Here is a 72,089-nt window from a genome sequence, read left to right as displayed (position 1 = left end):
ATTATGAGAGTTAGTGTGCACTTGCTGCCGAATTTGCTAGGGTCCAACGAAAAATAAGAGTCAGTAGATTGAAAGTAGATGGATGGTGGAGAACGTTTGGTTCCAGCAAACTAGTGCTTTTTATATTGCTATAGACTTAAATATGTCGAGGCGAAAGGAGCAAATCATGAAGTCATATCAGTGTCATAGGAAATCATATGTTTGCACTTCACGCACGCCGAAAATTTTACCTTTACCTGTAGGAAATTCTAGTTTAATGTTGTTAAGCGCTGCATGAGTTTGCCTTGCTACATAAAACTTTATAGATATCTAATATTTTGTATTGTTTCAGAAGGATATTCTGGCTAGGGGATCTCAATTATAGGATCAACTTATCATACGAAAAAACACATGAATTTATCTCCAACCACGACTGGAATGGGTTGTTTGAGAAAGACCAGGTAAACTTTGGTACTCCCTCCGACCCATATTAATTGTCGCAGCTCTAGTACAACTTTGTCCAGCTCACTTTTTTTTCCTGTATGATAGCTAAGAGTAGAACTGAGGAAAGGACGTTTATTTGATGGGTGGAGCGAAGGAGTTATCAGCTTTCCTCCAACATACAAGTACCGGTTTAACTCGAAGAAGTACACAAGTGATGAGCCAAAATCTGGAAGAAGGACGCCTTCATGGTATGCAATCTGATCACCACACATGAACTACTGCCACTAGAACATATTAACTTCACCTGCATAAGTTGGTTGTGAAAACAACCGCAAAAAAATTAAAAAAATAAGTTGGCTGTGAAAGAACAGTTCTTGTTTCTTTTACATGATTCACTACACTCTCCATGAAGATGTCAGAGATAATAAACCTCAAAGCTTTTATGACGTGTGCTTACAGAAATTTTTCTCCACTACCTCTGTAGGTGCGACCGAATTCTTTCGTATGGCAAGGCAATGAGGCTATTGTCGTACGAGACGGTTGATACGAGGCTATCCGATCACCGCCCCGTTAAAGCCGTGTACACGGTTGATATAGAGGTTTTCAGCCCCAAAAAGTTGCAGAGAGCTCTCACCTTCACCGACGCGGAGGTCGAGGACCGGCTGTCCTCTGAGGACGAGCACATCGGAATCTACAGCCTTGGGCTGTCGTAAGTCCAGGGTTAATATTTGGGCCATTTTCTGTAGTGAGGTTGAGCCAAGTCACACCGACAGTGCCGCTTAACCCTGTCCAGCCATGTCCTCTTGGCTATCTGCTGAGACCAGCAGCAGATCAGCTGTGGTTGCTTGGTCACGTAGTACGTCGCTTCCATGCTCTGACCATATTTTGAAACCAGGGCATGCTATGTATGCATCTCGTTGTTTGTTTCCCGCCGTTTGCCTGTTGTGTGCAGCTTCCTGAAATGATAATGCCATCTGTAATGATCTGATCTACTCCAGTTGTAATTATTAAGAGTTGAACACTGTAAATTTTGAGGCAGGCCGGTTGTGCAGTTCAAGTTCCAAGTTCTCCTATATGCCCGGTTTTATCTCAACCAGAAATTGTACCCACTCCGTCCCATAATATCAGACGTTATTACATCCAATATACGGAGGGAATATTTCAGTTCCAGGAAGCGTATAGAGGCAAGGCAAGTGTCGTTCGAGATAGACCGTCTAAATCAGGGGGTAGATGGTCTAATACGAGCGAGCGAGCGAGCCCGAGTGGAAGGAACCCCAATGGCACTAGGCTATCTACTCCAGGAAAAGAGGCAAGACCCCCACGCCAAAGCCCAAAGGCGAGATCGCATGCCGACGGCCGATCGCACTCGCACGGCTGGCCAAGGTGGAGGTCAGTGAGGGTTTCAGCGCACAACGCACTTGCCCGATCGCACTTGCACCGTCGCACGGGAGTTTTTAGGTGGCATCTGCCGCCGGATGGTGGGTTTGTTCTCCTGAAAAAGGAAGGTCACGCTGTAGGCGGATGGTCCATATGATCGCCAATCGGTGTCGTCGGAAAAAGGTGTATCTACAGTCTCCAGTAGAATGGGTGGAATTTAGGATCACGCGTAGCCGACAGAGTATATTACTCCTACAAAATACGGAGTACTACTCTCTCCGATCCAAATTAAGTGTCACAGCTTAAACTTAGTTCAAAACGGTGACACTTATTTTGGATCCGAGGGAGTAGTATAAAATGCAATTTGGGGCTCCCGATGATCCCTCGACGAGTCCCGAACCGTGAGGTTTCGGCAGCCAAAAATAACATCCTTAGATCACCCTTCTCAGAAGAGGAGGTGGGAACTGATGTGTTTCAAATGCAGCACAACAAAACACTCTGTCCAAATGACTTCTCCGTGGAATTCTACAAAATTTCTAGGAGATCATCAAATTAGATCTCATAACGGTGTTTAAATTTCTACATGCCGGCCAGTTTGACCTATCCAGCCTAAACTACAGCGAAATTGTTTTCTTGGCCAAAATTATGGAGGTTGAACGAATCCAGCAGTATAGGCGATCTGCCTCTTTGATGTTAGCTTCGAAATTTTCACTACAATAGCTACTAATAGACTCAATGTGGTAGCCGGTCCAGCCCTCTCAAATGACCTTCATGAAAGGAAGAAACAACCTCTATAGAATATTTATCCTTCATGTGACGTTCACGAAATGCACCGAAAAAACCTACAAGTTATGGTTGTCCTACAATGAATCTAAATCTTGAATTCACCAAAAGCCTATAAAGGTCATTCTAAGAGTGATGAGGAGATCCCTACTACTGTTACACCCATAGTCCGTGTGACTACACCGGCTCAAGTTCCAAGTATTTTCGTTTCAAGGAACGTTTCCAAGTGCTTATGAGAAGATGTTGCCTAAGTCATATATATTTTTATTATCCAGGAATGAAGGACCTAATATGGACAAGTGAGACACACATTGGAGTATGATCAAACATGGAGATGGTAGCGGGCATACAAGGAGCAAAGACGGAGCATCAAGTGGTGATTTCGGGACTTTGAAGCCACCATAATGACACGCGAGGGACATTGACAAAATATAGAAGATAACACTTTATAATTTCGTCCGCACTCATCTATAAGTGCCTCACCACCTCGGTTTTGGCAGGCCCATGTATTTTCGGAGTAAAAATTTACGTGCAGCTTTGAGAGAGGGGGCTGACTTAAGGTTTGATTCGACCCCCTCCTTAAGCCCAACATCATTTTTGAAGCAGTTGCATCACACAACCTCTGGATTTGACACTCTTTCTTTGGCATGTCACGGTCTCACAGTGACATCAACGTGCCACAACGATCTTCATTGTTTGTAAGGTTGTGCGAGGGCGATGTACCGGCTTGCAACTACATGATCAATGGCATGACTACTGTTGGAAATATGCCCTAGAGGCAATAATAAATTGGTTATTATTATATTTCCTCGTTCATGATAATCGTTTATTATCCATGCTAGAATTGTATTGATAGGAAACTCAGATGCATGTGTGGATACATAGACAACACCATGTCCCTAGTAAGCCTCTAGTTGACTAGCTCGTTGATCAATAGATGGTTACGGTTTCCTGACCATGGACATTGGATGTCGTTGATAACGGGATCACATCATTAGGAGAATGATGTGATGGACAAGACCCAATCCTAAGCCTAGCACAAGATCGTATAGTTCGTTTGCTCAGAGCTTTTCTAATGTCAAGTATCATTTCCTTAGACCATGAGTGTAACGCCCGGATAATTAGGCTACAGTGATCCCACGCTAATGATGCCACATCACCTCGGTTACTGTTACTAATCTCTCGTTAGTTCGAAACCGGTTCGAATTCAAATTCAAAATCAAGCAAACAATAAAAGTTTTCAAATATTAAAACTAAAATGTTCGGGGGATTCAAATAAATCATGGATAATTATGATGGAGAAAACCACACTTATATAAAATCTTTAAATACTCTAAAATGAATAAAACAGTAGTCAAAACAATTATTGAAATGCCTTTTATAATTAATAAAATGTTAAACTATTCTAGTTAGGTGTTAAACTTTTTATCGCAGTGGGTTTAGTGGTAGTACTAATTTAGGGATCATTTTGTACTTTACAAAACTAAAATAAAATGAGGAACAAAATAAAACAGAAAAGAAATAAGATATAAAAAAAAGGAAACTAAAATCCAAAAAAAAGACAAAAGGCCCCCCTGGCCAACTGGGCCAACGGCCCAGCCGGCCAGCCCACTGGCCCAACCGGCCCCTCACCCCTGCTTAACCCCCGACCCCAAACCCTAACCTATCCCCATCTCCCCCAGATCCCCCACGACCCCCACTCTCTCCCTCCCCACTCGCTTGGATCGGGGAGGAGCCCGATCCCGTGCCTCCGCCGCAGGCGCCCCTCCCCGGCCCGGCCCCAGCCGCGCCGCCCGAAGCCACCGCCCGCCTCTCCGACTCCTCCCGCACGCCCTGTCCCCCCCCCCCCCCCGCGCGCGACTTGACGCCGTCGCCCATCGCCCCTGACGCCGCCTGGAGGACCACATCGCCGGGGCCCCACCCGCTCGTCGTCGCCGTGCACCACCACCGCCGCCGTCCTCTCCGTCACCGAACCGCCGCCGTACTCGTCGCGCTCGACGCCTCGTCCGCCGTCGCCCGAAGGCGTCCCCATCGACGGACGACCCCGCCGCCGCTGCTCGTCAACGCTACCTCGACGCCGCCGCCCGGTGCCGCCTCGGGTCGCCTGCCCCTACGCCGACGCGACCTCGCCACGACGTCGCCGACCGCCTCCCCGGCCCCACCCGAGCCCACTGCCGCTCCCCTACGCTCCGCTGTGAGCGCCGCCCGTTTCCCCCTTCTCCCTTCTCCCCGTCGTCGTCCGGCGCGCCCTGGCCGCGCCCGGCTCGCCCCTCTGTCGTCCGCGTCTCGCGTCGCCGTTGCTCGCACCGCGAGCACGCCTCGCCGCCGGCGTCAGCCTCCGCATGGCCTTGCCCCCCCTCCTACGGCTGCCCCCACGACGCTTGGCCCTACAGCCGTTCCTGCCGGCTGCCGGCGCCCCGACGCACCTCGCCTCGCCTCGCACCGGGGCGGGTTCGGCCTCCGCCCGGGGCAGCGCCCGTTAGCCGTGCCCGCTCCAGTGGCCTTTGTGCCACTGGCAGCTGGGGCCCCTCCCCTAAAAAAAAGGAAATGTAAAAATATATATTAATAAGAATAATTAATTAATTAGTTAAACACTTAATTAACTTAAGTAATCTTGTTTAATTAAATTAATTAATTAGATAGCCTAGCTAATTAGCTAATTAACCTAATGTGACAATGACATGTGGGTCCACTTTAACCCTATTGACCAGTCAACAGTTGACTGGTCAACTGTTGACTGGACCTCCCCTGGCCCACTTGTCATCCTCTGTGTACACTTCTGTGTACACAGAACTGGGTGCCCATAGCAATTTAATATTTATTTTCGAATTATAATAAATCCAGAAGATTGTTTAAATCTTTGAAAAATCATAGTAAATTAACCGTAATTCGGATCAAAAAACCTTGTACATGAAAGTTGCTCAGAACGACGAGACGAATCCGGATACGCAGTCCGTTCGTCCACCACACCTCCCTAACCTATTGAACTCGCAACTTTCCCCCTCCGGTCCATCTGTCCGAAAACGCAAAACATCGGGAATACTTTCCCGGATGTTCCCCCCCTTCGCCGGTACCACCTACTGTCGCGTTAGGACACACCTCGCACTGCTCATTGTCATCTCACGCATCGTCATGTTTATGTTTGCATTGTATTTACTGTTTCTTCCCCCTCTTCTCTCCGGTAGACTACGAGACCGACACTGCTGCTGCCCAGTTCGACTACGGAGTTGACGACCCCTCCTACTTGCCAGAGCAACCAGGCAAGCCCCCCCCTTGATCACCAGATATCGCCTATTCTTCTCTATACTGTTTGCATTAGAGTAGTGTAGCATGTTACTGCTTTCCGATATCCTATCCTGATGTATAGCCTATCCTTGCTACTACTGTTGTTACCTTTACCTGCAATCCTACATGCTTAGTATAGGATGCTAGTTTTCCATCAGTGGCCCTACATTCTTGTCCGTCTGCTATGCTATACTATCGGGCCGTGATCACTTCGGGAGGTGATCACGGGTATATACTTATATACTATATACATGACACATGTGGTGACTAAAGTCGGGTCGGCTCGAGGAGTACCCGCAAGTGATTCTGATGAGGGGGCTGAAAGGACAGGTGGCTCCATCCCGGTAGAGGTGGGCCTGGGTTCCTGACGGCCCCCGACTGTTACTTTATGTCGGAGCGACAGGGCAGGTTGAGACCACCTAGGAGAGAGGTGGGCCTGGCCCTGGTCGGCGTTCGCGGATACTTAACACGCTTAACAAGATCTTGGTATTTGATCTGAGTCTGGCCATTTGGTCTATACGCACTAACCATCTACGCGGGAGTAGTTATGGGTATCCCGACGTCGTGGTATCAGCCGAAGCTCTTTTGACGTCAGCGACTGAGTGGCGCGCGCCGCATTGGACCGTAAGCTCGCGCTTGTATTAAGGGGGCTAGGTCTGCTTCCGGCCGCGTACGCAACGTGCAGGTGTGCATAGGGCGATGGGCCCAGACCCCTGCGCGCATAGGTTTAGACCGGCGTGCTGACCTCTCTGTTGAGCCTAGGTGGGGCTGCGACGTGTTGATCTTACGAGGCCGGGCATGACCCAGAAAAGTGTGTCCGGCCAAATGGGATCGAGCGTGTTGGGTTATGTGGTGCACCCCTGCAGGGAAGTTTATCTATTCGAATAGCCGTGTCCCTCGGTAAAAGGACGACCCGGAGTTGTACCTTGACCTTATGACAACTAGAACCGGATACTGAATAAAATACACCCTTCCAAGTGCCAGATACAACCCGGGTGATCGCTCTCTAACAGGGCGACGAGGAGGGGATCGCCGGGTAGGATTATGCTATGCGATGCTGCTTGGAGGACTTCAATCTACTCTCTTCTACATGCTGCAAGATGGAGATGTCCAGAAGCGTAGTCTTCGACAGGACTAGCTATCCCCCTTTTATTCTGGCATTCTGCAGTTCAGTCCACTGATATGGCCCTTTACACATATACCCATGCATATGTAGTGTAGCTCCTTGCTTGCGAGTACTTTGGATGAGTACTCACGGTTGCTTTTCTCCCTCTTTTCCCTTTTCTATACCGGATTGTCGCAACCAGATGCTGGAGTCCAGGAGCTAGAGATCCCGAGGATGATTCTACATGGAGTTCGGCTTCGAGGAGTAGTTAGGAGGTCCCAGGTAGGAGGCCTTGCCTTTTCGATCGTTGCTACTTTTGTGCTAGCCTTCTTAAGGCAAACTTGTTTAACTTATGTCTGTACTCAGATATTGTTGCTTCCGCTGACTCGTCTATGATCGAGCAGTTGTATTCGAGCCCTCGAGGCCCCTGGCTTGTATTATGATGCTTGTATGACTTATTTATGTTGTAGAGTTGTGTTGTGATATCTTCCCGTGAATCCCTGATCTTGATCGTACACATTTGCGTGCATGATTAGTGTACGGTCAAATCGGGGGCGTCACAAGTTGGTATCAGAGCCGACTGCCTGTAGGAATCCCCCTTTCCAACTCCTTGGCCGAAGTCGAGTCTAGTCATTGAAAAACTTTTACTAACATGGTTGTGTGGCTTACGGGCCCACGTTGCCATTGGGTGGTATTAGGATCTTTTACTCCTTGTCTATACTCTGGGACTCTGATCTCTTTTCTACTCGGGTTAAATGAATTTTGCTAAATCTAACATTAGGATCTCGTTATCACTTTCACCCGGAGAGCCCCTTATTACTGATCATCGTCTGCTGCCCGAGAAGACCCTGAAGATACTCTCCGCTGATAACCCGAGAACTTGTGTTTATCGCTTTTGCAATTCCCTTTCATCGATAAACTCCTATGGATAACCACGTATACTCGCCACTCATACAATGTTTCCCAGTTGATCTTGTTATTACAAGATACCCCGAAATTCTCTTTGCTGCTCCGAGAATCTTTTGAGCTTACTGCCTTGCTGTTCTTTGCCACATGAATATCACTACGGATAATTTCTAGCACTTATCGAGTATCCGGTCATCCCCAGTTGATTCAAGTATTTCACAAAAGTGTTCAAGATATCATTCGATCTTCCGAAAATCTTCAGGAGCCTTTTTGCTCTTGAAATTCTTGCTTACTTGCATTATGATTAATCTTAATTCTCGTAATCTTATTGGCATCTCTTGTCATTATCTTTTTGAGTCCATTGATTCAATAGGTTGCGAATGCTCGCAATCCTCAATCAGATCCTAGAATTCATCCTTCCGGCTCAGACATCTTTAACATGAGCTGGATCTCGACCAATCAAATAGTCATCGATTGTACCCCTAAGGCTATTCAACTTATCCATCCCTAATCAGAGCATTGCTTCTGATCCCTTATCTTGGAATTCATAATTCCTTTGCATTTGAGCTTGTGAGTTAGTCAGTTGTTTCTATAGTCTGATCTCCTTGCATTCTTCTTCCTCTGGTTGAATACTGATGCTCACATCATATCCCTTTGGACCACCAGACCCTTTTGTCGGATTTTATCCGTCAATGTCCTCCATATTAAATAAGCTGGTGAGCTTTTCCTCGGCTACATAATGCCTTTGGTAAATTGTATCCTCTGCTTTGTCAACCATGCTCTACTTTTGAGCTTGTGTTATTTACTCCTGAAGTTTGTAGTATATCTTTCTACGTTGCCCCGATGGGTTGAACCTAGGCCTTCCTTAATCTGTGTGAACCCGAAAGATTTCGCGGGACATACTTATCTGGTATTGCACCAGGTAAAACTTTCGACAACTAATGTCATTATCGAAATACGAGAGGCGAATGGAAGGTTATGCATTGAAGAAGTGGGAGTCGACCTTGAATCTTTGTGTTCATGCCCATGGACACGATGTAGATCCTATCATGGAAGCTTCTCTTATAATAATTACCCCCTTGTAATAAGTTCATCTGGTATCCGTGGACGTGGTTCCGACCATATTTCTCCTTGATTCCGTTTCTCGTGCAAGTTTGAGCACTTGTCTTCTGCAGAGCAATACCCTAGTCCAACCTCTACCTTGATCTGTCGTCGAGTATTACCCCCTGGTATCTCGAGATTATCATGGAACTGCATAACTTCTTATGAGTTCTTCATCAAGTGCTACATTATCACTGATTCCAATTTTCCATGGGCTCTGAGTTATTAGTCACTCGAGAACACCGACAAGTGAATCGATTCCGCACTCCGATTCAATAACTCTAAGTAATTATTGTTGCTTACGAGTTTAATAATCCTTCAAGTCATTCCTAGCCTGCTCGGCCATGTCATTATCGTGCCGAATTTAACTATGCTACCTGGACCTTCCCAGCACACAAATTTCGACAGTGAGCTAATCTTGCGTCGATCTTCCTCGTCATATCACTTCTCCTTGAACTGCAAACTTGATTTCGAGTTTGTGTCCTAACCGTGGTTCCAATAACCTTTCGCTTTCATCATTCCTTTGACTTGATGTCATCGTTGATCAATTACATCTTCTTGAAAACCTCTCGACAAATTTGTCGTGATCATTGTCAACAATTTGATTTCTTCCAAGTTGTGTGTCGAAATACAGGATGAGAAATACCATCCTTGCCCTCGATGATTTGTTTTATCATCGACCATTTTATTGCCTTCCATTCAACACAAACTTGTGCGTGTTTTGTGTTGTACCTTGATTTCCCTGCTATCTAGCTTATGATATGTTCTACCCTGGAGTATTACCAAATTTTACGTCAAGTATGTGGTAAGAATTTCACCACCTCGTATGACATCTTGGTACAGTGATACTTCTCCCCATCACCATTCTTTCTTGGTCCCCGTGTTGTTTCTAAAAGGAATACCGACCAATGGTCTGTGATGTGTAAATTCTAAACTTCTAGCAGCCCTATTGCTTTGGAGTTATTGGTCTATAGCTTCATTCTACGTCTATGGCTTAATGAATCATCATTCGAACATTGATTGTGCTACCTAGCCCATATTTCGGGTGCACATTTCAACCAATGTTTAACTGTGTATGTTTTCCTCGAGCATACATCATTAAGTCGTTCGATCTAGTTAATGTTATCTCCTTGTTCACATAGCGGTGGAAATCCACATTTTGGAAATATCAATGGATTGTCGCTGAGACAATCAGCCACCTCCTCATCCTCTCGTTGGTATACTGATGGACTCTTGTTTCGGAACTCGCTTCCATAGTTCGTTTCCCGAGAATCTTACAATGTCATCTCGTCAATTGGTGTTGCACCTTTCTTCTCAGGCATCCTGAGTCTGAGTTATCCTGACACCAATCAAATCTGAATCTCGGTCAGATATGATGGTTGGAACATATTTCCAAGAGTTATAACATTGGCCTATTTATGACCCGGTAAGGTGATGACATGCCGAACACACCTGGCCGGAGGACCTATTGTTATAAGCTTTCCTTTCAGCAAGGTTATCTATTCTTCCATGAGGAAATTGTAAGACTTATTCTATAAGTTGTTCCTGATGGATCCTTTTTGTTTCCAAATTCTGATCTTCACCTGTTGACCATGTCAATGCTATCTCAAAGCATGTCTATGGTACTCCGATTTTCAACAAGAATATTTGAAGCCCAATACTCAATGTTTCTTGCTCAATTATCCAAACACCGCTGTATGGGTTATGTCATGAAATTCCTCTCCCCTTACCTAAATGGTTTTCTACTTTCTATCCTGTCATGGATATGATACGCTGCTTGCCCTTGGGAAGGATATACCCTTGAAATATGTGTTTAAACACATTTTCCTTTCCATTCTTCTGTTTAATCTGATAATCATATTTTCCTTTCCATTGTTTGGTTTAACCTTTCTGGTGATCTATATGATCTAAGCAGTAATATTCTCCTGCTTATGTAAACACCTCGGTGTACAACTCTGTCAGTAAGACCCTGTTACTATTGTTGAGGACATTTCGGTAGCCACCGATGGATGAGAACTTGCCTATTGGTCCGCCTCGTTTCAACGAGCAGGAAAATAGTTCTCTTCGTCCCTCGCCCTTGGTACCAACGTGTTGCCGACATAACTGACAGGGTACTCTCTGACATGCCTTGCTATCATGACCGTGCAAGATGTCACTGCTCCTACAAAAAAAACCACATGGTGGGCCCATAACCCACAGTTCCATAGGATCGAAACCTGACTCTCTTGTACACCCCCTGTTCCCAAGGTTATTTCTCACGTTTGGCTTCGTATGTAATTCACGTGCCACCTTTCGTGAGATCATCAATTTTGGTATCAGACACAATACTTATTCCCGTTGCTTTGAACCCTACAGGCATCGAGCGATTGCCTGCCCGCTCGAAACTTCCCCACGATACCTCCTTACTTTGCTCTCGATATTGTCTTAAATTTCCATTCAAGAGTTACTTTCTGCCACCTTCCCCGATGTTATCAACCAGATAGTCAACCATTCAGAGGTCTGTTATTCCGAAGTTACCCCTTGTCCTTCGTAAGCACGATGGAGTTCCCGAAGAAAGGATGCCAGCTTCATCATGATTACCTTAAGCATCAAAAATGAAGACATCAACGTAACGGATCAACTTCTTCGAGAAGAGCAACCAAGACCGAGAAGATTCGTTAGAATTCCGTAACCAGAACCTTTCCCCCTACTCTACCTCTTAAATCTCGGGACGAGATTTCTTGTAGTGGAGGAGAATTGTAACGCCCGGATAATTAGGCTACAGTGATCCCACGCTAATGATGCCACATCACCTCGGTTACTGTTACTAATCTCTCGTTAGTTCGAAACCGGTTCGAATTCAAATTCAAAATCAAGCAAACAATAAAAGTTTTCAAATATTAAAACTAAAATGTTCGGGGGGATTCAAATAAATCATGGATAATTATGATGGATAAAACCACACTTATATAAAATCTTTAAATACTCTAAAATGAATAAAACAGTAGTCAAAACAATTATTGAAATGCCTTTTATAATTAATAAAATGTTAAACTATTCTAGTTAGGTGTTAAACTTTTTATCGCAGTGGGTTTAGTGGTAGTACTAATTTAGGGATCATTTTGTACTTTACAAAACTAAAATAAAATGAGGAACAAAATAAAACAGAAAAGAAATAAGATACAAAAAAACAAAAGGAAACTAAAATCCAAAAAAAAAGACAAAAGGCCCCCCTGGCCAACTGGGCCAACGGCCCAGCCGGCCAGCCCACTGGCCCAACCGGCCCCTCACCCCTGCTTAACCCCCGACCACAAACCCTAACCTATCCCCATCTCCCCCAGATCCCCCACGACCCCCACTCTCTCCCTCCCCACTCGCTTGGATCGGGGAGGAGCCCGATCCCGTGCCTCCGCCGCAGGCGCCCCTCCCCAGCCCGGCCCCAGCCGCGCCGCCCGAAGCCACCGCCCGCCTCTCCGACTCCTCCCGCACGCCCCGTCCCCCCCCCCGCGACTTGACGCCGTCGCCCATCGCCCCTGACGCCGCCTGGAGGACCACATCGCCGGGACCCCACCCGCTCGTTGTCGTCGTGCACCACCACCGCCGCCGTCCTCTCCGTCACCGAACCGCCGCCGTACTCGTCGCGCTCGACGCCTCGTCCGCCGTCGCCCGAAGGCCTCCCCATCGACGAACGACCCCGCCGCCGCTGCTCATCAACGCTGCCTCGACGCCGCCGCCCGGTGCCGCCTCGGGTCGCCTGCCCCTACGCCGACGCGACCTCGCCACGACGTCGCCGACCGCCTCCCCGGCCCCACCCGAGCCCACTACCGCTCCCCTACGCTCCGCTGTGAGCGCCGCCCGTTTCCCCCTTCTCCCCGTCGTCGTCCGGCGCGCCCTGGCCGCGCCCGGCTCGCCCCTCTGTCGTCCGCGTCTCGCGTCGCTGTTGCTCGCACCGCGAGCACGCCTCGCCGCCGGCGTCAGCCTCCGCATGGCCTTGCCCCCCTCCTACGGCTGCCCCCACGACGCTTGGCCTTACAGCCGTTCCTGCCGGCTGCCGGCGCCCCGACGCGCCTCGCCTCGCCTCGCACCGGGGCGGGTTCGGCCTCCGCCCGGGGCAGCACCCGTTAGCCGTGCCCGCTCCAGTGGCCTTTGTGCCACTGGCAGCTGGGGGCCCTCCCCTAAAAAAAGGAAATGTAAAAATATATATTAATAAGAATAATTAATTAATTAGTTAAACACTTAATTAACTTAAGTAATCTTGTTTAATTAAATTAATTAATTAGATAGCCTAGCTAATTAGCTAATTAACCTAATGTGACAATGACATGTGGGTCCACTTTAACCCTATTGACCAGTCAACAGTTGACTGGTCAACTGTTGACTGGACCTCCCCTGGCCCACTTGTCATCCTCTGTGTACACTTCTGTGTACACAGAACTGGGTGCCCATAGCAATTTAATATTTTTCGAATTATAATAAATCCAGAAGATTGTTTAAATCTTTGAAAAATCATAGTAAATTAACCGTAACTCGGATCGAAAAACCTTGTACATGAAAGTTGCTCAGAACGACGAGACGAATCCGGATACGCAGTCCGTTCGTCCACCACACCTCCCTAACCTATTGAACTCGCAACTTTCCCCCTCCGGTCCATCTGTCCGAAAACGCAAAACATCGGGAATACTTTCCCGGATGTTCCCCCCCTTCGCCGGTACCACCTACTGTCGCGTTAGGACACACCTCGCACTGCTCATTGTCATGTCACGCATCGTCATGTTTATGTTTGCATTGTATTTACTGTTTCTTCCCCCTCTTCTCTCCGGTAGACTACGAGACCGACACTGTTGCTGCCCAGTTCGACTACGGAGTTGACGACCCCTCCTACTTGCCAGAGCAACCAGGCAAGCCCCCCCCTTGATCACCAGATATCGCCTATTCTTCTCTATACTGTTTGCATTAGAGTAGTGTAGCATGTTACTGCTTTCCGATATCCTATCCTGATGCATAGCCTATCCTTGCTACTACTGTTGTTACCTTTACCTGCAATCCTACATGCTTAGTATAGGATGCTAGTTTTCCATCAGTGGCCCTACATTCTTGTCCGTCTGCTGTGCTATACTATCGGGCCGTGATCACTTCGGGAGGTGATCACGGGTATATACTTATATACTATATACATGACACATGTGGTGACTAAAGTCGGGTCGGCTCGAGGAGTACCCGCAAGTGATTCTGATGAGGGGGCTGAAAGGACAGGTGGCTCCATCCCGGTAGAGGTGGGCCTGGGTTCCTGACGGCCCCCGACTGTTACTTTATGTCGGAGCGACAGGGCAGGTTGAGACCACCTAGGAGAGAGGTGGGCCTGGCCCTGGTCGGCGTTCGCGGATACTTAACACGCTTAACGAGATCTTGGTATTTGATCTGAGTCTGGCCATTTGGTCTATACGCACTAACCATCTACGCGGGAGTAGTTATGGGTATCCCGACGTCGTGGTATCAGCCGAAGCTCTTTTGACGTCAGCGACTGAGTGGCGCGCGCCGCATTGGACCGTAAGCTCGCGCTTGTATTAAGGGGGCTAGGTCTGCTTCCGGCCGCGTACGCAACGTGCAGGTGTGCATAGGGCGATGGGCCCAGACCCCTGCGCGCATAGGTTTAGACCGGCGTGCTGACCTCTCTGTTGAGCCTAGGTGGGGCTGCGACGTGTTGATCTTACGAGGCCGGGCATGACCCAGAAAAGTGTGTCCGGCCAAATGGGATCGAGCGTGTTGGGTTATGTGGTGCACCCCTGCAGGGAAGTTTATCTATTCGAATAGTCGTGTCCCTCGGTAAAAGGACGACCCGGAGTTGTACCTTGACCTTATGACAACTAGAACCGGATACTGAATAAAATACACCCTTCCAAGTGCCAGATACAACCCGGTGATCGCTCTCTAATAGGGCGACGAGGAGGGGATCGCCGGGTAGGATTATGCTATGCGATGCTCCTTGGAGGACTTCAATATACTCTCTTCTACATGCTGCAAGATGGACATGTCCAGAAGCGTAGTCTTCGACAGGACTAGCTATCCCCCTTTTATTCTGGCATTCTGCAGTTCAGTCCACTGATATGGCCCTTTACACATATACCCATGCATATGTAGTGTAGCTCCTTGCTTGCGAGTACTTTGGATGAGTACTCACGGTTGCTTTTCTCCCTCTTTTCCCTTTTTCTATATCGGATTGTCGCAACCAGATGCTGGAGTCCAGGAGCTAGAGATCCCGAGGATGATTCTACATGGAGTTCGGCTTCGAGGAGTAGTTAGGAGGTCCCAGGCAGGAGGCCTTGCCTTTTCGATCGTTGCTACTTTTGTGCTAGCCTTCTTAAGGCAAACATGTTTAACTTATGTCTGTACTCAGATATTGTTGCTTCCGCTGACTCGTCTATGATCGAGCAGTTGTATTAGAGCCCTCGAGGCCCCTGGCTTGTATTATGATGCTTGTATGACTTATTTATGTTGTAGAGTTGTGTTGTGATATCTTCCCGTGAATCCCTGATCTTGATCGTACACATTTGCGTGCATGATTAGTGTACGGTCAAATCGGGGGCGTCACAATGAGATTGTGCAACTCCCGGATACCGTAGGAATGCTTTGGGTGTACCAAACGTCACAACGTAACTGGGTGGCTATAAAGGTGCACTACAGGTATCTCCGAAAGTGTCTGTTGGGTTGGCACGAATCGAGACTGGGATTTGTCACTCCGTATAAACGGAGAGGTATCTCTGGGCCCACTCGGTAGGACATCATCATAATGTGCACAATGTGACCAAGGAGTTGATCACGGGATGATGTGAGTTACGGAACGAGTAAAGAGACTTGCCGGTAACGAGATTGAACAAGGTATAGGGATACCGACGATCGAATCTCGGGCAAGTAACATACCGATAGACAAAGGGAATTGTATATGGGATTGATTGAATCCCCGACATCGTGGTTCATCCGATGAGATCATCGTGGAACATGTGGGAGCCAACATGGGTATCCAGATCCCGCTGTTGGTTATTGACCGGAGAACGTCTCGGTCATGTCTGCATGGTTCCCGAACCCGTAGGGTCTACACGCTTAAGGTTCGATGACGCTAGGGTTATAGGGAAAGCATGTACATGATTACCGAATGTTGTTCGGAGTCCCGGATGAGATCCCGGACGTCACGAGGAGTTCCGAAATGGTCCGGAGGTAAAGATTTATATATGGAAAGTTGTTGTTCGGGTTCCGGGAAAAGTTCGGGTTTTTCGGTATTGTACCGGGAAGCTTCCAGAAGGTTCCGGAGGATTCCGGAGGGGCCCGGAGGTCCGGAAAATGTTCCACCACGTCCAATACAGCAGCATGGGCTGTAAGGGGGCGCCCTAGCCTTAATGGGCCAGGGGCACCAGCCCCCCCAAGGCCCATGCGCATGGGAGAGGGGAAACCCTAAGGGGGAGGGCCTCCACTTGACTTGGGAGGCACTCCTCCCCCCTTTGGCCGCCGCCCCCAACCCTAGATGAGATCTAAGGGGGCCGGCCCCCCTCTCCCCCCACCTATAAATAGTGGAGGGGTGGGATGGCAGCAAACCACCAAGTTCTGGCGCAGCCCTTCCCCTCTACCAAGTCCTCCTCCTCTCCCGCGGTGCTTGGCGAAGCCCTGCGGGATTGCGACGCTCCTCCACCACCACCACGCTGTCGTGCTGCTGCTGGATGGAGTCTTCCCCAACCTCTCCCTCTCTCCTTGCTAGATCAAGGCGTGGGAGACGTCACCGGGCTGCACGTGTGTCGAACGCGGAGGCACCGTTCTTCGGTGCTTAGATCGGAATCAACCGCGATCTGAATCGCTACGAGTACGACTCCTTCATCCGCGTTCTTGCAACGCTTCCGCATCGCGATCTACAAGGGTATGTAGATGCACTCCCCTTCCCCTCGTTGCTAGATTACTCCATAGATTGATCTTGGTGATGCGTAGAAAATTTTGAATTTCTGCTACGTTCCCCAACAGTGGTATCAGAGCTAGGTCTATGCGTAGTTACTATGCACGAGTAGAACACAAAGCAGTTGTGGGCGTTGATGTTGCCAATTCTTCTTGCCGTTACTAGTCTTATCTTGATTCGGCGGCATCGTGGGATGAAGCGGCCCGGACCGACCTTACACGTACTCTTACGTGAGACAGGTTCCACCGACTGACATGCACTAGTTGCATAAGGTGGCTAGCGGGTGTCTGTCTCTCCCACTTTAGTCGGATCAGATTCGATGAAAAGGGTCCTTATGAAGGGTAAATAGAAATTGGCATATCACGTTGTGGCTTTTGCGTAGGTAAGAAACGTTCTTGCTAGAAACCCATAGCAGCCACGTAAAACATGCAACAACAATTAGAGGACGTCTAACTTGTTTTTGCAGGGTATGCTATGTGATGTGATATGGCCAGAAGATGTGATGAATGATATATGTGATGTATGAGATTGATCATATTCTTGTAATAGGAATCACGACTTGCATGTTGATGAGTATGACAACCGGCAGGAGCCATAGGAGTTGTCTTTATTTTTTGTATGACCTGCGTGTCATTGAATAACGCCATGTAAATTACTTTACTTTATTGCTAAGCGCGTTAGCCATAGAAGTAGAAGTAATCGTTGGCGTGACAACTTCATGAAGACACAATGATGGAGATCATGGTGTCATGCCGGTGACAAAGATGATCATGGTGCCCCGAAGATGGAGATCAAAGGAGCAAAATGATATTGGCCATATCATGTCACTATTTGATTGTATGTGATGTTTATCATGTTTTGCATCTTATTTGCCTAGAACGACGGTAGTAAGTAAGATGATCCCTCACTAAAATTTCAAGAGACGTGTTCCCCCTAACTGTGCACCGTTGCGAAGGTTCGTTGTTTCGAAGCACCACGTGATGGTCGGGTGTGATAGATTCTAACGTTCGAATACAACGGGTGCTGACGAGCCTAGCATGTACAGACATGGCCTTGGAACACATGCAAAACACTTAGGTTGACTTGACGAGCCTAGCATGTACAGACATGGCCTCGGAACACAAGAGACCGAAAGGTCGAACATGAGTCGTATAGTAGATACGATCAACATGGAGATGTTCACCGATGATGACTAGTCCGTCTCACGTGATGATCGGACACGGCCTAGTTTGACTCGGATCATGTATCACTTAGATGACTAGAGGGATGTCTATCTGAGTGGGAGTTCATAATCAGATGAACTTCATTATCATGAACATAGTCAAAAAGGTCTTTGCAAATTATGTCATAGCTTGCGCTTTAGTTCTACTGGTTAAGATATGTTCCTAGAGAAAATTTAGTTGAAAGTTGGTAGTAGCAATTATGCGGACTGGGTCCGTAAACTGAGGATTGTCCTCATTGCTGCACATAAGGCTTATGTCCTTAATGCACCGCTCGGTGTGCTGAACCTCAGCGTCGTCTGTAGATGTTGCGAAACATCTGACATACACGTTTTGATGACTACATGATAGTTCAGTGCGTAATGCTAATGGTTTAGAATTGTGGCACCAAAGACGTTTTTGAAACGTCGCGGAACATATGAGATGTTCCGAAAACTGAAATTGGGATTTCAGACTAGTGCCCACGTCAAGAGGTATGAGACCTCTGACAAGTTTCTTAAGCCTGCAAACTAAAGGGAGAAAAGCTCAATCGTTGAGCATGTGCTCAGATTGTCTGAGTACCGCAATCGCTTGAATCGAGTGGGAGTTGATCTTCCAGATGAGATAGTGATGGTTCTCCATAGTCACTGTCACCAAGCTAGTAGAGCTTCGTGATGAACTATAACATATCAGGGATGGACATGATGATCCTTGAGCAACTCGCAATGTTTGACACCGCGAAAGTAGAAATCAAGAAGGAGCATCAATTGTTGATGGTTAGTAAAACCACTAGTTTAAGAAGGGCAAGGGCAAAAGGGATACTTCATGAAACAGCAAGTCATTTGCTGCTCTAGTGAAGAATCCCAAGGTTGAACCCAAACCCGAGACTAAGTGCTTCTGTAATGAGGGGAACGGTCACTGAAGCAGTACTACCCTAGATACTTGGTAGATGAGAAGGCAGGCAAGGTCGACAGAAGTATATTGGATATACGTTATATGAATGTGTACTTTACTGGTACTCCTAGCAGCACCAGGGTATTAGATACCGGTTCGGTTGCTAAGTGTTAGTAACACGAAATAAAAACTGCGGAATAAATGGAGACTAGCTAAAGGTGAGATGACGATGTGTGTTGAAAGTGTTTCAAGGTTGATGTGATCAAGCATTGCATGCTCCCTCTACCATCGAGATTTGGTGTTTGCGTTGAGCATGATTGGATTATGTTTATCGCAATACGGTTATTCATTTAAGGAGAATAATGGTTACTCTGTTTATTTGAATAATACCTTCAATGGTCTTGCACCTAAAATGAATCTCGATCGTAGTGATACACATGTTCGTGCCAAAAGATATAAAATAGTAATGATAGTACCACATACTTGTGGCACTGCCATTTGAGTCATATTGGTATAGAACGCATGAAGAAGCTCCATGTAGATGGATCTTTGGACTCACTCGTTTTTGAAAAGATTGAGACATGCGAACCATGTCTATTGGTATATATGCATGAAGAAACTCCATGCAGATGGATCGTTTGGACTCACTTGATTTCGAATCACTTGAGACATGCAAATCATACCACATGGGCAAGATGACTGAAAGTCCTCGTTTTCTGTAAGATGGAACAGGAGAGCAACTTATTGGAAGTAATACATTTTGATGTATGCAGTCCAATGAGTGCTGAGGCATGCAGTGGATATCGTTATGTTCTTACTTCACAAATGATTTGAGTAGATGCTGAGTGTATTTACTTGATGAAACACAAGTCTGAATTATTGAAAGGTTCAAGTAGTTTCAGAGTGAAGTTGAAGATCGTCATGACAAGAGGATAAAATGTCTGTGATATGATCATAGAGATGAGTATCTGAGTTACGAGTTTGGCACACAACTAAGACATTGTGGAAAGTGTTTCACAATTAATACCGCCTGGAACACCATAGTGTGATGGTGTGTCCGAACATCATAACTGCACCCTATTGGATAGGGTGCATACCATGATGTCTCTTATCGAATTACCACTATCATTTATGGGTTAGGCATTAGAGACAACCGCATTCACTTTAAAAAGGGGCACCACGCAATTCCGTTGAGACGACACCGTTTAGAGAAACCTAAGTTGTCGTTTCTTAAAAGTTTGGGGCTGCGATGCTTATGTGAAAAAGTTTCAGGCTGATAAGCTCGAACCCAAAGCGGACAAATGCATCTTCATAGAATACCCAAAAACAGTTGGGTATACCTCCTATTTCAGATCTGGAAGCAAAAGTAATTGCTTCTAGAAACGGTTCCTTTCTCGAGGAAAAGTTTCTCTCGAAAGAATTGAGTGGGAGGATGGTGGAGACTTGATAAGGTTATTGAACCGTCACTTCAACTAGTGTGTAGCAGGGCACAGGAAGTTGTTCCTGTGGCACCTACACCAATTGAAGTGGAAGCTTATGATAGTGATCATGAAACTTCGGATCAAATCACTACCAAACCTCGTAGGACGACGAGGATGCGTGCTACTTCAGAGTGGTACGTGATCCTGTCTAAGATATCATGTTGTTGGACAATACTGAACCTACGAGCTATGGAGAAGCGATGGTGGGCCCATATTCCGACAAATGGTTAGAAGCCATGAAATCCGAGATAAATGGATCTTTAAGAAGAAGACGGACGTGGACGGTAATGTTACCGTCTATGAAGCTCGACTTGTGGCTAAGAGTATTTCCACAAGTTCAAGGAGTTGACTACGATGAGATTTTTCTCATCCGTAGCGATGCTTAAGTCCGTCGGAATCATGTTAGCATTAGCTGCATTTATGAAATCTGGCAGATGGATGTCAAAACAAGTTTCCTTACCAGTTTTCGTAAGGAAAGGTTGTATGTGATACAATCAGATGGGTTTTGTCGATCCTAAGGATGCTAAAAGGTATGCTAGCTCCAGCGATCCTTCCAAGGACTAGAGCAAGCATCTCGGAGTCCGAATATACGCTTTGATGGAGTGATCAAAGCTTTTTGGGTTTATACAAAGTTTGTATTTACAATAAAGTGAGTGGGAGCGCTACAACATTTCTGATAAAGGAGTTGACTATGATGTAAAATTTCTGGAAAGCATAAAGGGTTGTTTGAAAGGAGTTTTTCAAAGGAAGACCTGGATAAAGCTGCTTACATATTGGGCATCAAGATCTATAGAGATAGATCAAAACGCCCGATGATACTTTCAAAGAACGCACACCTTGACATGATTTTGAAAGAGTTCAAAATAGATCAGCAAAGAAGGAGTTCTTGGCTGTGTTACAAGGTGTGAATATTGAGTAAGACTCAAGACCTGACCACAGCAGAAGAGAGAGAAAGGACGAAGGTCGTCCCCTATGCTTTAGACGTAGGCTCTACAGTATGCTATGCTGTGTACCGCACATGAAGTGTGCCTTGCCATGAGTTGGTCAAGGGGTACAATAGTGATCCGGGAATGGATCACATGACAACGGTCGAACTTGTCCTTAGTATCTAGTGGACTAAGGAATTTTCTCGATTATGGAGGTGAAAAGGAGTTCGTCGTAAAGGGTTACGTCGATGCGAACTTTGACACTAATCCGGATGACTCTGAGTAGTAAACCGGATTCGTATAGCAGAGCAATTATTTGAAATGGCTCCAAATAGCGCGTGGTAGCATCCACAAGATGACATAGATATTCGTAAAGCACACACGGATCTGAAGGGTTCAGACCCGTTGACTAATAACCTCTCTCACAAGCGTAACATGATCAAACCAGAACTCATTGAGTGTTAATCACATAGTGATGTGAACTGGATTGTTGACTCTAGTAAACTCTTTGGATGTTGGTCACGTGGTGATGTGACCTATGAATGTTAATCACATGGTGATGTGGACTAGATTATTGACTCTAGTGCAAGTGGGAGACTGTTGGAAATATGCCCTAGAGGCAATAATAAATTGGTTATTATTATATTTCCTCGTTCATGATAATCGTTTATTATCCATGCTAGAATTGTATTGATAGGAAACTCAGATGCATGTGTGGATACATAGACAACACCATGTCCCTAGTAAGCCTCTAGTTGACTAGCTCGTTGATCAATAGATGGTTACGGTTTCCTGACCATGGACATTGGATGTCGTTGATAACGGGATCACATCATTAGGAGAATGATGTGATGGACAAGACCCAATCCTAAGCCTAGCACAAGATCGTATAGTTCGTTTGCTCAGAGCTTTTCTAATGTCAAGTATCATTTCCTTAGACCATGAGATTGTGCAACTCCCGGATACCGTAGGAATGCTTTGGGTGTACCAAACGTCACAACGTAACTGGGTGGCTATAAAGGTGCACTACGGGTATCTCCGAAAGTGTCTGTTGGGTTGGCACGAATCGAGACTGGGATTTGTCACTCCGTATAAACGGAGAGGTATCTCTGGGCCCACTCGGTAGGACATCATCATAATGTGCACAATGTGACCAAGGAGTTGATCACGGGATGATGTGAGTTACGGAACGAGTAAAGAGACTTGCCGGTAACGAGACTGAACAAGGTATAGGGATACCGACGATCGAATCTCGGGCAAGTAACATACCGATAGACAAAGGGAATTGTATACGGGATTGATTGAATCCCCGACATCGTGGTTCATCCGATGAGATCATCGTGGAACATGTGGGAGCCAACATGGGTATCCAGATCCCGCTGTTGGTTATTGACCGGAGAACGTCTCGGTCATGTCTGCATGGTTCCCGAACCCGTAGGGTCTACACGCTTAAGGTTCGATGATGCTAGGGTTATAGGGAAAGCATGTACGTGATTACCGAATGTTGTTCGGAGTCCCGGATGAGATCCCGGACGTCACGAGGAGTTCCGGAATGGTCCGGAGGTAAAGATTTATATATGGAAAGTTGTTGTTCGGGTTCCGGGAAAAGTTCGGGTTTTTCGGTATTGTACCGGGAAGCTTCCAGAAGGTTCCGGAGGTCCGGAAAATGTTCCACCACGTCCAATACAGCAGCATGGGCTGTAAGGGGGCGCCCTAGCCTTAATGGGCCAGGGGCACCAGCCCCCCCAAGGCCCATGCGCATGGGAGAGGGGAAACCCTAAGGGGGAGGGCCTCCACTTGACTTGGGAGGCACTCCTCCCCCCTTTGGCCGCCGCCCCCAACCCTAGATGAGATCTAAGGGGGCCGGGCCCCCTCTCCCCCCACCTATAAATAGTGGAGGGTGGGATGGCAGCAAACCACCAAGTTCTGGCGCAGCCCTTCCCCTCTACCAAGTCCTCCTCCTCTCCCGCGGTGCTTGGCGAAGCCCTGCGGGATTGCCACGCTCCTCCACCACCACCACGCCGTCGTGCTGCTGCTGGATGGAGTCTTCCCCAACCTCTCCCTCTCTCCTTGCTAGATCAAGGCGTGGGAGACGTCACCGGGCTGCACGTGTGTCGAACGCGGAGGCACCGTTCTTCGGTGCTTAGATCGGAATCAACCGCGATCTGAACCGCTACGAGTACGACTCCTTCATCCGCGTTCTTGCAACGCTTCCGCATCGCGATCTACAAGGGTATGTAGATGCACTCCCCTTCCCCTCGTTGCTAGATTACTCCATAGATTGATCTTGGTGATGCGTAGAAAATTTTGAATTTCTGCTACGTTCCCCAACAACTACAACATGGGGCATTGCCTTTGTAACGATACCTATCCTCCATCGGCGAAGTTTGTCAAGACCTCTCCAGTCCACTAGGTAACAAAAAAATTCGTACTTTGTTGCAAGACTAGAAGCTGTTTGGAAGGATGTGAATAGAGTATTAGGAGTGCTCTAAGTCCATTTTGCAGTTGTTCGCGGACCTGCTAAACAATGGAAAGACATTGTGGGAGGTGATGACATGACATGTCTGTGATCATGCACAACACGATTATGGAGGATGCGGGTGATGTTGTTTGCCATGTTCAGTATTTCAAAAAGATGGGTGAGCATGTCCAGCTTCCACATCAGGAGGTGGGGACGTTAGCAAATTCTCAAGATGCATCATCGGATTCGCAATTGAGAAACTCATAAACAACTTCAGAATGATGTGTTAGAAGCATTTGTGGGTGTTTCATGTGGATAATCAGAGCATACGTCAGATAAATTAGATTTAAATTTGAACTATTTTATATGAAAACTTTATGTTTGAATTGTAATGTTTATATTTGAAATACTATTGCATTGAAGTATTTATCTTTTAATTATTGATGTGTTGTGGTGTTTATCTCTAATTATCTTCAATATTTGAAGTACAAAAAAATTTTGAGGGGTGCACGACATCCACCCGATCGGATGCCTGCAGACACGTTCGAACATGTCCACGTACATTTAAGATTGTTCATTTAAGGAACGTCCTTGGAGATGCCCTGAACCTATTGGTGCTTCTTCTTGCAATATGAGAGCATCTACAATCACTTGCCTAAATCCGGCCCTCAAACGTCAGTGGATGCGTCCGGACACGTCCATGGACTGTGCCAGACAACACACAAAAAGTTCATTCCACAACCACAAACGCCATTTGCAAATACTCAAAATCCATACTATTACATGCACGTGAAACCTAATCAAAAGCGGAGCCCGTCCGGCTCCACCATGCACATGTCCGGCGGCCGACTGCGCCCACCCAAATGTTGGTCCGATCGCCGGCGAGATACAGTAGGATATGAGACACGAACCGGCTCATAGGAGTCAAGGTGTTGTCGTCTCCCATGCCCCACTCTTCCTCGACGGAGACCGGAACCTTCACGGTGCCGGTGGACGTGAGATCGATGACAGATCCGTCTTGGGAGGAGCCGGCGACGTCCACCACGACATGGTTGCGGCGCCCAGGGTGAGCGTGCACCACACGGTACGCCGAAGAATGCGATTCGGCCTCGCCAACATCCGCCGCCGCGAGGGCTGCCGTCGCCTCCCACGCCCGCTGGCTCGCACGACGGGCACACCGCACCATATTTGCGTTGACGGATGCCTATGCGTTCACCTCCACCTTCGGCGTGCCAACGAAGTAGTTGCGCATCCGATGGCGCGTTCAGACGCCAGACGGACCGCACCGCCTCCGGTGAGGCAGCGACGACACATCTCGCGCCGGATCCATGCGCCATTTGAGCGGACACAATAAGTTTCCGACAGAAGGATTTGGGCTGGACATAAGGAGTGCCGGTCAGCCCGGATGTTTGGGCCGACTATGTGGTGGCCGGTTGGGTGGCGAGCCCGTCCAGACGTTTGGGGCGGGTATGTGTCCGATTGTAGATGCTGTCAGGGTCCTGTGGTTGTAGCAGCGATACTTTTGAGCTGCTCGTTGCAGAGCTCTATTGTCAGGTATTTGTGTCGGTCGCTTTTGTTGCCCAAAGCGGGGGTGCCCGCAGGGGAGTTTGTAAGTACCATTCAGATGCAGTTTTCTGCCAGTATGTGCTTCATGCAGAACTGCAGTGCCCACAAAGAAGCACCAGCAGGAGCAGTGACCAAGGTGGTATTGGTGGTGGTGTTGTGATGTTCATGTTTGTTGGAGAGGCCAGAGGATCTTTGGCAGCAGATTGCACAGTTTGACAGTAGCAATAAACTGTGTGAGAAATGTTTGTAGCCCAGAGAGGGTTTCCTGCATACGAGCGAAATTTTGTTACAGATGTAATGCTGAAGTCAAGTCCTTGCGATCACCATCCCTATTTTGCTGCAAGGTGTCAATATCTAATTGTAGCGACTCCTCTCAAGATCAGCTGTGGCAGTGTAATCAGTGACTTCAACCGTTAAATTCGGGAAGGGCTTATACAGGCAGGGTGCCTTGTGATCTGAACTGAACTGCTAGTTCAAGCGAGGAATTTACTGCGGCGAGGCCACAACCCGGGCTTGGAGGAGCAGATCCTACCGCCGCCACACACCGCTGCCTTCGCCGCGCCACCGTATATGGTGCACTAGAGAAGGCAGGGTGGTGGGGTTTTAAAACTGAAGAAGTGTGCCTGTGCCCACTTTCCTACACTTGAACAGTCTACCACCACCACAACTCCACAATCCGCAGATCGGGAGAAAAGGAAAGGGATTTACAGGTAAAATCCCCAACCTTGTTAGTTTAATCGCCTCCGAGAATCACTGGCTCATGATACCGGTTGATAGGCTCTGACGAATTAAAGTTCATAAGAGGTCTAAATTTCAGAAACAAAGAGCAAAGTAGCAAACTTGGGACGAAAATTGACTAGGGTTTGCATCGATCTCAGATGTGCGTATTAGGCCAGCCAGAACACGACGTCTAGAGTTCCAACCCAGTTAAAACATACTACTTGATGCCTCCTCTTACAAGGGTCTGAGGCTTTATAGTCATGACACTTAGAGAGAAAATACAAAAAGTAGAGAGGGAGCAGGTGAGAGCTTTTGGAGTGAACAACCACCCGAGGACGAAGTCAGGCTGTCCGATCGAAGATCGACGTCGATGCTTGCTCCACTTAGCACGATAAGTAGAGGTGGAATCCGTTGGATCGAGGCAGAATGTACCAATTTAAATCTTCAGCCAAGTGGTAAGGTAACAGTTAACTGAACTTTGCCTAAAAAAACAGTTAACTGAACTTAACAACAGTGTTGATTTCTTCGGTTCAGGGCCTGACAGTTTCAGTGATAACACCGTCTTATTATGGAGAACCGCAAAGAATGTGCCGTCTCCAAGCTAGTACACTCCAAGCACGGCTTAATCAAGATCTCATACATACTCATACTTCTTTTTTTATAGAACGAAGTCGCCGGAAGCGTCCGGCTTTAAATTAATAAAGCCCACAAACAGGCAGAATCCAACAAGTTCAACGCAGAACAACAGAAAGTAAAGCGGCCGCAGCCAAGGTATGTTACATGCCACCGGCCGAAGCCTGCAAGATAAGGGAAATAAGCAGCAGCTCGCAAACGGCCAATCCAAAAGACTGCATCCAGCGGCAAGCTAGTGGCGGGCGCCAATCTGGATCAAACGGATCCGCTCCATAGCCTCCGTCATCCGGTCCGCATCACGCCGTTTCCCCAACGGCGTCCATGTCTGAAGGAACAAGTGGCATTTGAAAATAATGTCAGCCGGGTGAGAAGGAAATTTGTGCTCAATAGTCATCTTGTTGCATGTAGTCTGGATGGCCCACAACAAAGCACCCACGCATCTCCACAGCACACGCCCAAAACCACCCCTATGAGCGACAAGAATAACACGAAGATCCGAAGCCGAGAGCGGGTTCCAATTCTGATCAAAAGCCTCCCTAACCGCACTCCAAGCAAAGCGGGCAAGGTGGCAGTGAAAAAAGATGTGATTGGCATCTTCGTGTTGTCCGCATAGCACGCAAGAGCCATCGGAAGGCCCGTTCCTAAGAGCGATGTTATTAGAGGAGGGCAGGCGGTCACGAAACATTTGCCATAAGAAAATTTTGATCTTCAGGGGAATAGACGCTTTCCATAGCCCCCTAGCTATGTCCAGGGTCGGTCCCTCGGTCAGTTTGTTGTAAAGGGATTGGACAGAAAACTTCCCAGAGCGCGAGAGGGCCCAGGAGACTGAGTCGGCCTCAAGGCGGAGAACCACTCCATCCAAAGCAGCAACAAGCCCGTCCCAACAGGCTCGTTCGTTAGCGAGGAGGGGTCTTTTGAAAGAGACAGCGGGCGGATTGGAACTAAGCGCGTCAGCCACAAGGATATCAACGTTAGTGACTAATTGGTAGGCAGCGAAATGACTCCGCCACAAGGGTTCCGTACCAAACCAATGGTCTAGCCAAAATCGCGTTGAGGTACCGTTGTTGACGCAGAACTTGGCTCCTAACGTGAAGGCTGGCATAACTTTCTGGATCCCATTCCAAAAAGGTGAACCCTTAGCTTTGGAAGTGAGGAAATTACTTCTTTCACGAGATGTCTTATAGTACATACTTTGTCCGTCAAGTATACATACATTACTAGCACAAAATCACACGAACACCACCAGCGGTGCTTAGGAAAACAACATACAAAATGCAACTCCAAGGCTTTATCATCGTTGCGTCGAGCCGTCGAGGCTATACCTATAAACAATCAACCAAAGCCCCCATAGACAGCTTCCTTTCTGAAGCTGGACCTTGTCAAGGTTCGAAATGGGAACGTCTGACCCTGGAACGGGCTTATGCTTCCTTGTAATAGTATGCTTCTTTCATATCCTTCCTGTCATTATCCCAGCCAGGGGATATGTGTGTTAGTAACACTGCACAGTTTGTGTGCAGCAGCACAGGCCCTCAGGGAGTTCCTGAAGCAATAGGTACAGCTATTCATGAGGTTAGGACGGCAGGCTTCTTCTGCCAGTACTGCTCGAATCTCTGCCTTGCATACTCCTGGTAATCGAAGTCGATGTCACTGACACGATCCTGTAAAGAAAACAACGAAAGTTAGAAGATAGCAGCGCATATGATTGCAGTCATGACTTGGTTAGCGAACCCGAATATGAACTCACTGATATTATTCCCCAGAGGCCCCAAACCAGATGACTCGCGAGCGTGTACTTCTCCACGCTCTGGAGCAGATTCTCCAGCTCCTCCGTTTCAGGTTCCTCGCCTGCCCAACAAAGAAGTATTAGCATGAAAGGAGTCGTCGGACAATCGAACCAAGATAATGGAGTATTGTACTCACGAGAAGTGCTCAGGTAAGTCTTCACGAAACGCCTCTGCTCGTCGATATCTGCCGCAGAATAAGAAGTTAACAAATAAGCTGGAGTGAAGGCTGAACGAAAATACAAGCAAAGTTAAATGGGAAATGCAATACCTGGATATTTACTGTAGTCCAGTATATGAGGCTTTTCCGAATGGTAGTCTGCCGCCATCTCACAGAAATGGTTAGCGATGTCATATGCAACTGGGTTGAAGCTTGCATACTCGTAGTCCTGTAAGCACACGAGAGGGCAGAAAATAAGATCAAACCAACTTGCCAACTATATATAGGATGTCTGGCAGTTTGCTACAAGGTGGGATAAAACTTCAGACTTCCTTAAGAAACTGTCATGACCCATGGCAGGTTGGTACACAGCATATACAACAAGAAAAGAAAGCATTGGTTCTTCATGCTGCACGTACTCTCCAAGACTAAAACTCTGATTTTAGTAGAGGCGTGACACCTTAGGATGCCGAGTCGTAAGGAACAAAACTGAAGACAAGGTTGCATGAGATGAGAAACTTGGGAGTTCAGCCTACCAACGTGCAAGAGAATCCCCATTTGCATATTTTACATGATTTTTTTTTTAAGAGAGGTTACATGATTTCCATACACCAAATAATTAAGACTATAAGGAATTGCTTTCGAATGCATAGAAACTCACAATGATGGTCAGCATGTTGGTCTCTTCATCCATCATGATGTTGCCATACTGTAGATCATTGTGGCAGAAACCAATCCAGTGGTGGTAATCCCCTGAGAATTCCTTCTCCAGCGAGGCGATCTCATCCTCCAGGCAATCCAAGCGTAGTTCGTTGGCCTGATCGGTTGGGCACAGGTTATTGGCAGTTTTGAGCCAGTTCCTTCATTAAAAAGATTCACCAGGTTCAGTTCCATACTTGTGAGTTGTAAGCCTGACAAATAAATCATTTGTGCAAGAACTAAAGATTGCCCTTACTTCAGTCTGTCCCAGAGGAGCACATGCTTGGGACCAGGCATGTCAAGGTTGTGGAATTCCCTCAGTTTTGTAGCCACCAGAGCTGAAATTTCAGGATCGCGCATATCGGGAGCCGACAGCGTCTGAAAAGAACATTTGCATTAGTTTGTGTTTACAAACAGATGGATAGTTTGGCCACCTTGGTAGCAAATATTCCTATCATTTTCCAAGGACAGCTTTAGCAAAAAAGTTCTGATAGCAATGAACCGTATTCCATTCCCACCCCTTTTTGTTCGCCCCAGAAAACACCACAAGATACTCCCTTTTATTTATGAGCGCGACGCAAATAATGAAGTGATCTAAAGAATCTAGAACGTGCTACGGCGCCCTCTCATCCTCTGGCTATAGCATGACTCACACTTCAAAGGGACTTGGAAAGTGAGTTGGACCATGATCTGCCTAAGCTACTTCATTCTAAACATACTTTGCCACCAACTGAGCTGGTTTTGTTTTGCCAACTTGGTCTTGTGCCTGCTTTCTCAAGTCAAATCAATTGCTTTCATGCCATGGCTTTTCTAAGAGAGATGTTCCCCGCGGTCGTATGTGCAGTTATAGATCATCGACTACTTGACAAATACAACATCGTAAGCTATTGACTTCACACCACAAATTTATCGAGGTGGCAAGAAATAATCTAAGGAAGAGAGATTTCATTTGATGACATAGCCTTGCAAAGAAAAAGATTGTCCATGTAACATCTGGGAGATGTCGCTAGTGCACAAACAAAGGGTAGCTTTCGACTAAGTCACATGGGTGGGACATAAGTAATTCCGGTTTAATGGGAGTTCATTGACTAATGGCTTGAAGAAATATTTTCTTTCTGAACTGATGGATAAGACTAAATATTTTCTTTCTGAAATTTTAGAATGCTAGATTCCCACGGCAGAACATTCGACGAACGACAACCACACTGCAATAAATTAGTCGGCCGCATGCCAGTAGAATCTCCTAAAGTATATCAAGAAAGCAGTAGTTTAAGCCTAACTTGCATATTTAATTTGACAAGAACAAATTCCACACTCCCGGGTCCTGGTTAACTTTATAGCACTAAATTTACTAAAATTCCACCAAACACGAGTGCACTAAAAATAACTGAATCATTCGTGCAAAGAAACAAAGTGGCATGAAAAACTCTTACAGAAAACAGAGCAATTCGGCAGTTCATGAAAGAAGTTCGCCCAAAAAAAAAAAAAACAGAGGAGACCAGTTCTGAAATGGCCTTTAAACCAAGAAAAACTGAAAGGAAGAAACGATTTGATAGAGTGGTTATTTTGTTGAGACGCGTTGTGTTGTGCACGTACCCGTGCGTGGATGAACTCCTCGACGCGGCCGTTGGGGAAGCGGCCGAGGAGGCGGGGGCCCTGGCCGTGGCGGGACATGCACTCGAAGGTGCGCAGCTCGTCCTCGCGGTCGAAGAAGAGGTCGACGCCGTCGCCGTAAATCCGCACGAGCACCTTCCTCACCTCCCTCTCCTTGAGCGCCCCCGCCCCCGCGCCCGCCTCGCCGCCGGCCGGGGCGGTGAGCCAGCGCACCTGGTACACCTCGTTGGTCATGGCGCCCTTGAGCGGCACCACCTCCAGCGCGCGGCAGTCAGCCACGTTCGGCCACGCCGCCGCCAGGTCGTGCAGGAGCCGCCGCGCCTCCTTGGGGATCCTCGCGGGCTCCGCCGGCCTCTGGGCCTGGCTCTGGTTCTCGATCGCCACCATTCTCGCTAATCACGCCTTCTGTTCTCTTCTGGAGCGGAAATGGACAATCCGGCGCTTACGGTTGATCTTTCTGTTTCTTTTTCTGATTTGGGTATTCTTCTTGTTCTTGGTGAAGCGAGATTGGATATAAAGAACTAGGTAAAGCGTTGCAGCTGCAAGTAACAGGGAGGGAGGTTTTGCTCTGTCTGCCGTGTTTTGGGATGGTTTATGTGGTTCCGGCGCGCATAAATAGAGGAGAGTCTGTTGCCGGGGGTTTTCCAGATGCCTCCTCCATGGTTTCTGTCCGTTCTATGTGAGGACATATCCTGGTTACCACAACGCGTTGAGTCGTTGTTTTCCTTTTCCTTTTTCTTTTTCTGGAAAAACGTCTGATATATTCATCAACGGTCAAGGTTGTACAAAGAACACTAGAACTGAAAGTTATATTTAGGTCCATAGAGCACCTAACGATGACTATAAACACTGAAGCAAGCCAAAGGCGTGCCGCCGTCATCACCCCTCATTCACCGGAGCCGGGTAACCCAACAAAGATAGTTGAGAAGTCGTCATGCTAAGTCCCTAAACGATCGTATCCCTCAAGATCCGACGGAAACAAACCTCCACACGCCCTTCGACAACGCTGGAATCACCACCAGGAAGGGGGCTAGGCGGAGAGAACCTTATTCTTGCTTAGTAGGGAACAAAATGGACAAAATAATACTCTCCTCCGCCGTTTCATAATATAAAGCCCAGTTTGACCCTATAAAATTGTAATCGTAAATCTCACATACAATATTTAGGTAACGGTTACAATACAAAAGGTACTTTTAAATATGAATCCAATGGTGTATATTTTGTGTAACATAAACCACATGTTATTTCACTAATTGTTGGTCAAAGTATTTTTGAAAGCCAAACTACGCTTTATGTTTTGGAACGAAGGTAGTATGACTTCTTATCTACTTTGAGATTGCATATAAGCCAAAGTAGTAGAAAGAAACATACATAGGCTTTGCGAGTATAATTGAACTCCTATCAACCACACATGTGTAAAGTTGTCGGAATCTCAATTTTATCAAACGATTCTACAATCTTAGAATCTAAGCACACATGGAAAGTTGGCAGAATCTCAATTCTATCATAGGATGATGTGTTTTTAACAATCCAAATTGATTGGATTGGCTCTACATTATTGTCAGTACAATATATGATTTATGATTCTAGGAAATTATTGCCAGTATATATCAAACGTTTGTGATTTTATGATTCTGGCAACTACCGTGAGACTATCAATCTTATATGCAGAGTAAAAAAGAAATCTTATATTAATAAAGTTTGACCAGCCTTGTACAAGAGTAAGTTCCGCCTTACTTTATAAAGTTTGACTAGCCTTGCATTAATAATTATAAACATTTACAGTAGTAAAGATATAGAATATGAAAATTAGTTCCATGATTCATATAATGATATTGATTTGGTACTGTGGTTGTCCATTTGTTTTCATATATATACTTGGGCAAACTTTATGAAGTTTGATTTATGATAAATCTTATATGCAAAGTAAAAAAAGAAATGAAATGAGACTACGACTACCGGGAAGTCAACTCCAACATTTAACACTGGCAAGTGAAGCAAAATGAAGCGGATTTTTTCTTTGATGGAATATTTCTCAATACGAGTACAATTTTTACTCTCTTCAATTTGCCAACTACTCCAACAATCAACATATGCCCACACACCAAGGTCTAAAGGGACGACTTTACGGCATCCAGCTATGCATGCCACAGAACTGAGTACATTTTTGCACCGTAAACAGGGTCTTAATGTTAAATTCTGCAGTGGCACATGCGGGTGTGAGCAGTGGCGAAGCCACGCTTCACCTGTGTAGTCGCTTGACTACACAGGATTGTGGCAAAGCCTAGACCACCGCGTATGTGCACCTCGCCGCTAAATAATCAGGTTCTAGAGAATTACTACACGGACCAACTTGTTATCTATTGTATACATGAGAATTTGGCTGGCCGCCTGGCCCATTTAACAAAAGGAAGTTACATGAGATTTGGCTAGCCCATTTAACAAAAGGAAGCCGTAATTAAACTTCCTTAACTGGTTGATCCTCATTCCCTCAAAAAAAACTGGTTGATCCTCAAATCACGCACTACTCCTTTATTTTCACCAGCGAGTGTAATCCCTAATGGTGAATTGGGCACAGCACCGTGGGGAGGAGCACGCCACCTCCGCTGCTCCGCTAGTATCCATCTTTCCAGAGACCGCAACACTGCACCTTTGGCGACTGACGAGGCCCTTCCTGTTTCATTTGTGTTTAAGATCTTCTTTTTCATCCAATTATCATATCATATTAAGAAATTTCAATTTTCATTACCTTAGAAAAAGCTTGTTTTGTCACTTGTTAGGTCTCAAGTCTGGCCATGGTAAACAGATAAATTTTGTCAAGAAGTGACAGAAGTAAAAATATCAGAGATAATCCAAGACTCCAATTTGAAAGAGGTTAGTGATCTTTGCAGAAAACTAGTTGGGAAAAAGGACACTGGTTTTCCTTTAGTATTTCTTTTGATGAAGCTCCTTGATTTTGGACAACAGTTGAGACTTGAGAGAGCATTTTCTGCAGTGAAATTTAGCAAGTCTGATTTGGGTAATAGAATAGGTGATGGATTCTTGTTTCATCGTCTCACAACCTATGTTAAAACTTATGTATTTCAGTCCATAGTATCGATGCTATTATGCATACATATCAAAATATTCATGATCAGATCAGAGGGTTATTATAGTAACTATGTTTGAAATAAAGTATGATCGTTTATGTTCCTACTTGATTTGCCAAAAAACAATCGTAAAGCTTGACATCACAAGGTTTGGGTCCTGGCACCGCCACTGGGTGTGAGATTGGACGGCTCATGTAGCAAATGTAGTATACTTCCTCTGTCTCAAAACGAGAAACGTTTTTTTTGACACTATAAGAATACATCTGAAGGAGACGGAGAACGCGTGGTGAGAAATACGCGCTATTTCGTGCTTGAGAATGGGTGACACACAGTTGCCATCGTTTTCTTAAGCAATCACCGGGGCGAGCAAGCTCTATGTAAATACACTAGGTAAACAAAGGCGCTCTTCGGGAAAAGCAGCGGCAGAAAGGGATTACCCCGACGGACTGAGTCGTCTTCCTGTCCTGTCAGCGAGCGCCACGTTTAGGATCCCGCGTGCGGTTCACCCCGACTACCAGGCTGCCGGCTCCGGCGCGGCGCGTGCCCCTCCCTGTCCGGCATGCCTTGGCACGATCGATCTTGGGCATGCGAGATCAGTATTCAACCAGTACATCCTACGAGTTATTACTAGTCCAGCTTTGTATTTCTCACCACAGTGTCTGAGATATCTCTATCTCTCAGACACTGTGTTCTCCGTCTTGTAATACAAAGAAAAACTGTGTCTGAGAGATAGAGATAGCCGGTGGTGCAGTCTTGCGCATCCTGGTATCTTTGAATTTGATCTTTTTCGATCCGGAGATATATCTTGAATTTGACGGACGCGGAGTTTCTGCACCCGAGCTCAAAAACATTGACAAAAGTTCTAAGTGCTTGCAAAAATTCGTCATGAAATCACATTCCTAGAAGGCATGGCAAAAAAAACAAAAAACAGTACTCTGAAAAAGCTACTTTCAAAAGCATTTTGAAGCACTGAATTTTTTTTTACCACGCCTTACAGAAATGTGATTTCATGATAAATTTTTGCAGGCACTTAGAATTTTTGTCAATGTTTCTCTCAAAAAAATTTAAATTTTTTTAATATTTTTTCGATTTTACTGTTCACCGAGCTCAAATGAGCTCGGGAGCAGAAAGGCACTTTCGGAATTTGACCCGGGTTTTTGTCGTTCATAGTCGATTGGAACGAAACGGTAGGCGCTTTGTCAAATCCACGTCACAACATATCTGCCAATCTTATCGCATCCGCGCGCATGCAAGGAAAATAAACGGATGGCCCATGGCTGCCTCCTCGCATTGACGTCCGTGTCCTGCCTGGTGTAACATTAATTTGCCTCTCGGTCAGCAACATTCGGACCGACCACAACAAGCACGCACAGTTTGAGCTTCATTTTCCCCACAAGCATGACTATTATTAAGACCGCCTGTAAACGAGGTGGCACTACCGTCAAGTTCAGTGAGATATCCTGGCCCAGTATTTCACGCAGCGAGAAGCACGCGTGAGTGACGCGTCAAATTTGGAGCGAGCTTTGCTTACCAGTTACTCGGATTGGCACAAACCAGTGGTGGTACGTTTTCCTCGTGTTTGTCGGCATGGAACTGGATAAAAGCCACGTCCGGCATCGATTTAATATATTTTGCGCTGGATCGCATGTACGCACTCTAGTGCGGCGTGGAGACTTGGGAGCCACGTGTTTCAGGAGAAAGATCAGCGTGTGGCGAAATAAATAAAAGTTCACGTCACACTACGGCCCAGCGCGTGCCGCGGTTGTCCGCGTCAACGGTCGGGCGTCTTCTTTATCTTGTCCTGCTATCCGAAACGAAACGAAACGAAACGAAGCAGGGTGTCCGTTGGTCCGGTTTGCAGATGGATTTCTCCCCGCCGGTTGCTACGGAAAAGAAATCCGCTCCCTACCAAACACCCACCTCTGATTCTGATGATTGGCATCCCGACGCATGTGTCCGCAAGTCTCAGCGCAAGAATTCTCTCTCTAAAAAAAAAGGCTCGGCGCAAGAACACATAGCCTTATAGCAAGTACAATAAGGTAACATAAGCATGCTATAATATGAATAAAATATTATATCTTTGCTTAGTTGAAGGAGAGATAAAAAAAAGAGAAAAGAAGCGGGCTCTTGGCTAGTAGCCGGCTGCAATACAAGACCCAAGATGCTTTGTGAGGATGTAAGATGGGCCAACAACTAATAAAGTAGTACACATTAAAAATTTACTATTATACATGCCGGTTATAATGTTGACTCTATATGACATGGCAACTCCTTATAGCCGACCGTTGGCTGTATTATTAACCATGCTTTTAAAGCAACTTCAACCGGTCGACCCAAACGGAGAACGATTTTGTTTGTTTTTTGTCCGTCTAGGTTGCCCGGCGGACACTCATATTCGTTTTCGTGTTTTGGTTGGCGCTTACACCCAACGCAGGCCTTATACATTTTTGTGGTCGTGTGAAAAAAAATACCACAAATATTTTAAAAATAAAAATGTTAATTAAACATTAATGCCGGACACAAAGGCCGGTGGGAGTCCACGAGTCAACTTTATATTAAATAAAAACATTTAATAAAACTAAAAACTAGGAAGAGGTGCATTACGCTAGGCGTCCTCGTCGTCTGTCGGGGCCGATGAGGTCGATGAGCGTCACGCCGGGCCAGCCCAGGGGAACGCCGTCTCCCAGGCTCTGGCGACGTCCTCCACCGTCGGCTGGGCTTCCCCACGGCGGGCACAATGCTCCTCCTCCTTCGCGTCGTGCTTCATTTGCTCGAGCCGCTCGCCCTCCCGGTGCTCCTCTGCCAGCCTGCGTTGCCGTCATTGCTGCGCCGGCGTCGTCCCAAACCAGACGGGTGGTGCGCTGACCTACTCGTGCACGCACCTGTTCCATGTGTTGCGCTCGGGCATGACGGGGGTCGGCGCCGGTTCGACCTTGGCGGGGGACGGCGGCATCAGCGGCAGCACGACGCAGTCGTCGGCAGCGGAGAGCGCGATGGCCTCCGTCAGGCGCGCCTGGTACGCCTCCTCCTCCTCCGCCGCCTTGCGTCACTTTTTCTCCTTGCTTTCATGGAGGCAGCCGCCAACAACGCCTGGTAGGAGGCCTCCTCCTCCTGGTCCTCGTCATGCACGACGAGGGGCGGCGGGGGTGCCAGCCCACACGTGCTGGACGCCGCGCCGGCGTTGCTCCCCATGCTCGAATGCGAACCAGACCTCCCAATCGGGAGAGTCTGATGTGTAGGCGGGGTTCAGGGGCTGCTCCGGCGTAGCTGCTGCTGTTGGAAATATGCCCTAGAGGCAATAATAAATGGTTATTATTATATTTCTTTGTTCATGATAATTGTCTATTGTTCATGCTATAATTGTGTTATCCGGAAATCGTAATACATGTGTGAATACATAGACCACAACGTGTCCCTAGTAAGCCTCTAGTTGACTAGCTCGTTGATCAACAGATAGTCATGGTTTCCTGACTATGGACATTGGATGTCATTGATAACGGGATCACATCATTAGGAGAATGATGTGATGGACAAGACCCAATCCTAAGCATAGCTCAAAGATCGTGTAGTTCGTTTGCTAGAGCTTTTCCAATGTCAAGTATCTTTTCCTTAGACCATGAGATCGTGCAACTCCCGGATACCGTAGGAGTGCTTTGGGTGTACCAAACGTCACAACGTAACTGGGTGACTATAAAGGTACACTACGGATATCTCCGAAAGTGTCTGTTGAGTTGGCACGGATCAAGACTGGGATTTGTCACTCCGTATGACGGAGAGGTATCTCTGGGCCCACTCGATAATGCATCATCATAATAAGCTCAATGTGACTAAGGAGTTAGCCACGGGATCATGCATTACGGTACGAGTAAAGAGACTTGCCGGTAACGAGATTGAACAAGGTATTGGGATACCGACGATCGAATCTCGGGCAAGTAACATACCGATTGACAAAGGGAATTGTATACGGGATTGATAGAATCCTCGACATCGTGGTTCATCCGATGAGATCATCGTAGAACATGTGGGAGCCAACATGGGTATCCAGATCCCGCTGTTGGTTATTGACCGGAGAGGCGTCTCGGTCATGTCTGCATGTCTCCCGAACCCGTAGGGTCTACACACTTAAGGTTCGGTGACGCTAGGGTTGTAGAGATATGAGTATGCGGAAACCCGAAAGTTGTTCGGAGTCCCGAATGAGATCCCGGACGTCACGAGGAGTTCCGGAATGGTCCGGAGGTGAAGAATTATATATGGGAAGTCCAGTTTCGGCCACCGGGAAAGTTTCGGGGGTTATCGGTATTGTACCGGGACCACCGGAAGGGTCCCGGGGGTCCACCGGGTGGGGCCACCTATCCCGGAGGGCCCCATGGGCTTGAAGTGGGAAGGGAACCAGCCCTTAGTGGGCTGGGGCGCCCCCCCTTGGGCCTCCCCCTGCGCCTAGGGTTGGAAACCCTAGGGGTGGGGGGCGCCCCACTTGGCTTGGGGGGAAGCCACCCCCCTTCCCCCTTGGCCGCCGCCCCCCCCATGTAGATGGGTTCCAGGCCGGCGCCCCCCCTCCCAGGTGGCCTATAAATAGTGGGGGGGAGGGAGGGCAGCAGTACCACAGCCCCTGGCGCCTCCCTCTCCCCCTGCAACACCTCTCCCCCCCGCTTGTGCTTGGCGAAGCCCTGCCGGGATCCCGCTACATCCACCACCACGCCGTCGTGCTGCTGGATCTCCATCAACCTCTCCTCCCCCCTTGCTGGATCAGAAGGAGGAGACGTCGCTGCTCCGTACGTGTGTTGAACGCGGAGGTGCCGTCCGTTCGGCACTCGGTCATCGGTGATTTGGATCACGACGAGTACGACTCCATCAACCCCGTTCATTGGAACGCTTCCGCTCGCGATCTACAAGGGTATGTAGATGCACTCCTTTCCCCTCGTTGCTAGTATACTCCATAGATGGATCTTGGTGATGCGTAGGAAATTTTAAAATTCTGCTACGATAACCAACAGTGGCATCATGAGCCAGGCCTATGCGTAGTTACTATGCACGAGTAGAACACAAAGCAGTTGTGGGAGTAGATGTTGCCAATTCTTCTTGCCGCTACTAGTCTTATCTTGTTTCGGCGGTATTGTGGGATGAAGCGGCCCGGACCGACCTTACACGTATGCTTACGTGAGACAGGTTCCACCGACTAACATGCACTAGTTGCATAAGGTGGCTAGCGGGTGTCTGTCTCTCCCACTTTAGTCGGAACGGATTCGATGAAAAGGGTCCTTATGAAGGGTAAATAGAAATTGGCATATCACGTTGTGGTTTTACGTAGGTAAGAAACGTTCTTGCTAGAAACTTATACAAGCCACGTAAAAACTTGCAACAACAATTAGAGGACGTCTAACTTGTTTTTGCAGCAAGTGCTATGTGATGTGATATGGCCAGAAGATGTGATGAATGATATATGCGATGTATGAGATTGATCATATTCTTGTAATAGGAATCACGACTTGCATGTCGATGAGTATGACAACCGGCAGGAGCCATAGGAGTTGTCTTTATTTTTTGTATGACCTCTTGTCATTGAATAACGCCATGTAAATTACTTTACTTTATTGCTAAACGCGTTAGCCATAGAAGTAGAAGTAATCGTTGGCGTGACAACTTCATGAAGACACAATGATGGAGATCATGGTGTCATGCCGGTGACGAAGATGATCATGGTGCCCCGAAGATGGAGATCAAAGGAGCAAAATGATATTGGCCATATCATGTCACTATTTGATTGCATGTGATGTTTATCATGTTTTGCATCTTATTTGCTTAGAACGACGGTAGTAAGTAAGATGATCCCTTATAATAATTTCAAGAAAGTGTTCCCCCTAACTGTGCACCGTTGCGAAGGTTCGTTGTTTCGAAGCACCACGTGATGATCGGGTGTGATAGATTCTAACGTTCGCATACAACGGGTGTTGACGAGCCTAGCATGTACAGACATGGCCTCGGAACACACACAATACACTTAGGTTGACTTGACGAGCCTAGCATGTACAGACATGGCCTCGAAACACGGAGGACCGGAAGGTCGAGCATGAGTCGTATAGAAGATACGATCAACATGGAGATGTTCACCGATCTTAACTAGTCCGTCTCACGTGATGATCAGACACGGCCTAGTTAACTCGGATCATGTTTCACTTAGATGACTAGAGGGATGTCTATCTGAGTGGGAGTTCATTGAATAATTTGATTAGATGAACTTAATTATCATGAACTTAGTCTAAAATCTTTACAATATGTCTTGTAGGTCAAATGGCCCACGTTGTCCTCAACTTCAACGCGTTCCTAGAGAAAACCAAGCTGAAAGATGATGGCAGCAACTATACGGACTGGGTCCGGAACCTGAGGATCATCCTCATAGCTGCCAAGAAAGATTATGTCCTAGAAGCACCGCTAGGTGAAGCACCAATCCCAGAGAACCAAGACGTTATGAACGCTTGGCAATCGCGTGCTGATGATTACTCCCTCGTTCAGTGCGGCATGCTTTATAGCTTAGAACCGGGTCTCCAAAAGCGTTTTGAGAAACATGGAGCATATGAGATGTTCGAAGAGCTGAAAATGGTTTTCCAAGCTCATGCCCGGGTAGAGAGATATGAAGTCTCCGACAAGTTCTTCAACTGTAAAATGGAGGAAAATAGTTCTGTTAGTGAGCACATACTCAGAATGTCTGGGTTACACAACCGCTTGTCTCAGCTGGGAGTTAATCTCCCGGATGACGCGGTCATTGACAGAATCCTTCAGTCGCTTCCACCGAGCTACAAGAGCTTTGTGATGAACTTCAATATGCAAGGGATGGAAAAGACCATTCCTGAGGTATATTCAATGCTGAAATCAGCGGAGGTGGAGATCAGAAAGGAACATCAAGTGTTGATGGTGAATAAAACCACTAAGTTCAAGAAGGCAAGGGTAAGAAGAACTTCAAGAAGGACGGCAAGGGAGTTGCCACGCCCGGTAAGCCAGTTGCCGGGAAGAAGTCAAAGAATGGACCCAAGCCTGAGAGTGAGTGCTTTTATTGCAAGGGAAGTGGTCACTGGAAGCGGAACTGCCCCAAATACTTAGCGGACAAGAAGGCCGACAACACCAAAGGTATATGTGATATACATGTAATTGATGTGTACCTTACCAGTACTCGTAGTAGCTCCTGGGTATTTGATACCGGTGCGGTTGCTCATATTTGTAACTCAAAACAGGAGCTGCGGAATAAGCGGAGACTGGCGAAGGACGAGGTGACGATGCGCGTCGGGAATGGTTCCAAGGTCGATGTGATCGCCGTCGGCACGCTGCCTCTGCATTTACCTACGGGATTAGTTTTAAACCTCAATAATTGTTATTTAGTGCCAGCTTTGAGCATGAACATTGTATCTGGATCTCGTTTAATTCGAGATGGCTACTCATTTAAATCCGAGAATAATGGTTGTTCTATTTATATGAGAGATATGTTTTATGGTCATGCCCCGCTGGTCAATGGTTTATTCTTGATGAATCTCGAACGTGATGTTACACATATTCATAGTGTGAATACCAAAAGATGTAAAGTTGATAACGATAGTCCCACATACTTGTGGCACTGCCGCCTTGGTCACATTGGTGTCAAGCGCATGAAGAAGCTCCATTCAGATGGACTTTTGGAGTCTCTTGATTACGAATCATTTGACACGTGCGAGCCATGCCTCATGGGTAAGATGACCAAGACTCCGTTCTCCGGAACAATGGAGCGAGCAACCAACTTATTGGAAATCATACATACCGATGTGTGCGGTCCAATGAGTGTTGAGGCTCGCGAAGGATATCGTTATGTTCTCACTCTCACTGATGACTTAAGTAGATATAGGTATGTCTACCTAATGAAACACAAGTCTGAAACCTTTGAAAAGTTCAAGGAATTTCAGAGTGAGGTTGAGAATCAACGTGACAGGAAAATAAAGTTCCTACGATCAGATTGTGGAGGAGAATATTTAAGTCACGAATTTGGCACACACTTAAGGAAATGTGGAATAGTTTCACAACTCACGCCGCCTGGAACACCTCAGCGAAATGGTGTGTCCGAACGTCGTAATCGCACTCTATTGGATATGGTGCGATTTATGATGTCTCTTACCTATCTACCGCTCTCATTTTGGGGCTATGCTTTAGAGACTGCCGAATTCACTTTAAATAGGGCTCCGTCGAAATCCGTTGAGACGACACCGTATGAATTATGGTTTGGGAAGAAACCTAAGCTGTCGTTTCTAAAAATTTGGGGATGCGATGCTTATGTCAAGAAACTTCAACCTGAAAAGCTCGAACCCAAGTCGGAGAAATGCGTCTTCATAGGATACCCTAAGGAAACTATTGGGTATACCTTCTACCTCAGATCCGAAGGCAAGATCTTCGTTGCCAAGAACGGGTCCTTTCTGGAGAAAGAGTTTCTCTCGAAGGAAGTAAGTGGGAGGAAAGTGGAACTTGATGAGGTGATAGTCACCCCTTCCGAACGGGAAAATAGCGCAGCGCGGGAAGATGTTCCTGTGATGCCTACACCGACTGGGGAGGAAGTTAATGATGATGATCATGAAGCTTCGGATCAAGTTACTGCTGAACTTCGTAGGTCCACAAGGACACGTTCCGCACCAGAGTGGTACGGCAACCCTGTCCCTGAAATCATGTTGTTAGACAACGGTGAACCTTTGAACTATGAAGAAGCGATGGCGGGCCCGGATTCCGACAAATGGCTAGAAGCCATGAAATCCGAGATAGGATCCATGTATGAAAACGAAGTATGGACTTTGACCGACTTGCCCGATGATCGGCGAGCCATAGAAAATAAATGGATCTTTAAGAAGAAGACAGACGCGGATGGTAATGTGACCATCTATAAGGCTCGACTTGTCGCTAAGGGTTATCGACAAGTTCAAGGGGTTGACTACGATGAGACTTTCTCACCCGTAGCAAAGCTGAAGTCCGTCCGAATCATGTTAGCAATTGCCGCATTCTATGATTATGAGATATGGCAAATGGACGTCAAAACGGCATTCCTTAACGGCTTCCTTAAGGAAGAATTGTATATGATGCAGCCGGAAGGTTTTGTCGATCCTAAGAATGCTGACAAAGTATGCAAGCTCTAGCGCTCAATCTATGGGCTGGTGCAAGCATCTTGGAGTTGGAACATTCGCTTTGATGAGATGATCAAAGCGTTTGGGTTTACACAGACTTATGGAGAAGCCTGTGTTTACAAGAAAGTGAGTGGGAGCTCTGTAGCATTTCTCATATTATATGTGGATGACATACTATTGATGGGAAATGATATAGAATTCTTGGAAAGTATAAAGGCCTATTTGAATAAGTGTTTTTCAATGAAGGACCTTGGAAAAGCTGCTTATATATTAGGCATCAAGATCTATAGAGATAGATCAAGACGCCTCATTGGTCTTTCACAGAGTATGTACCTTGACAAGATATTGAAGAAGTTCAATATGGATCAGTCCAAGAAGGGGTTCTTGCATGTATTGCAAGGTGTGCAATTGAGCATGGCTCAATGCCCGACCACGGCAGAAGATAGAGAAAAGATGAGTGTCATCCCCTATGCCTCGGCCATAGGTCTATTATGTATGCCATGCTGTGTACCAGACCTGATGTAAACCTTGCCGTAAGTTTGGTAGGAAGGTACCAAAGTAATCCCGGCATGGAACACTGGACAGCGGTCAAGAATATCCTGAAGTACCTGAAGAGGACTAAGGATATGTTTCTCGTTTATGGAGGTGACGAAGAGCTCGTCGTAAAGGGTTACGTCGATGCTAGCTTCGACACAGATCTGGATGACTCGAAGTCACAAACCGGATACGTGTATATTTTGAATGGAGGAGCAGTAAGCTGGTGCAGTTGCAAGCAAAGCGTCGTGGCGGGATCTACATGTGAAGCGGAGTACATGTCGGCCTTAGAGGCAGCACAGGAAGCACTCTGGATAAAGGAGTTCATTACCGACCTAGGGGTGATTCCCAATGCGTCGGGCCCGATGACTCTCTTCTGTGACAACACTGGAGCTATTGCCCTTGCGAAGGAGCCCAGGTCTCACAGGAAGACCAGGCATATCAAGCGTCGCTTCAACTCCATTCGTGAAAGTGTTCAGAATGGAGACATAGATATTTGTAAAGTACATACGGACCTGAATGTAGCAGATCCGTTGACTAAACCTCTCCCTAGAGCAAAACATGATCAACACCAGAACGCTATGGGTGTTCGATTCATCACAATGTAACTAGATTATTGACTCTAGTGCAAGTGGGAGACTGTTGGAAATATGCCCTAGAGGCAATAATAAATGGTTATTATTATATTTCTTTGTTCATGATAATTGTCTATTGTTCATGCTATAATTGTGTTATCCGGAAATCGTAATACATGTGTGAATACATAGACCACAACGTGTCCCTAGTAAGCCTCTAGTTGACTAGCTCGTTGATCAACAGATAGTCATGGTTTCCTGACTATGGACATTGGATGTCATTGATAACGGGATCACATCATTAGGAGAATGATGTGATGGACAAGACCCAATCCTAAGCATAGCTCAAAGATCGTGTAGTTCGTTTGCTAGAGCTTTTCCAATGTCAAGTATCTTTTCCTTAGACCATGAGATCGTGCAACTCCCGGATACCGTAGGAGTGCTTTGGGTGTACCAAACGTCACAACGTAACTGGGTGACTATAAAGGTACACTACGGGTATCTCCGAAAGTGTCTGTTGAGTTGGCACGGATCGAGACTGGGATTTGTCACTCCGTATGATGGAGAGGTATCTCTGAGCCCACTCGGTAATGCATCATCATAATGAGCTCAATGTGACTAAGGAGTTAGCCACGGGATCATGCATTACGATACGAGTAAAGAGACTTGCCGGTAACGAGATTGAACAAGGTATTGGGATACCGATGATCGAATCTCGGGCAAGTAACATACCGATTGACAAAGGGAATTGTATACGGGATTGATTGAATCCTCGACATCGTGGTTCATCCGATGAGATCATCGTGGAACATGTGGGAGCCAACATGGGTATCCAGATCCCGCTGTTGGTTATTGACCGGAGAGGCGTCTCGGTCATGTCCGCATGTCTCCCGAACCCGTAGGGTCTACACACTTAAGGTTCGGTGACGCTAGGGTTGTAGAGATATGAGTATGCGGAAACCCGAAAGTTGTTCAGAGTCCTGGATGAGATCCCGGACGTCACGAGGAGTTCCGGAATGGTCCGGAGGTGAAGAATTATATATGGGAAGTCCAGTTTCGGCCACCGGGAAAGTTTTGGGGGTTATCGGTATTGTACCGGGACCACCGGAAGGGTCCCGGGGGTCCACCGGGTGGGGCCACCTATCCCGGAGGGCCCCATGGGCTGAAGTGGGAAGGGAACCAGCCCTTAGTGGGCTGGGGCGCCCCCCCGTGGGCCTCCCCTTGCGCCTAGGGTTGGAAACCCTAGGGATGGGGGGCGCCCCACTTGGCTTGGGGGGGGAGCCACCACCCCTTCCCCCTTGGCCGCCGCCCCCCATGTAGATGGGTTCCAGGCCGGCGCCCCCCCCTCCCAGGGGGCCTATAAATAGTGGGGGGGAGGGAGGGCAGCAGCACCACAGCCCCTGGCGCCTCCCTCTCCCCCTGCAACACCTCTCCCTCCCGCTTGTGCTTGGCGAAGCCCTGCCGGGATCCCGCTACATCCACCACCACGCTGTCATGCTGCTGGATCTCCATCAACCTCTCCTCCCCCCTTGCTGGATCAAGAAGGAGGAGACGTCGCTGCTCCGTACCTGTGTTGAACGCGGAGGTGCCGTCCGTTCGGCACTCGTTCATCGGTGATTTGGATCACGGCGAGTACGACTCCATCAACCCCGTTCATTGGAACGCTTCCGCTCGCGATCTACAAGGGTATGTAGATGCAGTCCTTTCCCCTCGTTGCTAGTATACTCCATATATGGATCTTGGTGATGCGTAGGAAATTTTAAAATTTTGCTACGATAACCAACAGCTGTAGCCGGCGCCGCACCTCCTTCGCGTGCGCCCACGCCGACCGCGGCACCGCCGGCACTGGGATCCTCCCCGGATCCAAGTGCCAGTCATGTGGCAGCGTGACGTTGGGGTTAGGGGGATGTGGTGCTCCCAGTGCCACCTCGCCTCGTGCACTGGGATGCCTATCCGCTGCCTAGGCGGGCGGGAAGACGTGAAGGAAATATGCCGAGGCAATAATAAAGTTGTTATTTATATTTCCTTATATCATGATAAATGTTTATTATTCATGCTAGAATTGTATTAACCGGAAACTTGATACATGTGTGAATACATAGAGAAAACAGAGTGTCCCTAGTATGCCTCTACTTGACTAGCTCGTTTATCAAAGATGGTTATGTTTCCTAGCCATAGACATGTGTTGTCATTTGATGAACGGGATCGCATCATTAGAGAATGATGTGATGGACAAGACCCATCCGTTAGCATAGCACTATGATCGTTTAGTTTGTTCCTATTGCTTTCTTCATGACTTATACATGTTCCTCTGACTATGAGATTATGCAACTCCCGAATACCGGAGGAACACTTAGTGTGCTATCAAACGTCACAACGTAAATGGGTGATTATAAAGATGCTCTACAGGTGTCTCCGATGGTGTTTGTTGAGTTGGCATAGATCAAGATTAGGATTTGTCGCTCCGATTGTCGGAGAGGTATCTCTGGGCCCTCTCGGTAATGCACATCAATATAAGCCTTGCAAGCAATGTGACTAATGAGTTAGTTGCGGGATGATGCATTACGGAATGAGTAAAGAGACTTGCCGGTAACGAGATTGAACTAGGTATGATGATACCGACTGTCACGTCCCTAGTTCTGGTATGACCTAGACTAGCTAGTCATGTGTGCATCATGTCTAAATTTCATTTAAATTTGAAATGGGGATCTGTGAAACCCTCAGAATCATTTCTGGAAATGACCCAGATAAAAATTGCTCCAAAAGGGTCCAAGAAAATGTTCATGTTGCTCTCTGAAAATATTGGACAGAGATAAAAACCAAACCAATATTTTTAGGAGATCATAAATATTTATGTTGGGCATTTGGAATTAATGCAGTAATTATTTGCTTTGGATATATATTGTTATATATATAAAATATTGTCCAAAAATTATGCCATTTGTTGAGGAGTTCTGGAATAATACCACTAGCCCCTATAAAAATTGGCATAAGTAAATAAAATGGTTTAGTATTTTTATTAAACCAAACAAATGTCAGAAAATTAGAAAAGAAAAAGAAATAGGAAAAGGGAGCTTACCTGCGGCCTGGCACTGTGCGGCCTGGCCTGGCCCAGCAGGCCAGCCCAGCTGACTGGCCAGCGCCAGTCGTCCCTCTCCTCGCGCCAGAGGGACAGGGCGCGTGGTCGCCGCACGCCGCGCGCATGCGCGCCACGGCAGCTGCCTACCTGCCCTCCCCTCCCTCGACGCCTCGGTCGCCTGGACGACGCCACGACCCCTCCAGGCCTCACTCCCTCTCTCCTGCGCCTCTCCCCCGCTCTCTCCCGCTCTCTCCCGCGACGCCCGAACGCGCCGGTCGCCGCCGTTCGCTGCCCCGCGCTCCCCGCCATCCCCTCGCACCTCCGTCGTGTCCCAGAGCTCCGCCTCCTCGCGCTGAACCCCTCCGCTGAGCCACGCAAGCCGGAACGCCCTGGAGCGCCTCCATCGCCGTCGTCCTCAACTCCGGCCGCCGGAGATCGTCTTCGCGGCCCCACCGTCTCCAGTGCGTCCCCGAGCTCTCCGACGACGCCGTCGAATCCACCGTGAGCTCCTGCCCCGTTCCCCTCTCTCCGTTACTCCGTTCCCGCGCTGTAGCCCCGACCCTCACCATGGCCGTAGCTCCTCGCCGCCGTCCATGTCACCACCGCCGCCCTGGCCACCGCAGCCCGCAACCGAGCGCGTCACCGTGCTTCTGGTGACGCCAGGAGGCCGTAGCGCCTCTCCGCTCACGCCCCCGTGCACCGCAGCACTGCGCCCGCCTTGGCCGAACTCCGGCCACCGCCGCGAGCCTCGCTCCGGCGAGCTCCGACCACCCCACGGTCTTCCGCGTGTCCCACTGGATGCGCGCGAGCCTGGGCTTCGCGTAGGTGGCCTCCGCGGCCCAAATGGTCGCCGGAGCGACGAACCCGACGAGCTCCGCCGCGCTCGGCCTCGCCGGCGACTAACCGCCGGTCAACCCGGGTCAAACCGCACTAATTACCCCTCTAATCTACCCCCACTGACACTGACAATGGGCCCGAGCACCCCTAGATAATTTAGATTAACTAGAAAACCCCTCGGGTTAACATTGAGTCACTGACGTGTGGACCCCACACGTCAGGTTTGACTTGGTCAGCGCCGCTAACCCGCTGACGTCATGATGACGCAGTGCTGACGCAACAAACCCTTTCTGGATTTAAATTAAATCAGGAAATTCCAGAATATGTTCAAAACTTCTAAAATTCATAGAAATTCAACCGTAGCTCAGATTTAAATAATTTATATATGAAAAATTATCAGAAAAATGCAATCTATCCATCTGTACTAGTTTCATGCATGACAAACCAACTTATACCTACTGTATAAGTGAAAACATATAAATGGCATATATAAGGACTTAAATTAGAGTTGCATTTGAACCTTTGGTTCAAATGGATCTCTTCCAAGTTGAATGCTAAATGCATTGGCTCAAAATACATCACATATTCATGCCATATTCATGCATCATATTGTTGCATATGATTGTGTTTTGACTGTCGACACCGTTCCCTCTTGATAGGTCCTGCTCCGGAGAGTGTTCCAGAGTACCTGTCTGAGGAGCAGTGCCACCCTGTTGATCTACCAGGCAAGCAAACCCCCTTTGTTCATTCTGATACAAACCTACTCTCTCGCTCCTGCTCTCTTTTACCGCATTAGGACAACAGCGATTCAACTGCTACTTTATGCTGCGGTAGTCGAACCCATTCCTCTGCATGACCTGTCATTGCCACAGTAAATAGTTGAAACCCACTAGCATGTGTAGGAGTTGATTGAGCCATGTTGTGTTCCTACCATGCCTTGCCTGCTATTGCTTAGAGTTGTGTCAGGTCTGGTTCATTGGGAATGAATTGGAGTGTTACGATATGTTCTGGTGCCGAGAGTTAAGCGTGTGAACACGATTTGGTAAAGGTAGCGGTGAGAGGCCATGTAGGAGTACATGGTGGGTTGTCTCACTGGAACCATCCTTAAGCACTGAGTTCTGTGTATGTTGTCCAATGACTAGTTACTACCACACATTGGAATGCTTAAGTGCCCCTCTCGACTTATTAACCAACTTGGTCTCTGTCCAGGAGTTGCAACTAGTTTCTGGTGTTTGTAGGTAGTGCTATTTTTCTACCGAGTGGCACCCGGCAGGGTGGGCTTGGGACAGACTAGGCACACGTGGCCCGGTGTACCGAGTGGCACCCGGATGGTGGGCTCGGGAACCCTGTACACATCGTTTGGGGCCGTGAGCGACACCCCGGCCGGATCTCCTTGCGGATGGAACCCGAATAGGCGATAAACCTGGACTAGACTCTTGTGTGGTTAGTCAGGTCGTGGCCGACACCCTCGCCAGGCTTCCGCTTGAAGGTTGCCGAGGTACATGACGTGTACATGGCGGTAAGTGGCGAGAGCGTGTGTGACGCAGTACACCCCTGCAGGGTTATCATGATCTATTCGAATAGCCGTGTCCTGGGTTATGGACTTCTTGGATGCTTACGTGGTACATAGACAACTTGAAGTGGATACTCTAAAATGCTCAAGATAAGTGTGAGTGCTATGGATGGCTTCTCGTAGTGAGACGGGAATGAATCCATAGTGGTGTATTGAGGTGGTGATTAGTGGACTCGTGTGCGCCTTCTCACCTCAAAGAAGATTCTCGCAATCATAGAACATGATAGCCACTGAGTCAAAGCTGGCTTGCTGCAACTAAACCCCACCCTACCTTCTTGATACAAATGCATGTATGATAGGATCTGATGTAAGTCTTGCTGAGTACCTTCGTACTCATGTTGCTTTATTCATGTTTTTGCAGCGGAGACTTCAGCCTTACTAGTAGCTCCGCTTGGACTTCGACGAGTAGCTTGTACCTCAGCTACGATCTTGAACCCTTGGGAGGGTCTTGTAGATAGTCAGGCTTCTCAGCCTTTTTTCTTTTGTAGTTGTCTGTACTCAGACATGTAATGCTTCCGTTGCTTGTATGCTCTGAATGATGGGTCATGTGACCCCTGTTTGTACTTAATGCTATGTGGCTCTTCTGGGCCGTTTATCTATATGAGTTCGCGTTATGTTGTGATGCCATGTTGAACAGCACATACTTGCATGTTATGCGTACGTGTAACGTGTATTGCTATGTGTGGGATCCGACAATCTAGTTGTTTATCCTTGGCAGCCTCTCTTATGGGGAAATGTAGTCTAGTGCCTCCTTGAGCCATAGTAGTCCGCTACAGCCCGGTTCACCGGAGTCCTGCTAGCCCAGCACTACTGCTCTGGACACTTGACTGGCCGGCATGTGTTTCACATCGCTCTTGTGTCTATCCCTTCGGGAAATGTCACGCGATGACATCCGGAGTCCTGCCTAGCCTGCTACAGCCCGGGTTCCCGGAGTCCTGTTAGCCCAGTGCTACAGCCCGGATTCACACGCTGCTGACCGACACGTTCGATGTTGATTCATGTATGCCTGTCCCCATACGTTAGTGCCGCTTTGGGTTCACGACTAGCCATGTCAGCCCGGGTTCTCTGTCATATGGATGCTAGCGACATTGTCATATACGTGAGCCAAAAGGCGCAAACGGTCCCGGGCCATGGTAAGGCGACACCCGTGGGAATACCGTGCGTGATGCCGCAAAGTGATATGAGGTGTTACATGCTAGATCGGTGTGACTTAGAATCGGGGTCCCGACACCGACGATCGAATCTCGGGCAAGTAACATACCGATGACAAAGGGAACAACGTATGTTGTTATGCGGTTTGACCGATAAAGATCTTCGTAGAATATGTGGGAGCCAATATGAGCATCCAGGTTCTGCTATTGGTTATTGACCGAAGATGAGTCTCGGTCATGTCTACATAGTTCTCGAACCCGTAGGGTCCGCACGCTTAACATCGATGATGATCGGTATTATGAGTTTATGTGTTTTGATGTACCGAAGGTTATTCGGAGTACCGGATGTGATCACGGACATGATGAGGAGTCTCGAAATGGTCGAGACATGAAGATTGATATATTGGAAGGCTATGTTTGGACACCGAAAAAGTTTCGGATGAGTTCGGGCATTTTCCGAAGTACCGGGAGGTTACCGGAACCCCCTGGGGAGTTAATGGGCCTTAATGGGCTTTAGTGGAAGAGAGGAGGAGGCGGCCAAGTGGGAGGCGCCCCCCCCCAAGCCCAATCCAAATTGGGGAGGGGGCCGGGCCCCCTTTCCTTCTCTCACTCTTCCCTTCCTTCCCCCTCCTAGTTGGATTAGGAAAGGGAGGAAACCTACTCCTAGTAGGAGTAGGAATCCCTCCTTGGGGCGCGCCATAGGAGGCCGGCCTCCCCCTCCTCCACTCCTTTATATACGAGGGAGAGGGGCACCCAGAGACACACAAGTTGATTGTTTAGCCGTGTGTGGTGCCCCCCTCCACAGATTTTCACCTCGGTCATATCGTCGTAGTGCTTAGGCGAAGCCCTGTGTCAGTAACTTCATCATCACCGTCATCACGCTGTCGTGCTGACGAAACTCTCCCTCGGCCTCAGCTGGATCAAGAGTACGAGGGACGTCACCGAGTTGAACGTGTGCAGATCGTGGAGGTGTCGTGCGTTCGGTACTTGATCGGTTGGATTGTGAAGACGTTCGACTACATCAACCGTGTTACTTAACGCTTCCGCTTTCGGTCTACGAGGGTACGTGGACACACTCTCCCCACTCGTTGCTATGCATCTCCTAGATAGATCTTGCGTGATCGTAGGAATTTTTTTGAAATACTGCGTTCCTCAATAGTGGTATCAGAGCCAGGTTTATGCGTAGGTGTTATATGCACGAGTAGAACACAAAGAGTTGTGGGCGATAATAGTCATACTGCTTACCAGCATGTCATACTTTGATTCGGCCGTATTGTTGAATGAAGCGGCTTAGACCGACATTACGCGTACGCTTACGCGAGATTGGTTCTACCGCCATGCTTCGCACACAGGTGGCTAGTGGGTGTCTGTTTCTCCAACTTTAGTTGAATCGAGTGTGACTACGCCCGGTCCTTGTTGAAGGTTAAAATAGCACACTTGACGAAAAATCGTTGTGGTTTTGATGCGTAGGTAAGAACGGTTCTTGCTAAGCCCGTAGCAGCCACGTAAAATTAGAGATGTCTAACTTATTTTTGCAGGGCTTGTTGTGATGTGATATGGTCAAGACATGATGACATACAAATTGTTGTATGAGATGATCATGTTTTGTAAAAGTTATCGGCAATTGGTAGGAGCCTTATGGTTGTCGCTTTATTGTATGAAATGCAATCGCCATGTAATTGTTTTACTTTATCACTAAGCGGTAGCGATAGTCATAGAAGCAATAGTTGGCGAGACAACAACGATGCTTCGATGGAGATCAAGGTGTCAAGCCGGTGGCGATGGTGATCATGACGGTGCTTTGGAGATGCAGATCAAAGGCACAAGTTGATGATGGCCATATCATATCACTTATTTTGATTGCATGTGATGTTTATCTTTTATGCATCTTATTTTGCTTAGTTCGACGGTAGCATTATAAGATGATCTCTCACTAAATTTCAAGGTACAAGTGTTCTCCCTGAGTATGCACCGTTGCGACAGTTCGTCGTGCCGAGACACCACGTGATGATCGGGTGTGATAAGCTCGACGTTCACATACAATGGGTGCAAGCCAGTTTTGCACACGCAGAATACTCGGGTTAAACTTGACGAGCCTAGCATATGCAGATATGGCCTCGGAACACTGAGACCGAAAGGTCGAGCGTGAATCATATAGTAGATATGATCAACATAGTGATGTTCACCATTGAAAACTACTCCATCTCACGTGATGATCGGACATGGTTTAGTTGATTTGGATCACGTGATCACTTAGATGATTAGAGGGATGTCTATCTAAGTGGGAGTTCTTAAGTAATATGATTAACTGAACTTTAATTTATCATGAACTTAGTACCTGATAGTATTTTGCATGTCAACGTTGTTGTAGATCAATGGCCTGTGCTACTGTTCCTTTGAATTTTAATGCGTTCCTAGAGAAAGCTAAGTTGAAAGATGATGGTAGCAACTACACGGACTGGATCCGTAACTTGAGGATTATCCTCATTGCTGCACAGAAAAATTACGTCATGGAAGCACCGCTAGGTTCAAGACCCGCTGCAGGAGCAACGCCGGACGTTGTGAACTGATGTCTACTACTTAACCTTCTTCTTATAGACGTTGTTGGGCCTCCAAGTGCAAAGGTTTGTAGGACAGTAGAAAATTTCCCTCAAGTGGATGACCTAAGGTTTATCAATCCATGGGAGGCGTAGGATGAAGATGGTCTCTCTCAAACAACCCTGCAACCAAATAACAGAGAGTCTCTTGTGTCCCCAACACACCCAATACAATGGTAAATTGTATAGGTGCACTAGTTCGGCGAAGAGATGGTGATACAAGTGCAATATGGATGGTAGATATAGGTTTTTGTAATCTGAAAAAATAAAAACAGCAAGGTAACTAATGATAAAGTGAGCACAAACGGTATTGCAATGCTAGGAAACAAGGCCTAGGGTTCATACTTTCACTAGTGCAAGTTCTCTCAACAATAATAACATAATTGGATCATATAACTATCCCTCAACATGCAACAAAGAGTCACTCCAAAGTTACTAATAGCGGAGAACAAACGAAGAGATTATGTTAGGGTACGAAACCACCTCAAAGTTATTCTTTATGATCGATCTATTCAAGAGTTCGTACTAGAATAACACCTTAAGACACAAATCAATCAAAACCCTAATGTCACCTAGATACTCCAATGTCACCTCAAGTATCCGTGGGTATGATTATACGATATGCATCACACAATCTCAGATTCATCTATTCAACCAACACATAGAACCTCAAAGAGTGCCCCAAAGTTTCTATCAGAGAGTCAAGACGAAAACGTGTGCCAACCCCTATGCATAAGTTCACAATGTTATGGAACCCGCAAGTTGATCACCAAAACATACATCAAGTAGATCACGTGAATATCCCATTGTCACCACAGATAAGCACATGCAAGACATACATCAAGTGTTCTCAAATCCTTAAAGACTCAATCCGATAAGATAACTTCAAAGGGAAAACTCAATCCATTACAAGAGAGTAGAGGGGAAGAAACATCATAAGATCCAACTATAATAGCAAAGATCGCGATACATCAAGATCGTACCACCTCAAGAACACGAGAGAGAGAGAGAGAGAGATCAAACACATAGCTACTGGTACATACCCTCAGCTCCGAGGGTGAACTACTCCCTCCTCGTCATGGAGAGCGCCGGGATGATGAAGATGGCCACCGGAGAGGGATTCCCCCCTCCGGCAGGGTGCCGGAACGGGTCTAGATTGGTTTTCGGTGGCTATAGAGGCTTGCGGCGGCGGAACTCCCGATCTAGGTTTCTTTCTGGAAGTTCGGGGTTATATAAGAGGTGTTGGAGTCGGGAACAAGTCAGCGGGTCCCCGAGGCGGCCACGAGGCAGGGGGGCGCGCCCAGGGGGGTAGGGCGCGCCCCCCACCCTCGTGGTGGCCTCGGGGCTCTTCTGGCCCACTTCCGGTACTCCGTGGGCTTATTCTGGTCCAAAAATGATCTCTGTCAAATTTCAGCTCAATTGGACTCCGTTTGGTTTTCCTTTTTTGTAAAACAGGCACTGAGCTCTAGGTTAATAGGTTAGTCCCAAAAATCATATAAAATAGCATATAAATGCATATAAAACATCCTAGATGGATAATATAATAGCATGAATACTTCATAAATTATAGATACGTTGGAGACGTATCAGCATCCCCAAGCTTAATTCCTGCCCGTCCTCGAGTATGTAAATGATAAAAGAAATAATTTATGAAGGGTGAATGCTAGCAGGTACACAAGTTTGATCAATGATAATTTCAATCACCTTTTCTAGCATCTCTATATGTAATAACAGTAGCTCAACTCATAAAACTTTTCATGATCAAGTAACAAGCTATTCACATGTTAAAGCATAGACCATAAACTTTCTTGAAAACTACCAAACTATGTTCTCAGTCATCAAACAATTGCAATTCATCTTATTTTCAGGAAGGGTCTATGTAAGAGCTTTGATTTAGCAAATCCCACATACTCAACTATCATATAGTCTTCCATGATTGCTACCACTCAAAGCATATTTTTAGAACAAATAGCATCCATCGAACACAGAGAAAGATAGGGGCTTAATGTTTCGCCTCCAAACTTACTTATCATATAGATAATTGTCAACAATAATAATTCATGATCAAATATATTTGAATGGCCATATATGCTTAGATCTTCCATCACATGATGCTTGCCAACTAAAGAGTAGGTTGGAATGAGAACGAATACTACTGACTCTTGCATAAAAGTAAAAGATAGGCCCTTCACAGAGGGAAGCAAGGATTTGCAGAGGTGCCAGAGCTCGAAGCTAAAACAGAGATGAAAATAATTTTGAGAGGTATGCTTTCATTGTCAACATAACGACCAAGAGTTCCCAATATCTTCCATACTAGATACATTATAGGCGGTCCCCAAACAGAAAGGTAAAGATTTTACTCCCCCTCCACCAACAATCACACTCCACGGCTTGTCAGAAACAATAGGTGCCATCCAACTATCAACAATCCTGGGGGAGTTTGTTTAAATTATTTGCGAATTTGTTGTTGATCTTTTGATCATAGGACTGGGCATCCCAGTTACCAGCCATTTTCTCGTGAATGATGAGCGAAGTCCACTCATCGTGAGAATAATCCACCTAGCATGGAAGATACTGACAGCCCCTAGTCGCTACATGAGCGATTCGGGCATACAAAACAGATTATTATTTGAAGGTTTAGAGTTTGGCACATGCAAATTTACTTGGAACGGCAGGTAAATACCGCATATAGGTAGATATGGTGGACACTCATGGAAGAAACTTGGTTCAAGGAATTTGGATGCACAAGCAGTATTCCCGCTTAGTACAGATATTTTTGCTAGCAAAGGATTCTAAATAGCAAGCACCACATGTTAGAGGATCCATAACAATATAACTTCTATACAAATATACCCAAGCATAACTCATTATGTTGTCTTCCTTGTCCAACTTCAACTAATTTGCTCAGGTTTGAAAATAATTAATGGGTCTCACAATCATAGAAGATGTCCAAGATAGTATATTTATATGTGAAATCTCTCTTCCTTCAATATTCTTTCATGAATTGTTCAACTGACCAATACAGTGTTTGCTAACCTTCAATAAATTTACCACCTCTACTTCTTATATGTGAAGGCATTACTCCCCATGGAAAAGGCATATGAAACATATATAATTTCAGATTTATGACATTCAAATCATTAAACCATTTACTCATAGGATAAAAGTGAAGCACACGAGTAAATGACAAACTACTCCAAAAAAATATAAGTGAAGATCAATGAGTAGTTAAATAATTATGTAGTTATGTGAAGACTCTCTCTCATTTAAGAATTTTAGATCTTGGTATTTTATTCATACAGCAAGCAAAACAAAAGAAAATAAAATGACGCTCCAAGCAAAACACATATCATGTGGTGAATAAAAATATAGCTCCAAGTAAAGTTACCGATGAACGAAGACGAAAGAGGGGATGCCATCGAGGGCATCCCCAAGCTTAGGCTTTTGGTTGTCCTTGAATATTACCTTGGGGTGCCTTGGGCATCCCCAAGCTTAGGCTCTTGGTTGTCCTTGAATGTTAACTTGGGGTGCCTTGGGAATCCCCAAGCTTAGGCTCTTGCCACTCCTTATTTCATAGTCCATTGAATCTTTACCCAAAACTTGAAAACTTCACAACACAAAACTCAACAGAAAATCTCATGAGCTCCGTTAGCGAAATAAAACAAACCACCACTTAAACATACTGTAATGAACTCATTATTTATTTATATTGGTGTTAAACCTACTGTATTTGAAATTATTTATGGTTCATAACCTCCGATACTAGCCATAGATTCATCAAAATAAGCAAACAACACACGAAAAACAGAATCTGTCAAAAACAGAACAGTCTGTAGTAATCTGTATCAAACGCAAACTTTCTGTAACTCAAAAATTCTACCAAAATAGTAAGACCTAGATAATTTGTTTATTGATCTACTGCAATTGGAATCAGTATTTTATCACGTTCTGGTGATTTTTAACAATTGTTTTCTTGAGCAGAAAGTTTCTGTCTTTTTCAGCAAGATCAAATAATTATCATTCAAGAAGATCCTATAGGTCTTACTTGGCACAAACACTAATTAAAACATAAAACCATATCTAACCAGAGGCTAGATGATTTATTTATTACTAAACAGGAACAAAAAGCAAGGAACAAAAATAAAATTGGGTTGCCTCCCAACAAGCGCTAACGTTTAACGCCCCTAGCTAGGCATGATGATTTCAATGATGCTCACATAAAAGATAAGAATTGAAACATAAAGAGAGCATCATGAAGAATATGACTAGCACATTTAAGTCTAACCCACTTCCTATGCATAGGGATTTTGTGAGCAAACAACTTATGGGAACAATAATCAACTAGCATAGGAAGGCAAAACAAGCATAACTTCAAAACTTTAAGCACATATAGAGGAAACTTGATATTATTGCAATTCCTACAAGCATATATTCCTCCCTCATAATAATTTTCAGTAGCATCATGAATGAATTCAACAATATAACCAACATTTAAAGCACTCTTTTCATGATCTACAAGCATAGAGAATTTACTACTCTCTACATAAGCAAAATTCTTCTCAATCGGAATAGTGGGAGTATAATAAGAGACTCGAATACTATAAATTGTTTCCACATTAAAAGAGTAATGTTCAGAAAAAGGGTAATCATAATCATGACAAGTTTTATAAATATAATCATCACTACTTTTTATAGCATAAGTGTCGTCACAATAATCATCATAAATAGGAGGCATGCTATCATCATAATAGATTTGCTCATCAAAACATGGGAGGCTAAAAATATCATCTTCATTAAACATAGCATCCCCAAGCTTGGGACAAACATTAATTGCAGCAAATATATTCTCAAACATGTCATTCTCATCAAACATAGCATCCCCAAGCTTGGGTCTTTTCATATCATAAGCATAATCACTCTCATCATTAATAGTATGGATAGCACCAATAGTATAGCAATTATCATCATCACAATGAGTAACAGGAGCAACATCATTTGGGAGGGATACCTTTCTACCTTTGCTTCTCCGTCTTTTCTTTTTCTTCTTCACAGCATGTGTGGGTTTAATCCTCTTTTTGAAGCTCCTTATTAATGAGATTGGTTGAATAGAAGGCTCCTCCTCGTTACCTGATTCATCATAAGAAATAATAGGAGGATATTGGGAAGTCTCTTCCCTTTCATTAGTGTTCTCTTCATCTTCTATTTGTTTTATTTTCTTTATGTAATTGGCAATATAAGGATTTTCAATGCAATTCGCCGCACAATACATAAAAATTTCTTCTAGATCAAAATCAAAAACTTTATCAAGGACAAATTCTGGCATATCCTTAGTTATACGTTTCATTTCTTCATAATCCAAAAGCGAACTAAGTTCATTATGATGTGCAAGGGAAATCAAGTCATCACAATTTTTGGACACGATACGATCATGAAACAATTTGCATTGGGTATTTAGATGATCATGTTCATTGCAAAGTTCACAAGGATGGCATAGAAATTTTAAATTTTCAGCACAAGCATCTAGCCTCTCTTGTAGCCATTTAGTTTCTAAATACTTATGCCTCTTGCAAAATCTATCTTCCCTATTTGGTGTGTACTTGCAAGCTCTATGTATTCCACAAAACTTGACATGCTTATAAGAGACATTTTCATCATGACTAGTGCAATCATCATTAGTACTATGGATATTCAAAGAATTCATACTAACAACATTGCAGTCATGCTCATCATTCAAATATTTAGTGCCAAACATTCTAATGCATTCTTCTTCTAACATTTTGGCACAATTATCGGAATCCTTATTTTCATGAAAGATATTAAAAAGATGAAGCATATGAGGTACCCTCAATTCCATTTTTTTGTGGTTTTCTTTTATAGACTGAACTAGTGATAAAATAAGAAACTAAAAGATTCAATTGCAAGATCTAAAGATATACCTTCAAGCACTCACCTCCCCGGCAACGGCGCCAGAAAAGAGCTTGATGTCTACTACTTAACCTTCTTCTTGTAGACGTTGTTGGGCCTCCAAGTGCAAAGGTTTGTAGGACAGTAGCAAATTTCCCTCAAGTGGATGACCTAAGGTTTATCAATCCGTAGGAGGCGTAGGATGAAGATGGTCTCTCTCAAACAACCCTGCAACCAAATAACAGAGAGTCTCTTGTGTCCCCAACACACCCAATACAATGGTAAATTGTATAGGTGCACTAGTTCGGCGAAGAGATGGTGATACAAGTGCAATATGGATGGTACATATAGGTTTTTGTAATCTGAAAATATAAAAACAACAAGGTAACTAATGATAAAAGTGAGCACAAACGGTATAGCAATGCTAGGAAACAAGGCCTAGGGTTTATACTTTCACTAGTGCAAGTTCTCTCAACAATAATAACATAATTGGATCATATAACTATCCCTCAGCATGCAACAAAGTGTCACTCCAAAGTTACTAATAGCGCAGAACAAACGAAGAGATTATGGTAGGGTACGAAACCACCTCAAAGTTATTTTTTCTGATCGATCTATTCAAGAGTTCGTACTAGAATAACACCTTAAGACACAAATCAATCAAAACCCTAATTTCACCTAGATATTCCAGTGTCACTTCAAGTATCTGTGGGTATGATTATACGATATGCATCACACAATCTCAGATTCATCTATTCAACCAACACATAGAACCTCAAAGAGTGGCCCAAAGTTTCTACCGAAGAGTCAAGACGAAAACGTGTGCCAACCCCTATGCATAAGTTCACAATGTTACGGAACCCGCAAGTTGATCACCAAAACATACATCAAGTAGATCCCGTGAATATCCCATTGTCACCACAGATAAGCACATGCAAGACATACGTCAAGTGTTCTCAAATCCTTAAAGACTCAATCCGATAAGATAACTTCAAAGGGAAAACTCAATCCATTACAAGAGAGTAGAGGGGAAGAAACATCATAAGATCCAACTATAATAGCAAAGCTCATGATACATCAAGATCGTACCACCTCAAGAACATGAGAGAGAGAGAGATCAAACACATAGCTACTGGTACATACCCTCAGCCCCGAGGTGAATTACTCCCTCCTCGTCATGGAGAGCGCCGGGATGATGAAGATGGCCACCGGAGAGGGATTCCCCCCTCCGGCAGGGTGCCGGAACAGGTCTAGATTGGTTTTCAGTGGCTACAGAGGCTTGCGGCGGCAGAACTCCCGATCTAGGTTTCTTTCTGGAAGTTTGGGGTTATATAAGAGGTGTTGGAGTCGGGAGCAAGTCAGGGGGGTCCCCGAGGCAGGGTGCGCGCCCAGGGGTAGGGCGCCCCCCACCCTCGTGGTGGCCTCGGGGCTCTTCTGGCCCACTTCCGGTACTCCACGGGCTTCTTCTGGTCCAAAAATGATCACCGTCAAATTTCAGCTCAATTGGACTCCGTTCGGTTTTCCTTTTCTGTAAAACTCAAAAACAAGGAAAAAACAGAAACTGGCACTGGGCTCTAAGTTAATAGGTTAGTCCCAAAAATCATATAAAATAGCATATAAATGCATATAAAACATCCTAGATGGATAATATAATATCATGAATACTTCATAAATTATAGATACGTTGGAGACGTATCATGAACGCCTGGCAGAGCAAAGCTGATGACTACTCGATAGTTCATTGTGCCATGCTTTACGGCTTAGAGCCGGGACTTCAACAACGTTTTGAACGTCATGGAGCATATGAGATGTTCCAGGAGTTGAAGTTAATATTTCAAGCAAATGCCCGGATTGAGAGATATGAAGTCTCCAATAAGTTCTACAGCTGTAAAATGGAGGAGAATAGTTCTGTCAGTGAACATATACTCAAAATGTGTGGGTATCATAATCACTTGACTCAGCTGGAAGTTAATCTTCCAGTTGATAGTGTCATTGATGGAGTTCTTCAATCACTGCCACCAAGCTACAAAAGCTTCGTGATGAACTATAATATGCAAGGGATGGATAAGACAATTCCCGAGCTCTTCACGATGCTAAAGGCTGCGGAGGTAGAAATCAAGAAGGAGCATCAAGTGTTGATGGTCAACAGGACCACCAGTTTCAAGAAAAGGGTAAAGGGAAGAAGGAAAACTTTAAGAAGAACAGCAAGCAAGTTGCTGCTCAACTGAAGAAGCCCAAGTCTGGACCTAAACCTGAGACTGAGTGCTTCTACTGCAAAGGGACTGGTCACTGGAAGCGGAACTGCCCCAAGTATTTGGCGAATAAGAAGGATGGCAAAGTGAACAAAAGTATATATGATATACATGTTATTGATGTGTACTTTACTAGTGTTCATAGTAGCCCCTGGGTATTTGATACTAGTTCAGTTGCTATGATTAGTAACTCGAAACAAGAGTTACAAAATGAACAAAGACTAGTTGAGGGCAAGGCGACGATGTGTGTTGGAAGTGATTCCAAGGTTGATAAGATCACCATCGCACATTCCCTTTACCTTAGGGATTAGTGTTGAACCTAAAATAAATGTTATTTGGTGTTTGCGTTGAGCATAATATGATTGGATCATGTTTATTGCAATATGATTATTCATTTAAGTCAAATAATAATAATTATTCTGTTTACATGAATAAAACCTTCTATGGTCATACACTCAATATAAATGGTTTATTGAATCTCAATCGTAGTGATACACATATTCATAATATTGATGCCAAAAGATGCAAAGGTTGATAATGATAGTGTAACATATTTGTGGCACTGCCGTTTAGGTCATATTGGTGTAAAGCGCATGAAGAAACTCCATGCTGATGGGCTTTTGGAATCACTTGATACTTGCGAACCATGCCTCATGGGCAAGATGACCAAGACTCCATTCTCCGGAACAATGGAGCGAGCAACTGACTTATTGGAAATAATACATACTGATGTATGCGATCCAATGAGTGTCGAGGCTCGCGGCGGGTATCATTATTTTCTGACCTTCACAAATGATTTGAGAAGATATGGGTATATCTACTTGATGAAACATAAGTCTGAAAACATTTGAAAAGTTCAAAGAATTTCAGAGTGAAGTGGAAAATCATCGTAACAAGAAATAAAGTTTCTACGATTTGATCGTGGAAGTGAATATTTGAGTTATGAGTTTGGTCTTCATTTGAAACAATGTGGAATAGTTTCGCAATTCACGCCACCTGGAACACCACAGTATAATGGTGTGTCCGAACATCGTGACCGTACTTTATTAGATATGGTGCGATCTATGATGTCTCTTACCGATTTACCACTATCGTTTTGGGGTTATGCATTAGAGACAGCTGCATTCACATTAAATAGGGCACCATCTAATCCGTTGAGACGACACCGTATGAACTGTGGTTTGGCAAGAAACCTAAGCTGTCGTTTCTTAAAATTTGGGACTGCGATGCTTATGTGAAAAAGTTTCAGCCAGATAAGCTCGAACCCAAATCGGAGAAGTGCGTCTTCATAGGATACCCAAAAAGGTAACTGTTGGGTACACCTTCTGTCACAGATCCAAAGGCAAGATCTTTGTTGCTAAGAATGGATCCTTTCTAGAGAAGGAGTTTCTCTCAAAGAAGTGAGTGGGAGGAAAGTAGAACTTGATGAGGTAAGTGTACCTTCTCTCGACTTGGAAAGTAGTTCATCACAGAAATCGGTTCCGGTGATGCCTACACCTATTAGTGAGGAAGCTAATGATAATGATCATGAAACTTCAGATCAAGTTACTACCGAACCTCGTAGGTTAACCAGAGTAAGGTACGCACCAGAGTGGTAAGGTAATCATGTACTGGAAGTCATGTTACTAGACCATGATGAACCTATGAACTATAAGGAAGCGATGATGAGCCTAGATTCCGCGAAATGGCTTGAGGCCATGAAATCTGAGATGGGATCCATGTATGAGAACAAAGTATGGACTTTGATTGACTTGCCCGATGATCGGCAAGCCATTGAGAATAAATGGATCTTCAAGAGGAAGACGGACGCTGATGGTAGTGTTACTATCTACAAAGCTCGAATTGTCGCAAAAAGTTTTCGACAAGTTCAAGGTGTTGACTACGATGAGATTTTCTCACTCGTAGCGATGCTTAAGTCTGTCCGAATCATGTTAGCAATTGCCACATTTTATGAAAACTGGAAAATGGATGTCAAAACTACATTCCTTAATGGATTTCTTAAAGAAGAGTTGTATATGATGCAACAAGAAGGTTTTGTCAATCCTAAAGGTGCTAACAAAGTGTGCAAGCGCCAGCGATCCATTTATGGACTGGTGCAAGCATCTCGGAGTTGGAATAAACGTTTTGATAGTGTGATCAAAGCATATGGTTTTATACAGACTTTTGGAGAAGCATGTATTTACAAGAAAGTGAGTGGGAGCTCTATAGCATTTCTAATATTATATGTGGATGCCATATTGTTGATTGGAAATGATATAGAATTTCTGGATAGCATAAAAGGATACTTGAACAAGAGTTTTTCAATGAAAGACCTCGATGAAGCTGCTTATATATTGGGCATCAAGATCTATAGAGATAGATCAAGACGCTTAATTGGACTTTCACAAAGCACATACCTTGATAAAGTTTTGAAGAAGTTCAAAATGGATCAAGCAAAGAAAGGGTTCTTGCCTGTGTTACAAGGTGTGAAGTTGAGTCAGACCCAATGCCCGACCATTGCAGAAGATAGAGATAAAAGGAAAGTCATTCCCTATGCTTCAGCCATAGGTTCTATCATGTATGCAATGTTGTGTACCAGACCTAGTGTGTGCCTTGCTATCAGTTTAGCAGGGAGGTACCAAAGTAATCCAGGAGTGGATCATTGGACAGCGGTGTCATGCCCAATATGCGACCCTATCCGAGAGTGACTCGAAGGTCCCACCAAGGATAGACCGGCATATTGGAAACGCTTTTGCAAGGTGGATATCATTACATCATACCGTTACATAATAGTTGGGGATACATACATAAGGCACAAACGCCCAAGAATACATGAACATACATGAGAACAACATCCGACTACGGATGAAACATAAACAGAAGCTCAAACAATATCCACCCTGCTAGCCCAGGCTGCCGACCAGGAACCTAGCCCAAGATTGACGAAGAAGAAGAAGAAGAACTCCAACACGAGTAAACATCGCTCTCACGTCATGAACATCGCAAGCGGTCAAGAACATCCTGAAATACCTAAAAAGGACTAAGGATATGTTTCTCGTTTATGGAGGTGACAAAGAGCTCGTCGTAAATGGTTACGTCGATGCAAGCTTTGACACTGATCCGGATGACTCTAAGTCACAAACCGAATACGTATTTATATTGAACGGTGGAGCTGTCAGTTGGTGCAGTTCTAAGCAAAGCGTCGTGGCGGGATCTACGTGTGAAGCGGAGTACATAGCTGCTTCGGAAGCAGCAAATGAAGGAGTCTAGATAGGAATTCATATCCGATCTAGGTGTCATACCTAGTGCATCGGGTCCAATGAAAATCTTTTGTGACAATACTGGTGCAATTGCCTTGGCAAAGGAATCCAGATTTCACAAAAGAACCAAGCACATCAAGAGACGCTTCAATTCCATCCGCGATCAAGTCAAGGAGGGAGACATAGAGATTTGCAAGATACATACGGATATGAATGTTGCAGACCCGTTGACTAAGCCTCTCTCACGAGCAAAACATGATCATCACCAAGACTCCATGGGTGTTAGAATCATTACTGTGTAATCTAGATTATTGACTCTAGTGCAAGTGGGAGACTGAAAGAAATATGCCCTAGAGGCAATATTAAAGTTGTTATTTATATTTCCTTATATCATGATAAATGTTTATTATTCATGCTAAAATTGTATTAACCGGAAACTTGATACATGTGTGAATACATACACAAAACAGAGTGTCCCTAGTATGCCTCTACTTGACTAGCTCATTTATCAAAGATGGTTATGTTTCCTAGCCATAGACATGTGTTGTCATGTGATGAACGGGATCACATCATTATAGAATGATGTGATGGACAAGACCCATCCGTTAGCATAACACTATGATCGTTTAGTTTGTTGCTATTGCTTTCTTCATGCCTTATACATGTTCCTCTGACTATGAGATTATGCAACTCCGGAATACCGGAGGAACACTTAGTGTGATATCAAACATCACAACGTAACTGGGTGATTATAAAGATGCTCTACAGGTGTCTTCGATGGTGTTTGTTGAGTTGGCATAAATCAAGATTAGGATTTGTCACTCCGATTGTCGGAGAGGTATCTCTGGGCCCTCTCGGTATTGCACATCACTATAAGCCTTGCAAGCAATGTGACTAATGAGTTAGTTGCGGGATGATGCATTACGGAACGAGTAAAGAGACTTGCCGGTAACGAGATTGAACTAGGTATGATGATACCGACGATCGAATCTCGGGCAAGTAACATACCGATGACAAAGGGAACAACGTATGTTGTTATGCGGTTTGACCGATAAAGATCTTCGTAGAATATGTGGGAGCCAATAGGAGCATCCAGGTTCCGCTATTGGTTATTGACCGGAGATGAGTCTCGGTCATGTCTACATAGTTCTTGAACCCGTAGGGTACGCACGCTTAACGTTCGATGACGATCGGTATTGTGAGTTTATGTGTTTTGATGTACCGAAGGTTGTTCGGAGTCCCAGATGTGATCACGGACATGACAGGAGTCTCGAAATGGTCGAGACATGAAGATTGATATATTGGAAGGCTATGTTTGGACACCGGAAAGGTTTCGGATGAGTTCGGGCATTTTTCGGAGTACCGGGAGGTTACCGGAACCCCCCGGGGAGTTAATGGGCCTTAATGGGTTTTAGTGGAAGAGAGGAGGAGGCGGCCAAGTGGGAGGCGCGCACCCCCAAGCCCAATCCGAATTGGGGAGGGGGCCGGCCCCCCTTTCCTTCTCTCGCTCTTCCCTTCCTCTCCCCTCCTAGTTGGATTAGGAAAGGGGGGAAACCTACTCCTAGTAGGAGTAGGAATCCCTCCTTGGGGCGCGCCATAGGAGGCCGGCCTCCCCCTCCTCCACTTCTTTATATACGGGGGAGAGGGGGCACCCGAGAGACACACAAGTTGATTGTTTAGCCGTGTGCGGTGCCCCCTCCACGGATTTCCACCTCGGTCATATCGTTGTAGTGCTTAGGCGAAACCCTGTGTCGGTAACTTCATCATCACCGCCATCACGTCGTCGTGCTGACAAAACTCTCCCTCGGCCTCAGCTGGATCAAGAGTACGAGGGACGTCACCGAGCTGAACGTGTGCAGATCGTGGAGGTGCCGTGCGTTCAGTACTTGATCGGTTGGATAGCGAAGACGTTCGACTACATCAACCGCGTTACTTAACGCTTCCGCTTTCGGTCTAAGAGGGTACGTGGACACACTCTCCCGCTCGTTGCTATGCATCTCCTAGATAGATCTTGCGTGATCGTAGATTTTTTTTTGAAATACTGCGTTCCCCAACAAGACGCCAGTGGAGGCGGGGAGAGCGCACGTGAAGGGCCGGCGGGGGCCTTGCCCCTGTTCTTGCCGGCGAAGAAGCCCATGGTGCTAGGGTTGTCGCCGACAGGGGAGCAGAGGGGTGGTTAGATGGGGACGGACGTCTGGAAGACGATGAGGACCCCCCTCCCCCCCACACACACAGACGTTCGGATTAAAAAAGCCCGCTCGCCGTCGCTGACGCGTGTGCCCGCGGTCGGCGGTCGTCATTAATAAAGATGCGGGAGGTAGTTGATCGGCCGCCATGTGGGGACACGGCAAACACCAAGAGGACGTGCGGCGCGTCCGCGCGAACGTATTTCAGGCCTAAATTTGTGCCACGGATGAGAATTTTAAAAATGAGGCGGCGCGTTGGGTCATTACTTTTGTCGGACGGCTGGAGGCAAAATGGGCCGGAGTTGCTCTTACGCCCGTCAGACGACGGTGCACAAGGCGCAAAAGTCAGACCTGTGACTCACACGAGCCGGCGAGCGACGCACAAGGCTAAGCACCAACCAAAGGACAAATATACGTACGTAGCCAGGCATAACCCATACGCTCGGTGATATAACCGGTATAGTGGCGGGGACAAGGACAAGCTATAGTAAATTCGTTTAAGAGAAACTACTAGTAGTAGATTATTAAGATACGTCGAATTCTTTCCGGAAAAAAAAAGATACGTCGAATTCTTGCTCCTTTCTGGCATGGGCATGGCACTCTATGATCGTTCTCAGACGAAAGCAGTGGACTATATGCATGGCGCATGGAGGCCATCAGCCCAAGTCCTACCATGCATCTAGATGGCTAAAAAGCCTATAGATATTGTGGCCGTCGCCTTTCTCTTCACCGGTCCGCAACAGGAGAGCTTTTTGCGAAATCTCTTGCACCATCCTTTTTAAAGATCGAGGCAGAAGAATCCGATCCGTTCATCCATCGGCGGTGACGTACCAACAGCATACTGGCATAGCTCAACATTTGACCGTTTCTGGGCCATCCATGTCGCCCGGCTGGATTCTCTCGCAGCCATAGCGGTGCTTTGGACCTCTGCTTTTCAGCACTTCAAGCAGAGACATGACAATGGAGGAACAAGTGTATAGAGTTCTCAAATTATGCCCACCTCTTGAGAGCATCGTTTGTGGAGCAGCGCTGGAAGTCAGAGGCAGGAGGTGGAGCGGCTTCGTCTTGCACGGAGCTTCGGTGGAGATGTCAAGTCATGCCTGGTCCGCAGGTGCTACACACGACAGATTTTTCAAGGACTTCAAATTGTGTCGGCTGGTGGTACTTGGCAGCATGGCGCCGAGGTGTATCAGTGGCGACCGCGACGTGCTCAGCTGTTTGCGAGCAGGGAGGAGGTGCCGTTGGGCGCCGTGGTGGCGTCGACGATAGCTAGACCGAGTAAGGTTGATGCATCAGTACAGTTCTGAAGATGGAGCGGTGGCAGTTGGCGGCGGCGACATCTGAGAGCACGCCGGACCAGTGTGTGCCCCAGACCCGGCAAGTGGCTAAGTTGGGGTCTCAGATCTTAAATGTTAGGCTTGGCTGCAAGGTCTGTGGTATTATGCCCGGACTATCATCAACTGGATAGGAGTAGCGACAGATGTTGCCTAGACGGTGGCTTCAGACTTACTGAATTTTTGTGAATAATTAATAAAGTGGCTGCATGCATCATCCAGATGCAGAGGCCGGGGTCCTCCTCTATTTCTGAAAAAAGTATGCCCGCCTTTTGTTCAATTTATTTTCAAGCAACCAGCAGAAACTTCTCATGTTTATTAAGAAGAGCATGAATCGACCTATCAATAAGAAAATCAACCAAAAACTCGCGCTGCTGCGAGAATTTATTGCGATATAGTATTTTGATAAGATTTGGTTGCGAACATTAATATTATCTGGACTAATAATATGCGATAAATTTAAAAATATACATGACTTATTATTATTTGATTATATATCCTTACAAAATATTATTGAATATAAATATCATAATAAATGAAAGCAGCTGAGCATTTTCTCATGCATGGTTGCATGTTGAGGCAGATATTTGCTCCTATATTTAATTGCATGTCGAGGTGACATATTTGCATGTTGAAAGAAATATATTAGTGAATGTCATCTATTTTGTCATATAAATCAGGTCTATTGTCATGCATACCGCCAAATGTAGAGTTAGACGCAGCAAAAGGGTTGTGGCCACCAAAAACAACCAAAAGTACAATAGGGCAAGAAGAAAAAAGATAGATTGGTAGAAATACCAGCCCTCTATAACAATTAGATCATATCCGGTAGTTCTTTTGCAATTATACGCAACAAATCCCAACCACCAGATCTTTAAATTTGTATTAAACTGGACATAACCATTGTATCTTAACAATTGTGTCTAAACATATCACAACCATTAGATCATAATTATGCATAAACAGATCACAACAATTAGATTTCAGTGTTTTAAATTTTTGTTATTTATGTTTTATCTTTCGTTTCTTTCATATTCTCTTGTTCTCTTTGTTTGGATTTTTTTTCTCTGATGGTTTTCTCTTTTTACTAACTAATACTACTATTTTTTGATGTTTTCCCGGTCAGCTGAGAATTAGTTAAATCTTATAAGATTTTGTAGCGGTTGAATCTTGACGTAAGGATTCGTGTGAGCTTGACACATGTGTCTTTGCAATTTTTGTAATCACATGTAACTTTATTGAAACTGCAAAATGATTACATGTATAGTTCTTTGGATCTTAGAACCAAGAAATTACAAAATAATTAAGTCCTCACTAAGAATTACAATATCTTTTTTGGGAACTTATAATCTTTGCAATATGAAAAACCACCAATGCTTCAATGAAGAAATTGCAATCAGGCTGAAGTAGGGGCACCGCCACTTTTATACATGAACCAACTTGACTATCTTCAAAGATTTTCGAAAGCCGCATGAGTTCTCAAAACAGGCTTGCGCCCCGCTATATTAATATAGCAAACACCTGATACGGCCAACGATAGGTGCTAGGACGAAAGCAGCACAATCACACCCAAAAAAAAAAGAAAGAGAAAATACAAAAGGAACAAACGCCGACAACGGCAGATCAACAAAAACGAAAAAGTCTCGCGACCGTTGCGCCCACCGGAGATCTCCCAGCAAGCTCCTGGACTCTAATGCGCCGGTACCAATCAACACCTCCAAGAAGGAATGCGACGATGACGAAGTTGATGCCAAGGGTTTCCCCCAGTACGTGGCGAGGAGAAATGAAGGGTAGCACCCGATGCCCACCAGGAAGTCCGGCGGTACCCTCATGCGCCACCGCGTCGGTGTCAGACAGGCCGACAGGGATTTCTCCCGATCCAAACCATCACCCTAGGCGCTCCGGAGCACTCCACCATACCACCCACCACCTTGCGCCAACACAGTCTTGAAGCCACCCATGCTGTCTCGCCACGGCACCGAGAAGTGAGTCCTACACAGTGAAGAAGAGAGACGGGACTAGGGGCAGCAGCATCGTCGGCATGCAGGAGGGTCCGACCTCCACCGCCAGCGGTGGTAACCGACCGGACGCAACAACAAGAGCATACCAGGCCCGCGGGCCCATAGACTCGGTCGGGCCCTGAAATGCTTGTAAAGCTCCCACGGTCACGCTGCAGAAGGCACGCCGTCGGCGTCACCACCCCCACCCCCCCACCCCGTCCGAGTCGCTCGTCCTCTTCACCGTGCACTAGGCAGCGAGGCCGCGCCAGAGCCGCCCTGCTAGCACCCAGACGGGGCCCTAAGGGCCTAGATTTGGGCCGGGGGCGCGCCGCCTGCCACCCCGCGTCACCAGGCCACCCTGCCGCCAAGGAGCAGCGCCACCACCTTGTCGGCCGCTGGCCACCGCCTCCAGGTCGCCGGACCGTAGTCTGCCGAGTCGCACCGCCGCCGACCCCCTTCCCTAGGAAGGAGGGTCGCGGCCACCACCGCCGGCACCACCCGGGCCAGATTCGTGGGCACCCGCTGCCGCCGTTGGCGGCGACGACGGCGGCGCAGAAGGGGGGGGAGTGGGAGGAGGAGAGGGGAGGAGTGGTGGAGGGTTCAAATTCGTAATCAAGTTTTTTGATTTATAACCAAAAAAAGGTAGCGGGGTCTGCGAAAAAATTCAAGCGAAGTCAAGGAAGCAACTATAAGCATGTCGAGCGTTCTGTGCAAGCCCTACTATAAGCTTGGGCGGTGCCTGAATCGCTGAATAAGAAGCGAGCTCCTAACTGGCGTTTTAAGCGCCGCCGTACGAAACCGACGCTCACGCGCTCGCTAGCGTGGGCCGGCCCACAACTGCTCGGCCGCTCGATGACACTAGATTTGATGGCTGGCGAACCAACCGATCTTTAAAACCGATCAGCCGTCCGATCTTTAAAAGAGAATTGGCCCACACGCAGCACATCCCTTTTCTTTTCTATGCTTTTCTTTCCTTTTTTTTTCTTTTTCACCATTTAAAGAAAATCATGAATATTATTTACAATTTTGAGAAGAATCGTATTCCATGAGTTTTTAATCCAGGAACTTTATTGAAAACGTGTCCTTTTGAAAAATTGTGAATTTTCTCAAGCTCGTGATTTCCAAAATTCGTGAACAATATTTAAATTCGTGAACTTCTTTGGAAAAAAATCATGGCATTTTTAAAATTAAATTAATGAACTTTTAAGAAAACCATGAACATTTTTGCAAATTTGTGAACTTTGTTAGAATTGCAATCATTTTTCAAATGCTTGAATATTTTTTCCAATTTGAGAACATTTTCAATTTTGTAATCAATTTTTTTGATTTATAACCATAAAAAGGTAGCGGGGTTTGCGAAAAAATTCAAGCGAAGTCAAGGAAGCAACTATAAGCTTGTCGAGCGTTCTGCGCAAGCCCTACTATAAGCTTGGGCGGCGCCTGAATCGCTGGATAAGAAGGGAGCTCCTAACTGGCGCTTTAAGCGCTGCCGAACGAAACCGGCGCTCACGCGCTCGCTAGCGTGGGCCGGCCCACAACTGCACAGTGCAGCGAAAAAATGAATATATTGCGTGAAAAAATACGC

General features: G+C 46.1%; 2 protein-coding genes across 3 annotated transcripts in view; one reads left to right on the top strand and one right to left on the bottom strand.

Moving 5' to 3' along the window:
* LOC123078791 (type IV inositol polyphosphate 5-phosphatase 3) overlaps nucleotides 1-1,496 on the top strand; it is a 6,993-nt gene extending 5,497 nt beyond the window's left edge. The window contains exons 8-10 of the mRNA XM_044501399.1: nucleotides 332-440; nucleotides 529-671; nucleotides 908-1,496. Coding sequence (XP_044357334.1) covers nucleotides 332-440; nucleotides 529-671; nucleotides 908-1,136 — 481 coding nt within the window. The 3' untranslated portion in view covers nucleotides 1,137-1,496. The remainder of the gene's footprint in view (nucleotides 1-331; nucleotides 441-528; nucleotides 672-907) is intronic.
* A 26,428-nt stretch (nucleotides 1,497-27,924) lies between these two features.
* LOC123078790 (probable choline kinase 2) lies at nucleotides 27,925-31,633 on the bottom strand. Of its 2 annotated transcripts, XM_044501398.1 has the most exons (7): nucleotides 31,012-31,632; nucleotides 29,672-29,793; nucleotides 29,378-29,576; nucleotides 28,828-28,945; nucleotides 28,696-28,743; nucleotides 28,520-28,620; nucleotides 27,925-28,433 (listed from the first exon to the last, which is right to left on the bottom strand). In XM_044501398.1, the coding sequence occupies exons 1-7, from the start codon at nucleotides 31,414-31,416 to the stop codon at nucleotides 28,338-28,340; spliced, it is 1,089 nt and encodes a 362-aa protein (XP_044357333.1). In that variant the 5' UTR covers nucleotides 31,417-31,632; the 3' UTR covers nucleotides 27,925-28,337. The 2 variants fall into 2 exon arrangements, with proteins under 2 accessions (XP_044357333.1, XP_044357332.1); XM_044501397.1 differs by having other exon boundaries at nucleotides 28,520-28,743; nucleotides 31,012-31,633.
* Nucleotides 31,634-72,089: the final 40,456 nt, after the last annotated feature.

This window comes from Triticum aestivum, chromosome 3D (genome assembly GCF_018294505.1).
Source record: "Triticum aestivum cultivar Chinese Spring chromosome 3D, IWGSC CS RefSeq v2.1, whole genome shotgun sequence".
In the NCBI taxonomy this organism is placed as follows: Eukaryota; Viridiplantae; Streptophyta; class Magnoliopsida; order Poales; family Poaceae; genus Triticum; species Triticum aestivum.
This window is presented reverse-complemented; position numbering and strand designations above follow the sequence as displayed.

Bases quoted from the DNA above. Each gene is read 5' to 3' on its own strand.
- LOC123078790 (XM_044501397.1), bottom strand. From the start codon at position 31,416: ATGGTGGCGATCGAGAACCAGAGCCAGGCCCAGAGGCCGGCGGAGCCC. The intron at 28,946-29,377 runs GTGAGTTTCTAT...GTGTGCTTACAG, and splicing joins CCAACATGCTGACCATCATT to GACTACGAGTATGCAAGCTT. The intron at 28,744-28,827 runs GTATTGCATTTC...ATTCTGCGGCAG, and splicing joins GGACTACAGTAAATATCCAG to ATATCGACGAGCAGAGGCGT.